At 44.5% G+C, this 72,089-nt stretch overlaps 1 protein-coding gene across 2 annotated transcripts; it reads right to left on the bottom strand.

Moving 5' to 3' along the window:
- Positions 1-20,006: 20,006 nt before the first annotated feature.
- PCTP (phosphatidylcholine transfer protein) lies at positions 20,007-42,947 on the bottom strand. 2 transcript variants are annotated; one of them, XM_056549588.1, is made up of 6 exons: positions 42,644-42,947; positions 31,639-31,756; positions 26,630-26,709; positions 24,965-25,136; positions 24,813-24,880; positions 20,007-20,585 (listed from the first exon to the last, which is right to left on the bottom strand). In XM_056549588.1, the coding sequence occupies exons 1-6, from the start codon at positions 42,770-42,772 to the stop codon at positions 20,511-20,513; spliced, it is 642 nt and encodes a 213-aa protein (XP_056405563.1). In that variant the 5' UTR covers positions 42,773-42,947; the 3' UTR covers positions 20,007-20,510. The 2 variants fall into 2 exon arrangements, with proteins under 2 accessions (XP_056405563.1, XP_056405566.1); XM_056549591.1 differs by lacking the exon at positions 42,644-42,947 and adding an exon at positions 40,760-40,942.
- Between the last annotated feature and the right edge of the window lie 29,142 nt (positions 42,948-72,089).

The following is a 72,089-nucleotide window of genomic DNA, read 5'->3' as shown; positions in this document are numbered from 1 at the left end:
GGATTGCGCTGAAATCTGGTGGGAAATCTTCTGAAGTGGAGACTAAGGAGAAGAGAGGTGGGAAATCCTCTGAACCTGAGCAGACCAAAAATTCTGAAGGTAATGCTGAGGCAGAGAAATCCTCTGAAGCAGAAGCTAAACCAGAGTCAACCTCAAAAGCTGTGAGTAAAGAGAATGGCACAACTGACGCTACAGGTGAAGAGAAGAGTAAGCCTGAAGAAGCTGCAGTAGTAGAAGCTGATTCTACACATGAATCTGAAGGAGCCAAAGACTCTGAAGCCAAACCTGAGGAAGCTGGTGCCCCTGAAGAGAAAGCTGGAAGGGATGAGGTGAAACCATGTGAGAAATCCACTGAAGGCAAGACTGAGGTGAAACCAGGTGGGAAGTCCTCTAAAGTTGAAACTGAGATGGACCCGTGTCAGAGGTCCTCTGACGGTACAGAGAACAAGACAGTGGTTGGTGAAGCCACTGAGGCCGAAAGATTCTCTGAAGCAGAGGTCCGGAAAGCCAGAAGAAGACAAAGGTTAGAAGCATCGGTCCTCTCACTCCTTAATTTCAAGAACCTGCCCACACCAGGATGAAGAACCTGGTACTGGAGAGGTGTGACCGAGAGACTTGCAGTTGGTGGCTGGTAAAAGTCCGGAAGAAAAAAGTCAAGGACTTCAGAGATTGTGGGACAAAAGTTGTCCAAGAGAAAGGAAAGGTAGATGGTTTCTGCCTTTCAAATACATGTTCTCCTTCCCAGTGGTCTGAGCAAAGGGGGGGGGGATATGTGGCAGTGTGGCAAGGAAAGGGTGTATTTCCTTTGCTCACCCTGCAGAAGCTCTCACCTGCTTCTTAAGTAATGAGGCAGGAGGGAAGGGAGGTGTATATGAGATGGAGACTCAGTGTAATGGGGGCTCTTCCTAGGAGACAGCATGTGGGCTGTAGGGAAGGGACAGAGCCTGCTGAGGAGTACACAGCCCAAGCTATGAGGGGCTCAAAGAAAGTGATAAAAAATGTGAGTAGAAGGTTGCAGGGGACATATGTTTAACCGGCTGAGGGAAGCTCAGCGGTTGTTAGTCAGGACAAGCTGATCTGTTTAGTCAGTGACCAGACGGTCTAGGATTTAGTTTTGTTCCTGCCTTTTGTTTATTTCTTTCCCTGCAACCTGTCTAATAAAACTGGCAAGGTGCCAGATTTGCATTATAAACGTTTGTTTGCTGGTTTATTGAGAAGAAACGCATCCTGTGGCGTGGTCCAGGACGATCCCAGAGCTAATCCCCAAGACGGATTGTCACAATACGAACAATATGTCCAAGGGGTCCATAGGCTATAAATCCAATCTTAATTTTCTATACAGGTGAAATATGTATTTACACTGAGGAACCAAACACAAAGTTTTTCAAAAGGAAATCTGCCAGCTCTTTATTATGCTCCAAACTCAAGTGTCATAGAATTGGTGCTGAAAAGAAGGATGCACCTCTTCTCCCTCCCCTACCAATCCCTACCTTGACTGATGTACAGGGCTCAGTCTTCGAAGCCGAGCCCGATGTATGTCTATCAGTCCAGTCAGGGAAGGGTGGGGGAGGGAGGAGGCATGTATGCTGCTGCAGAACAACCCTTCTATATGACAATTGAATTTGTAGCATGATAAATAGACAGATTGCATTTATTGACTCCAGAAAAGTAATTCATTTAATTAATTTAAAATAGGTCCAGATGTCTCTACAGCCACCGTATTAACCCCAGTTTATTTTCTCCTTGTCTTTTAAAATCCATAAGTCTTCCAATTTTTTTTTATACATTTTTCATCTATAGGGCTTGTTGTTTGTGGAACTTATTGCAAATTGTAATGCCATCACGCAGAATATATGTTCCGTAGCCTCTCCTCCTTCCTAGGACATGCCCATATGTCTTGGGGAGGGAAGGGGTTAAAAGGTATATGAAATCCCTTCTTAAGATGTTTAATGTTCGTCTGTCACATTGAAATTCAGTTTTCTTAGGGTTAAACACGTTATAGAGCCGGAAGAGCTGAGCTGATGAACGTTTGAACATGACTTGTCATTCATTGTTCTAAACCTCTGCTCATTCTGGTCAGTTTATGCAAACAGTGAGAGACGTAATAACAACCGAACATTATAAGTTCATTAGCATTTTACTTATTAGCATTAAAAACAAAAACTCAGACTTCGCTCCTGCCGCTCCTTCAGTATTGCCCTCCCAGTCTCCACTATGATCCTCCTACTGCTTCTGGGTCCCGATACACAACACTGCAGCTCAGCTAATCATTGGTGTGTCCCCCCTTGACCAGTGATTAACTAAGCGGCAATATGAAAAATTGGGCCAGACACCAGGAAGAAGACCGGGATTCAATACATCACTCTGCCTGGCTGAGGTGGAACACTGGGTCTTGCCATAAGAGGGTGTGAAATGGATTCTCCAAGGCTATTTTTAGGTAGTGTACCCCTTTATGAGAGATTGTTGACTGCTAGACATGCCTTTACCATGCACATGAAGACATTTTGCCCAGTTGGCAGACTTTGAGAGGGGGCACATTTTGGAATGAGAGTCAGGATGGTTGTTTGAACAAAATGTTCACATCTAGTCTGTTCTGAACAAGCTGTTAGAAGGTGTTGGGAGCAGTGGTTATGTGTGGGCATGTACACTACTGATGACCAGTAGAGAGGACCACTTGATCCGCTGAAGGAAGAGTGGATTTCCCTGTTCTTTCTCATTAGTATGAGAACCTGTTGGTTGCTGTTCAGTCTCAGGAATCGTGCACGGTCTTGTCATGGTACATTGCATTGACGACACTTGTGACAGCAACCACCACAACAACTTGTGCCAAAACTTTTTAAGGCTCAAACTGAGTCTGGAAGGTCTGTCCCCTTGTTTTATAGCCTTTCCAGATACTTCTGACCTGTTACAATAACTACATATTTAACATACAATACACATAAAATAAACAATACAAGGAAACTTCCTATAATAAGGAACACTATAATTTGCAACACTTCTCTATTAGTCCCATAGCAATTATTGCAACTTCCATTCTCAGATTCTTAGTTTTTATTCTTTTTTTATATGCTTTGTGGATGAGTTCAGTACGGGAGATCTGAGATACTTTCTCAAAGGAGGACATAAGCAGATCTTTTGGGGTAACTTCTCTGAGCAAATCTGGTAATGAGTTGCTCAGCTTAAATTTTGAATTGTTTATTTTGTTCAATCAGAGCAGTTGGCTATAGGGTAGAGAGTTTTTGGTGTGCGCAGGATGGTAGCTTTTGAAGTGAAAATATGAGTTTGTAGCGGTCTGTTTTCTGTAACATGTGGTGTTGATAGAATTATCTATCACATGGATTTCGACATCTAGAAAATCTATGATGTCAGTGGCAAATCTTTTTCTTTGTCCTCCCAGATAATGAAAACGTCATCCACATAGCGGCTTTAATGTTTTAGATTTTTAACAAATGGGTTATTTGGATTGTACACCATTTTTCGCTCAATAGTGGCAAGATATAAATTTGTGAAGGTGCACACCACTGGCAAGCCCATCGCCGTTCCCGTCTTCTGTGTGTACCAGTTACCATCAAAAACAAAACAATTATTCCCCAGGACCATTTCAAAACCTGTTGTGATGAAATCAACATACTCTTTACTTTTGTCAGCAGTTAACAGAAAATCACTTACCAACGGACCCCTAAGTCCTGGGGGATCCGAGTATAAAGGCTCTCTACATCAATAGTAGCCATTTTATAAGTGTTCTCCCAGTAAAAAGTTTCAAGTAGTAGAAGGAAGCTGTCAGTGTCCTTTAAATATGAAGGTATGTTATAGAGGATGGGCCGAAGAAGCCAGTCTAAGTATCTTGACAAATGTTCAAGTGGTTCCCCAATACCTGCCACTGTGGGCCTGCCAGGAGCTAAATCCGGACTCTTATGGATTTTGGGCAGATAATGCCATTGTGGCTTGTTAGCACAATTTGGCATTAGCTTTTCAGCTTTCTTTTTTTTTTTTAAATATATTTTTATTAAACATTTTTTCCAATAAACAAAAACAGAAAGGCTTCAAAGAGAATTCAATTATAAGGCATGGAGCATCTGGTAAAAGTACATTATCAGTAGATAACACCCATATACAAATGTACAACAGCTCCCAAAAACATCACTCCCTATCTCCCCCCCTCCTCCCCCGCCCCTGACAGATCCCTTGCAGTAGGACGACTCCCAAAGCCGTCCATGGAAGACCTCCCTGAGCAGTCTAGTGTGTACCCAATATCAGTTACAAAGTAGATGCCAACGTAGTCGAGATACACACCATGTACATAGATTAAAGCATATTAAGAATGCCACCCGACTCTCAAGGGATCCAGGGTAAGAGCAACTAAGTTCTCAAATAACAGGAGATATATTAGGAATCCGGCAAGCGCAACGCTCCCAGAGAACCTCTTAGGGATTCTACACAGTACCAATTGGTATATCGGAAAGGTGTCACTATATTTATGATCCCCCGAGAGTCGAAATGGGCTACAATAAAAGTTTTCCACTTTTGAAAGAAGCGCCTGGTGCCGGAATCCATGTGTCGCTCTGCATCCAAGCGATCCACTTCCAAAAATGATTTCAACTGAGCGATCAGAAAGGGCAATCAGCTTTCTTTTTACTGATTATACCCATTTCCACATTGCTGTGTAGGAAACTCCCTAATTTAGACAGGATTTCATGATTTTAGTGGTAGGATCAGATTTCAGGGAGAGATAAGTGTCTTCATTCTTGAGTTGTCTGTGTGCCTCCATGACATAGTAATCTTTAGACATGATTACCACACTGCCCCCTTTGTCAGCCTTTTTTATCACCAGGTCTGACCGAGATCACAACCATTTCAAAGTTCTAATTTCTTTAGCTGTCAGATTACTGGGGGCTGTAGGGTAAATAAGGGACTTGACTTCCTTTATTACTTGGGCAGAAAAATCTTATATAAAATATTTGTGGTGTGAAGGTGGAGGGGTTGCTACCGGTAAATTCACAAATATTTATGGAATCATCTGTGGATGTTGTAATGTGATGCCCTTCATCAAGCAAGTCTAGGAGGCATTTCTTGTCAGTCGGAGATAGTACAGAAGGAGCAAAAAAAAACTAGAGGTCCTATTGTAGCTGGTATTTCTCCTTCTATTGTGGTTTGTTTATCAGCAGAAGTATTTTTATTGGTTTCGAAAAACGTGAACGTGAAGATTCATCCTGCGGATGCCTTTAAAGAGGTCAACCTTAAATGAGACAGGATCAAATTGGACAGGTATACAGTAGTTCAGACCTTTTGAAAGTAATTGCACACCATCTTTGTCCAGCTCTGCTGTAGATAGATTTATTACAGTGGCTGGAGTTATGTTCTCTTGCTCCAAGTGACTTGGTGTTTCGGTATTTGCTTTAGTTTTTTTGCCTCTGCCGCGCCGGATGTGCTTGCTGACGGGGCTCCTGCGTTTTTTGGCTCCTCACTCTGCATGTCCTTTTGATCCTCGGTGGGTCTGATATCTTCCATGGAACTAGAATCCGTATCTGATGTTGAGTATTCTTTGTTTTTATTTTTGTTTCTAGTAGTTCTTGTTACGCCGAGCGCTCCGGGTCCCCGCTCCTCCCCGGAGCGCTCGCCACATCCTCGCTACTGCAGCGCCCCGGTCAGATCCACTGACCGGGTGCGCTGCGATACCGCCTCCAGCCGGGATGCGATTCGCGATGCGGGTGGCGCCCGCTCGCGATGCGCACCCCGGCTCCCGTACCTGACTCGCTCTCCGTCGGTCCTGTCCCGGCGCGCGCGGCCCCGCTCCCTAGGGCGCGTGCGCGTCGGGTCTCTGCGATTTAAAGGGCCACTGCGCCGCTGATTGGCGCAGTTGGTCTAATTAGTGTGTTCACCTGTGCACTCCCTATGTATACCTCACTTCCCCTGCACTCCCTCGCCGGATCTTGTTGCCATCGTGCCAGTGAAAGCGTTCCCTTGTGTGTTCCTAGCCTGTGTTCCAGACCTCCTGCCGTTGCCCCTGACTACGATCCTTGCTGCCTGCCCCGACCTTCTGCTACGTCCGACCTTGCTCTTGTCTACTCCCTTGTACCGCGCCTATCTTCAGCAGTCAGAGAGGTTGAGCCGTTGCTAGTGGATACGACCTGGTTACTACCGCCGCTGCAAGACCATCCCGCTTTGCGGCGGGCTCTGGTGAAAACCAGTAGTAACTTAGAACCGGTCCACTAGCACGGTCCACGCCAATCCCTCTCTGGCACAGAGGATCCACCTCCTGCCAGCCGAATCGTGACAGTTCTCCTGTTAGATGCTCTCTTTTTTTCTTTTTCTTGTTGCCAAGTGAAGATTTGGTCGTTGTCATAGTCAGCTTTGTCTTTTAGAAATGTATGTTTTTTCTTCTCTTTTATCTCTGCTTGTACCCACATCAGTTTTTCTCCACTTTCTGAAAGAATTGTTGTACTTGTCCATCCATTAATCTTTTTCTCAATTCTATTTTACATTTAAGTAATTCCGTTGTTGTGGTGTTATATTATTCTTCATTTCTTCATTTCTTCGTGATTCGATATTCTTGGTTCCAGGTGCTCATGGCCTGAATATCGTCTTTGAGGTTGCATTCCTCAAAAACCTCCTCCACGTTTTCCCGACCCACGCTTAAGGCTTCGGGCTAGATGGCCGGAATTGCTTTCTCCCTCTTCATTAATTTGCATGTGTGACATGATGCGTGTATTCCAGCTGTTGCGAGTGATGCAAATTTCCCAGTTGCCTGCTGTAGCAGGCGACTGGAGTGTGCTCAGACCATGAAAAAAAGAATGTGCAAAATATACAGAGGCAGTAGAGAGAACATCAGATACGGATTCTAGTTCTACGGAAGATATCAGACCCATCGTGGATAAAAAGGACATGCAGAGTGAGCAGCCAAAAAACGCAGGAGCCCCGTCAGCAAGCGCATCCGGCGGGGCAGAGGCAAAAAAAACTGTTACGCCGAGCGCTCCGGGTCCCTGCTCCTCCCCGGAGCGCTCGCGGCGTTCCTCTCTCTGCAGCGCCCCGGTCAGACCCGCTGACCAGGAGCGCTGCAATGACCCTGCCGGCGGGGATGCGATTCCCATAGCGGGACGCGCCCGCTCGCGAATCACATCCCAAGTCACTCACCTGTCCCGGTCCCCGGCTGTCACGTCCTGGCGCGCGCGGCTCCGCTCCTTAGGGCGCGCGCGCGCCAGCTCTCAAAGATTTAAAGGGCCAGTGCACCAATGATTGGTGCCTGGCCCAATCAGTCTAATTAGCCTCCACCTGCTCTCTGTCTATTTAACCTCACTTCCCCCTCTCTTCCTTGCCGGATCTTGTTGCCTTTGTGCCAGAGAAAGCGTTACAGTGTTTGCCTTACCAGTGTACCTGACCTCTTGCTATTGCTATTGACTATGAACCTTGCCGCCTGCCCCGACCTTCTGCTACGTCTGACCTTGCCTCTGCCTAGTCCTTCTGTCCCACGCCTTCTCAGCAGTCAGCGAGGTTGAGCCTTTGCCGGTGGATACGACCTGGTTGCTACCGCCGCAGCAAGACCATCCCGCTTTCCGGCGGGCTCAGGTGAATACCAGTAGCAACCCTAGAACCGGTCCACCGACACGGTCCACGCCAATCCCTCGCTGACACAGAGGATCCACATCCAGCCTGCCGAATCCTAACAAAAACTAAAGCAAATACTGAAACGCCAAGTCACTTGGAGCAGGAGAACATAAGTCCAGCCACTGTAATAAATCTATCTACATTAGAGCTGAACGAAGATTGTGTGCAATTACTTTCAAAAGGTCTGAACTACTGTATACCTGTCCAATTTTTTATTTTTTATTTTTTTTTTATTCAATGTTTTTATTTTATTTCAATAGAAAACATAACAAACCAACAGGCGCACCGTTTTGTGCGAAGGTACATAAGAAACTGACAGATAATGCAATAACATGTTCCTATCAATAGTACCAAATAGCAGTCAAAGTCTAAAGTATCAAGCAGGGAATGTAGCAATCGGTCGAGAAGCAACAGAATTGCAAGGTATCAGGAAGGGAGAGTCATCCACCATAAAAAATAAGGAGAAGGAATAAATACAGGTGATAAAACCAGCAGAAAAAAAAAGGGGGAGAATAGCCCACCGAAGGGGGCAAATGGGATAAACAAAACAGTGGACAAGGAGTAACCAGCCAGAATTAAGGAGAAAAGGGAGAAAGAGAGAAGCCAGGCTAGGAGACCAAAGCATAACAGACCGGGGAAGACGACCCGACAACACAGACTAGGGAAGTACCTGTCCAATTTTTCTCCGATCAACTACCGTTCTCCTGATGGACTGACTGACGGAGCTCCCTTTAGTGTAAACAAGCTCTAAGCCAAATGTGCCGCTGTCTTTCATAGCCAAAGGCCAACGTTCCGGCTTTGAATAATAAAAATAACTGTACTGTCTGTTTAGCAATTAAACCATATTTTTGTGTCTGAAAATTGTTATACAATACACTAAACAAAAAACAAAGTAACTTGTATTTACATGAACTAAATATACAGTATGTTCACTATGTACAAGAACCATTAGATGGCAGCAAACTACCTCTAGAACCGGGAAACTGGGCCAGACTGCAACCTCCAATGAATGATATTAAGTAGTAGGGGTTTGGATAATATAATCCATAAGACTTTGCTAAGAATAATCATAATACTAATAATAAAAATAATGGTGGTTCATATTTAAGCAGTTCATAAAGAAAGTTTTTTCTTTACATTTTTGTAACAACTTTACTTATTATTATTGACCTGGAGAAAATGTTGTGATTCGGTTACCTGAAGCTTCATGAAGGTGAATATTGTACAGTGATCCCTCAACTTACAATGGCCTCAACATACAATAGTTTTAACATATAATGGTCTTTTCTGGACCATCGTAACTTGAAACCAGACTCAACATACAATGCTACGGACAGTCCAGATCTGTGATACCTGTCAATGGCCGGAAGAACCAACCAATCAGAATGGGCATTCACTGGTAAAACCCCTGTATTACTGAAGTGTATGCACTGACTGATGTCTGATAGCGCCCCCTACAGTACAGGGAGGTATTACATGTTCTGTACTCTTTACCTGTACCAGGGTTACCTGCTCCTTTGGACACCAGGTGAGGGCGACTCCATGTTACTTTTTTAGGACATTTCCTGTACTGAAGAAGCTCCTGTCCTCTACATAGACCAGTGTTTCCCAAGCAGGGTGCCCCCAGCGGTTGCAAAACTACAACTCCCAGCATGCCCGGACAGCCGTTGGCTGTCCGGGCATGCTGGGAGTTGTAGTTTTGCAACAGCTGGAGGCTCCCTGCTTGGGAAACACTGACATAGACTGATTTACAGCTCCCAGCAGATCTTTCTTACCTTTATATGTAAGGATTTGCTTTATCTATATTAATTATCTACTTATTTTTCTTTAATCCTCACTTTTTCCTATTTTTGGATGACATTTTGGTGGCTTCAGAACCAATTACCAGGTTTCCATAGAGTTATGGTTTCAACATACAATGGTTTCAACATACAATGGTCATCCCAGAATCAATTAATATTGTAAATTGAGGGAACACTGTACAGTGGAACAAGATACAATGGCCTCTGGTTACAATATTTTAAAGATACAGGGGGAGATTTATCAAAACCTGTCCAGAGGAAAAGTTGCACAGTTGCCCCTAGCAACCAATCAGATCGCTTCTTTCATTTTTAACAAGGCCTCTGCAAAATGAAAGAAGCGATCTGATTGGTTGCTATGGGCAACTCAGCAACTTTTCCTCTGGACAGGTTTTGATAAATATCCCCCATAATGTTCTTTCCTGGACTTTCCTGTAACGTGAGACTCTACTCAAACATCCATTGCCAGAAACAGTCCGGACCCAGAGCTTTGTGTGAATGGTTTGAAGATCAGATCAATCAGGGTGAACATATACCTGGTAAAACCCCTGTATTATTAAAGGGGTTATCCACCATTAGGTGATTTTAGTACGTACCTGCCAGACAGTAATGGACATGCTTAGAAACAATCTGTGCTTGTCTTGGGGCTAAATGGCTATTTTGTGAGATTACCCTAATACTGTGGCTAGCTTTTTGTAAACTGGCTATTTCCTGTTGGTGTTCGGTCTCTTAAACTACAAATCCCATGATCCCTTGTTTGTAAGTGTGAGGTCACTTTCCTCCCTACCACACATCAGCCACCCCAACCATTGAAACCAATGAGCCACACTTCATTAAAAAGACCAGTGTTTTCTAACCATGGTGCCTCCAGTTGTTGCAAAATTATCTCTCTCCCACCCAGTGGTCGCTCCACCCATTGAAGCAGGACAGGCTTCCTATGCACACCAGACTAGTGATGTCATGTCTCGACGCACTGCAACCTGGAAAAATCAGAGACCTGAGTAATTTTCTATGCTGTTAAAAATAAATATTGGGGCAATAATCACAGAATTGCAAGACCCCCGTCACACAGGTACAGACACTATATTATGAACTACACTAACTTTACAGCCCATGTAGCATAGTCAAATGAAAAAAAAAATCCTGGAATACCCCTTTAAAGTGCAGGCATTGATTTGCTGTCTAGTAGCGCCTCCCTACAGTATGATGTGGCACTGTACTGCTCTTTACCTGTGCCAGGACTAACTTTGGAGAACCAGTAAGGGCAGCTCCATTTTGTACTTCCGATAAACTGTGTGTACTGTACAGGACCCTGAAGAAGCTCCTGTCCACTATGTATAAAGTGATTTGTAGCTTCTAGAAGCTCTTTCTGACTTTTGTATGTAAGGACTTGCTTTATTTATATTGGCCATAAAATAGAAGAGAAATGGTGCACTCACCAGGACTTGTAGTAGAAATTATTTATTGGCTTCCAAACCATTCTCTCCCAAATACTGTACAGAGAAGGACTGGAAGGCCAGACAGCCTAATTTACAAATCTGTTTAACTTTCTGGCACCAGTAAAAAATGTTTTTCAGTGGAGTACTCCTTTAAGGGAACTGATGATTAAAAATGCGGTCTGCTCTGAATGCTTCATGTTACTGAGCAAGGGAAGCTGAGCAGATTGATATATAGATTTTTTTGGGGGGAAGAAGTTCCAGGATACTTTGTCATTTAAAGGGGTGCTCCGGTGATAAAACTTTTTTTTTTTTTTTTTAAATCAACTGGTGCCAGAAAGTTAAACAGATTTGTAAAATACTTTACAAAAAGTAACTTACTTTAAAAAATCTTAATCATTCCTGTACTTATTAGCTGCTGAATACTACAGTGGAAATTCTTTTCCGTTTGAAACACAGAGCTGTCTGCTGACATCATGAGCACAGTGCTCTCTGCTGACATCTCTGTCCATTTCAGGAGAAAATCCCCATAGCAAACATATGCTGCTCTGGACAGTTCCTAAAATGGACAGAGATGTCAGCAGAGAGCATTGTGTTTCAAAAAGAAAATAATTTCCGCTGTAGTATTCAGCAGCTAATAAGTACAGGAAGGATTACGATTTTTTAATAGAAGTAATTGACAAATCTGTTTAACTTTCTCGCACCAGTTGATTTAAAAAAAAAAAAAAAAAAAGTTTTTCACCGGAGTACCCCTTTAAAGGGAAACTGAGAGACAGTTCACTCACACTTAACACTAAAAAACTACAAAACACACTAAACACTAAAAAACACTAAACACCCGATATACTGGGTAATAGTGAGGGTGACCATCTTTAAAAATATTTGTCACTTACATTAATTTGTGGTGTAGTATTAGATTTCTGGCCATCTATCTATCTATGGCTATTGCATTCCTGTGCACAATGTAGGCGGGGAGGCAGCTCGTCGAGCTCCCCTGCCTCCTCACTACAATATTAAAATTTAGCGGCGCCTGTGCCCTGCTTCAAGAGCAAAGCGCTCACGTGTCGGGAGGCGTAAATAAATTAAAATATTAATTATGAGGGCAGACTGGGCAGTGAATATTGAGGAGGCAGGGGAGCCCGGCGGGCCAGCTCCCAGTCTTCACTGTGCACTGAAGCGTAGGAGATATGATAGATAAATGGCCAGAACTCTAATACACCATGGATTAATGTAAGTGACCAATGTTTTTAAAGCTGTTTACCCGCACTATAACCCAATATTTTAATATTTTGGGTTTAGTGCGCAGTGAACAGTCTGTCTTTTTCCCTTTAAATGACAAATTATCCTGGGACTTTTTTCTCCCCCAAAAAACTATATCAATCTGCTCAGCTTCTCCTGCTCAATAACATAAATCATTTAGAGCAGACTGCATTTTCAATGTGACCGGTTCCCTTAAATACAAAATTAAGAATCACACCCTCTTAGTTATAAACATAACATTTTACGCAGATAATGTTATGGGACAAATCAGTATCATGGGAGTATGCTAGGTAAGTATTTGTTTTTCATTTCATTTGGCCAAAATACCTTAGTAGGGAACACTGAGTAAAAGGAGACTAAGGAGAATTATCACTAAATGGGGGCATTTGTTAATAATTAGGGGATAAGTAGCTGATTGCGGGGGGTATGACTGCTGCCCCCCACGATCACCAGGATGGGGCCTGGTATTCTCAGTGTGGAGCGCATGTAGTCTACAAGTAGACAGCACGAGCTCCATTCATTCCTATCGGAGCGCCAATGATGCCCGAGTGCTGTACTTGGGTCTTTTTGACACTCCCATAGAAATTAATGTACCGTGTGCTGGCTGCCGCGCATGCTCCTCCCTCCTCACTTCCCAGTGATAGTGGGGGGGCCCCAGCGGCAGGACCCCTTTGGATCAGTTACGTATCCCCTATCCTGCGGAAAGATAGGGGACAAGTGAATTTTCAAGAGAAATTTCCTTTAAAGGGGTACTCTGCTGCTTAGACATCTTATCCCCTATCCAAAGGATAGGGGATAAGATGCCTGATCACGGGAGTCCCGCCGCTGGGGACTCCGTGATCTTGCACGCGGCATCCCAGTTAAAATCAGTCCCCGGAGCGTGTTCGTGTGATTACCGGCGATTAGGGCGCCACACGGGGGCGGAGACATGACGTCACACGCCGTCGGCCCTGTGGTCGCCGGTAATCAGACCGTGTTGGCTCCGGGGACTGATTTTAACTGGGGTGCCGCGTGCAAGATCACGGGGGTCCCCAGCTGCGGGACTCCCGCGATCAGGCATCTTATCCCCTATCCTTTGGATAGGGGATAAGATGTCTAAGCACCGGAGTACCCCTATAAGGGTCTAGTCACATGTACAGGATCCATCGCAGATTTGATGCACAGGATTTTCTGCTGCAGATTTCAATGTAAACTAAATGACTGAAAACTGCTTTTAATCTGCAGTTACAAATCATGCGCATCAGATCTGCGCAGGATACTGTACGTGTGGATAGACCCTTAGGGACATTTTGGGTATATTGGGTTTTATATGAATGAACAGCCTGTCAGTTTCCCTTTAAATCTCTGCTCATTCTGAGGTAAGTAGTCATGTGGGCTGTCCTACTCAGTGATTGACAACTATCTGTATGACCGCCCACATTACTACTTAGTCATGAGCAGAGATGTGCATGAATAAATGATAAATTATCCCGGAAGTTTTCCGATAAAACTACAGTCATGGCCGTAAATGTTGGCACCCCTGAATTTTTTCTAGAAAATGAAGTATTTCTCACAGAAAAGGATTGCAGTAACACATGTTTTGCAATACACATGTCTATTCCCTTTGTGTGTATTGGAACTAAACCAAGAAAGGGAGGAAAAAAAGCAAATTGGACATAAATGTCACACCAAACTCCAAAAATGGTCTGGACAAAATTATTGGCACCCTTTCAAAATTGTGGAAGAATAAGATTGTTTCAAGCATGTGGTGCTCCTTTAAACTCCCCTGGGTCAAGTAACAGGCATGGGCAATTTAAAAATCACACCTGAAAGCAGATAAAAAGGAGAGATGTTCACTTAATCTTTGCATTGTGTGTCTGTGTGTGCCACACTAAGCATGGACAACAGAAAGAGGAGAAGAGAACTGTCTGAGGACTTGAGAACCAAAATTGTGAAAAAAATATCAAAAATCTTAAGGTTACAAGTCCATCTCCAGAGATCTAGATTTGCCTTTGTCCATGGCACTGTAGCTAATCTCCATGGGCATGGACAGAAGAGAAAAATTGATGAAAGGTGTCAACGCAGGATAGTCTGGATAGTGGATAAGCAGCCCCAAACAAGTTCCAAAGATATTCAAGCTGTCCTGCAGGCTCAGGGAGCATCAGTGTCAGCACGAACTATCCGTCGACATTTAAATTAAATGAAACCCTATGGCAGGAGACCCAGGAGGACCCCACTGCTGACACAGAGACATAAATGAGCAAAACTACATTTTGCCAAAATGAACTTGAGTAAGCCAAAATCCTTCTGGGAGAACATCTTGTGGACAGATGAGACCAAGATAGAGCTTTTTGGTAAAGCACATCATTCTACTGTTTACCGAAAACGGAATGAGGCCTACAAAGAAAAGAACTCAGTACCTACAGTGAAATATGGTGGAGGTTCAATGATATTTTGGGGTTGTTTTGCTGCCTCTGACACTGGGTGCCTTGAATGTGTACAAGACATCATGAAATCTGAGGATTACCAACGCACATTGGGTCGCACTGTACAGCCCAGTGTCAGAAAGCTGGGTTTGCATCCGAGATCTTGGGTCTTCCAGCAGGACAATGACCCCAAACATACGTCAAAAAAGCACCAAGAAATGGATGGCAACAAAGCACTGGAGAGTTCTGAAGTGGCAGAAATTAGTCCAGATCTTAATCCCATTGAACATCTGTGGATAGATCTTAAAGGAGTACTCTGGTGCAGAGTATTCCTGCTCCGTTCTGCCCGGGCTGCAAAAAAAATGAAAATGAACCATCTCTCACCTTCCTGGGTTCCCGTGGAGCACCACTACAGCTGATCGGTCCTCCCGTCCATCTTCTTCATACTTCCGTGTGTAACGAAGCGTCACATGGCGCTCAGCCTATTGCCGGCTGCCGCGATGTTCTGCCTCGGCCGGCGATAGGCTGAGCGCCATGTGACGCTTCGTACACACGGAAGTATGAAGAAGATGGACAGGAGGACCGATCAGCTGTAGTGGCGCTCTGCGGGAACCCAGGAAGGTGAGAGATGGTTCATTTTCATTTTTTTTTGCAGCCCGGGCAGAACGGAGCAGGAGTACTCTGCACCAGAGTACTCCTTTAAAATTGCTGTTTGTAAAAGGCGTCCTTTGAATACGAGAGACCTGGAGCAGTTTGCAAAGGAAGAGTGGTCCAACATTCCGGCTGAGAGGTGTAAGAAGCTTATTGATGGTTATAAGAAGTGAATGATTTCAGTTATTTTAAGTTAATAAAATAACTGATAAATAACTATTAAGTTAAGGGTGCCAATAATTTTGTCCAGCCCATTTTTGGAGTTTGGTGTGACATTATGTCCAATTTGCTTTTTTCCTCCCTTTTTTGGTTTAGTTCCAATACATACAAAGGGAATAAACATGTGTATAGCAAAACATGCATTACTACAATCCTTTTCTGTGAGAAATACTTCATTTTCTTAAAAAATTTCAGGATTGCCAACATTTACAGCCATGACTGTACATATCAATTTGCTCAGCTCTTCCTGAGCTATAACATGAGGCCTACAGACTGGACTGCATTTTTAATAAGACAGATTTCCTTTAATATTAGAATTTTTATTTCATGTTCTTAATACCGTATATACTCGAGTATAAGCCGACCCGAGTATAAGCCGAGACCCCTAATTTCAACCCAAAATCCCAGGAAAAGTTATTGACTCGAGTATAAGCCTAGGGTGGGAAATACCTCATCCCCCCCTGTCATCATCCAGACCCGTCATTAACATCCTCATCATCCCCTTGTCATCATCCCACACATCCCCCCTTCATCATCCCCTTGTCATCACCCCACACATCCCCCCTTCATCATCCCCTTATCATCCCACACATCCCCCCTTCATCATCCCCTTGTCATCATCCCACACATCCCCCCTTCATCATCCCCTTATCATCCCGCACATCCCCCCTTCATCATCCCCTTATCATCCCACACATCCCCCTTCATCATCCCCTTGTAATCATCCCACACACCCCCTTCATCATCCCCCCCCTTCATCATCCCCACACCCCCCCCCCCCCTTCATCATCCTCTTCTCATCATTCGCCCTCAGTGGTCTTCAACCTGCGGACCTCCAGAGGTTTCAAAACTACAACTCCCAGCAAGCCCGGGCAGCCATCGGCTGTCCGGGCTTGCTGGGAGTTGTAGTTTTGAAACCTCCGGAGGTCCGCAGGTTCAAGACCACTGCGGCCTTCAACATCATCCAGCCCCCTCTCACCCCCTTTAGTTCTGAGTACTCACCTCCGCTCGGCGCTGGTCCGGTCCTGCAGGGCTGTCCGGTGAGGAGGTGGTCCGGTGAGGAGGTGGTCCGGGCTGCCATCTTCACCGGGGAGGCCTCTTCTCCGCGCTTCCGGCCCGGAATAGAGGCGTTGCCTTGACAATGACGCAGAAGTACGTTGGCAATGAACGCACCTCTGCGTCGTTGTCACGGCAACGTGACTATTCTGAGGCCGGGCCCGAAGCGCTTAGAAGAGGCGCCCCCGGTGAAGATAGCAGCCCGGAACCACTATGCCACCGGACCACCTCCTCTCCGGACAGCCCTGCAGGACCGGACCAGCGCCGAGCGGAGGTGAGTACTCAGAACTAAAGGGGGTGAGAGGGGGCTGGATGATGTTGAAGGCCGCAGTGGTCTTCAACCTGCGGACCTCCGGAGGTTTCAAAACTACAACTCCCAGCAAGCCCGGACAGCCGATGGCTGCCCGGGCTTGCTGGGAGTTGTAGTTTTGAAACCTCTGGAGGTCCGCAGGTTGAAGACCACTGCGGGTGGGGGAGTTCACTCGAGTATAAGCCGAGGGGGGTGTTTTCAGCACGAAAAATCGTGCTGAAAAACTCGGCTTATACTCGAGTATATACGGTACTTTAAATTAACAACATATTATGTAAAAGATCCAGGTTTATCAGCAGAACATATATTTTTTCACTAGGATAAGTGATAACAAGTAGCTCTCACTTATGATCCCAATGGAATTGCCTTTTATTTGCAACAGTAAATAATTTCTATAAATTATGTCTTTCCTGGCATATATTAGTAAATGTATGTATGAATGTCATCAAAACCCTAGAAAAACCCCGCAATGAAAGTCTAAATCTAGGAAAAACACAGTGATCTGAAATTGGGAAGCCAGAAGCGTAGGCTGATTCCACATATCTGAAAAGAACATTTGCATAATGAAAAGGACATGAAGTAATAGGATCTGATCACGTACAGTATCTCAACAGATGCATCATAATAATTATTCATCTTTCCAGTCAGATGTCAGCTGTGCGGATAAAACCCAATCCTGTTACAGTCATTTAATTTGTCTTCATGTTCATAGTTTTTCTTTATAATGGCTTTTTCAGATGAATGCTTAAAAGGGTACTCCGGTGGAAAACATTTTTTTTTAATAAACTGGTGCCAGAAAGTTAAACAGATTTGTAAATTACTTCTATTAAAAAATCGATATTCTTCCAGTACTTATTAGCAGCTCTATGCTACAGAGAGGAAAAAGAGAGTAGAAAATGGGGATACTAGACGAGCGCTACTGCTAGAATAAAAGGATGTGGAACGGCAATAAAGCACAGGACAGTTTATTATGGTTTAGAACAAACGGACATCACGTTTCGGCACGCCACCACAGCACACCATAGGCTTCAGGATGCCAAAATCATTTATTTTATGGACCTGAAGAAAGCACATGCTGGTGCCGAAACGCGTTGTCCGTTTGTTCTAAACCATAATAAACTGTCCTGTGCTTTATTGGCGTTCTGCATCCTTTTATTCTAGCAGTAGCGCTCGTCTAGTATCCCCATTTTCTACTCTCTTTTTCCTGGTTGTAATATTTCCGTACCCCCTCGCGGTCACGGACAGGGGGTCTCGAGCAGCACAACTGCCGCTATTACTGTCCCTGTTGATAACCTCGGCGGGACATCACACCACCCAGAGTGCAGTGGTTCTTGACAATTTCACCACGCCCCCATCATCCACGAGAGAGTGCCCCAACCTTTTTTACTGCTCCTTCACACCTATGCTACAGAGGAAATTCTTTGCTTTTTGAATTTCTTTTTCGTCTTGTCCACAATGCTGATGCCCGTATCAGGAACTGTCCAGAGCAGGAGAAAATCCTCATAGCAAACCTATGCGACTCTGGACAGTTCCTGACACGGACAGAGGTGTCAGCAGAGAGCACTGTGGACAAGATAAAAAAGAAATTCATAAAGCAAAGAATTTCCTCTGTAGCATACAGCAGCTAATAAGTACTGGAAGGATAAAGATTTTTTTTATAGAAATAATTTACAAATCTTAAATACAAAATTAACCACACCTCAAGGATACTGCCCTGCTGGGCACACAGTGAAAAGAATTGGAAACAGTTTGTTTGAGAAAATGTGGAAATATTTATTAAAATACAATTAAAAGAAACCTATAACAATAAAAATATAGAACCTTATCCATGAGGTGTGGTTCATTTTGTATTTATTATTTATAATTTTTTGATCGGTGGGGATCGATCTTTTAGCCGTATTAACCTTAGATATTTGGTTGTGAGCTGCACACATTCTTTTCTTTGTTTCTAATTTACAAATCTGTTTAACCAGTTCATTTAAAAAAAAAGTTTTCCACCGGAGTACCCCTTTAAAGTATTTAATGACATGTAATGAGAACGGGCATGGGGCCTACACTTGTGCAGTAGAGTAGCAAATTCTTATGTTAAATGTTATGTAGTATGTAGTAACGGAGGTAGTTTAAAGAGAATCTGTCACCATGGAAACCACTTTTCCAAACTTAAATACAGAGTGACACCTACCTGCTTCATCTACACGCAGCACACTAAATGTTTGCAGGCCTAATGACAAATTCGGAATCTTTTTACCCATCCATTATTACAGTTTAGATAGTTTTCCATGGTGACTAAATAATGTAAAACTAGGTAAATTCTGTAAAACTAATATTCATGGGAAAAAAATTTTGGTGATCTAACTAGGATGTACATAGTTTTTGTTGCAAATTGACCAACATAAGATACATAAAGAAGTTATTTTTAATTTATCTTTTTGCAGTTACATTTATTACATTTTTTTTTAAATACATTTTGCTCACTATTTTTTAGTCCCCATAGGAAACTATTACATGCAGCCTTTCGTTTGCATGCACTGACCAATTCTTCGCTATACCATAGCATTGATCAGTGTTATCGGGCTCCACATGTACTGGCTGCTAAGGTTGTCTGTATTCCTGAAGCATCAATCAGACATTACGGAGGGTGGTCCTCCAGCCGACATGCAGGATAATCAGAACCCTGCGAATGCACCGCAGTGGTCCCGGACAGCACCACCAAAAGGCTGGCAACACTAATTTAACCATTTTAGGTGCCATGAACAACTTTGATCGAGGCAAATAAAGGGTTAATGCTGGTCATTGGTGAGTTCACTCATGCCTGGTGTTAGCAGTATTCTAATCCGCAGCCAGGACTTAGTTGGATTTATACACCCTGACCGCAACCAGAGCATACTTGTATGCTCTGTGTAGTCTAAGGGTTAATAAGAATAGGGGTACTCCGGTGGAAAAATCAACTGGTGCCAGAATGTTAAACAGATTTGTAAATTACTTCTATTAAAAAATCTTAATCCTTCCAGTACTTATTAGCTGCTGAATACTAGAGGAAATTCTTTTCTTTTTAGAACACAGAGCTCTCTGCTGACATCACGAGCACAGTGCTCTCTGCAGACATCTCTGTCCATTTTAAGAACTGTCCAGAGTAGGAGAAAATCCCCATAGCAAACATATGCTGCTCTGGACAGTTATTAAAATTGACAGAGAGGTCAGCAGAGAGAACTGTGTTCCACTAGTATTCAGCTGCTAATAAGTACTGGAAGGATTAAGATTTTTTTTTTTATAGAAGTAATTTACAAATCTGTTTAACTTTCTGGCACCAGTTGACAAAACAAGGGGGAACAAGCTGAGGTTAATTGGGGGAAGATCAGAAGCAATGTGGGGAAATATTTTTACTGAATAGAGCAGTAGATGCTTAGGACACACTTGAAGTAGATGTGGGGGCCGGGGAGTCCTTGATCTCGGGATCACAAAAGTGGGGACATTTATAGTGTATCTGTTCTCTGTTCCAACACATTTTTCTCAATTTTTACCCTACCTGGAGCACCATTTAGTATAGAAACAATTATCCAGAAAACCCCTTTTAATTCTTACCTTTCAAATCATCGCAGATCAACCAAGATTAATACACCCTCCTTTCATACTGCTGCAATCGAGCCTATGGACTATAACCCCTGCCATCTCTTTTCCGATAGCAGTGATTCTCACCATGGAGAAGAGATCAGTATACCATTAGTATAGAAATCACATTACTTCCTATTCTAATATTAGACACTTGATTGATCTACTTTGAAGAGTCTTTTGCTGTATACCCTTTGCACGCCTTCTGCATATCTTTCAAGAAATTTGGAACTCCACTCTGTAAGCAATAAAAGGAAAGAATTAGAATGAAGAACATGGCAGCAGGGAGCATAGGGTACGGTCACATTGGGGAGAAATGGTGCGGTTGTGTTTCCGCAGGTAAATCTGTACAAAATGATGCATACGCTATAAAGATAAATATAATTGGATGCCTAAACATTACACCTAGAGGTGCTTTTGGGACATCCCATTCTAAATTCAAGGATATTAAAGGGGTACTCCACCCCTAGGCATCTTATCCCTATCCAAAGGATAGGAGATAAGAAGTCTGATCACAGGGGTCCCGCCGCTGTGAGCGTCGGGCGCAGCGCAGGAGGCACGTGATGTCACAGCCATGCCCGCTCGTGCCGTCACGGCCACGACCCCTCAATGAAAGTCTATGGGAGGAGGCGTGATGGCCGTCACGCCCCCTCCCATAGACTTGCATTGAGGAGGCATGACCGTTACAACACGATCTAACATCTTATCCCCTATCCTTTAAAAGCAGCTGAACCGGATGAGTTATGCAATTTGTTAAACTCCCTTTAACTTTAATTTGAGCTAATAATTATTTTTTTATATAAAAAAAAGGCCCCAAAACAAAAATATATTGAATTCTAAAATAAATTGGCAAAAGAAAAAAAAAGAAAAAAAATACATGATTCATCAATCTCCATGTAGCTCAGGTTTCTTTATGACCATATGAAGTTCTCCTACCTGGTAATAGAAACCTAACAGTGACAATCTGCAGGAATAAAACCATTCCTGAAACTGTCACCCTTTAAGAAGTTCCTTTCCCACAATGAACCTTACAGCCTTAGCCCACACCCTTCTCCTTACAGTACAGGCATCGTGTGATCAGAGCATGTACAATATTCTCCTTTCCTTAACCCCTTAAGGACTCGGGGTTTTTCAGTTTTTTGTATTTTCATTTTTTCCTCATCACCTTTAAAAAATAATAACTCTTTCAAATTTGCACCTGAAAACCCATATGTGGCTTATTTTTTGCGCCACCAATTCTACTTTGTAATGAGATCAGCCATTTTACCCCAAAAATCTACGGTGAAACGGAAAAAAAAATCGTTGTGCGACAAAATTGAAGAAAAAACACCATTTTGTAACTTTTGGGGGCTTCCGTTTCTACACAGTACATTTTTCGGTAAAAATGACACCTTATCTTTATTCTATAGGTCCATATGATTAAAATGATCCCCTACTTATATAGGTTTGATTTTGTCTGACTTCTGGAAAAAATCATAATTACATGCAGGAAAATTATTACGTTTAAAATTGTCATCTTCTGACCATCTTCTAAAAAGTGACCAAAAATACACTATTTTGGACTTTTGAATTTTTTTGCGTGTACGCCATTGACCGTACGGTTTAATTAACGATATATTTTTATAATTCGGACATTTCTGCATGCGGCGATACCACATATGTTTATTTTTATTTACACTTTTTTTTTTAAATGGGAAAAGGGGGGTGATTCAAACTTTTATTAGGGAAGGGGTTAAATGATCTTTATTCACTTCTTTTTTTTTCCACTTTTTTTTTGCAATGTGATAGCTATAGGGGGCTATATCATGTTTTCTATAAATTGATTGAATTCAAATGGGAGACACAATTTTATTTTACCAACAAATGGATTCTGGGTCGTAAACTCACAACTGCCCTCCAGTATGGCAAGGAAGATATTTGCATAGGCACATGAGGTCGGCGACCCCATGGCCGTGCCATGGACCTGTCTATATAGAACTGAATTGAATGCTTCTCTCTAATGTTTTTAGATATTTTTTTAAATCACTCACATGTCCGATGTTGTTTATATGTTGCTATGGCTGCAGAAGGCAGGTGCCATTTAAAGGGGTAGAACATTTATTTTTATTTTTTTAATCAACTGGTGCCAGAAAGTTAAACAGATTTGTAAATTACTTCTATTAAAAAATCTTAATCCTTCCAGTACTTATTAGCTGCTGAATATTACAGACTATTTTCTTTTTGGAACACAGAGCTCTCTGCTGACATCATGAGCACAGTGCTCTCTGCTGACATCTCTGTCCATTTTAGGAACTGTCCAGAGCAGCATATGTTTGCTATGGGGATTTTCTCCTACCCTGGACAGTTCTTAAAATGGACAGAGATGTCAGCAGAGAGCACTGTGGTCATGATGTCAGCAGAGAGCTCTGTGTTCCAAAAAGAAAAGAATTTCCTCTGTAGTATTCAGCAGCTAATAAGTACTGGAGGGATTAAGATTTTTTAATAGAAGTAACTTACAAATCTGTTTAACTTTCTGGCACCAGTTGATGGAAAAAAAAAAAAAGTTTTCCACCAGAGTACCCCTTTAGACGTGATAACGTGTGGGCCAGTTGAAGTGCAATCTCAGAGCGAAAAGGCACCGTTGCCCAGAGAGACACCCCTGCACAAGCATCTATCTGCACTGCACTTGATGTATTGAGGATACTACAATAAATATTGCACTGAAGCATTATAGAAGTGGTGAGTGCCCTGTTTATTCTATTCTAAGGGATCGGCACAGGAAACAAAGAAAAGTAGAGACTAGTGGAGGACTGGGAACATTGCTGCCGCTGTGGGGACTCAGGGTGAGTATAGCTTGTTTATTATTTTTACACCACCCCCAGCCATGGAATTTCTTTTCCCCTGGACAACCCCCTTAAAGTGCATGAATGACGTCCACAAACAAAACCAGAAAACCCATGATGGCGGGCAAGAAGGCGATCTAAGAATTAAGTAGAAACTCACAATACAAAGAGGGAGCCAGCACACGTTTTGAGACAGGCACTTACACTGAATAAGTGTCTAGTTTAAAGGGGCACTCTGGTGGAAAACAAATGCTTTCAAATCAACTGATGCCAGAAAGTAAATTAAGTAATTCACTTCTATTCAAAAACCTTAACCCTTCCAGTACTTATCAGTTGCTGTATACTCCAGAGGAAGTTCTTTTCTTTTTGAATTTATTTTCTGTCTGACCACAGTGCTCTCTGCTGACACCTCTGTCCATGTCAGGAACTGTCCAGAGCAAAGGCAAATCCACATAGCAAACCTCTCCTGCTTTGGACAGTTCCTGACATGGACAGAGGTGAGAGCAGAGAGCACTGTGGTCAAAGTGGAAAGAACTACTCGACTTCCTCTTGACCATACAGCAGCAGATAAGTACAGGAAGGGATAAGATTTTTAAATAGTATTTTACAAATCTGTCACCAGTTGATTAGAAAACATTTGTTTTTCCACTGGAGTACCCCTTTAAAGGGGTACTCCGGCGTTAAAACATCTTATCCCCTATCCAAAGGATAGGGGATAAGATGCCTGATCGCAAGGTTCCCGCCGCTGGGGACCCCCGTGATCTTGCACGCAGCACCCCGTTACAATCAGTCCCCGGAGCATGTTCGCTCCGGGTCTGATTACTGGCGATCACGGGGCCGGAGCATAGTGACGTCACGGCCCCGCCCCCGTGTGACGTCACTCTCCGCCCCCTCAATGCAAACCTATGGGAGGGGGCGTGACAGCTGCTTTATTAACACGAGGTAAGGGTGACAAAGGATCCCTATTCTGGTCATCAGTTGGGGTTTCAGCGGCCACATACAATGGTATTTTCTGGGCCATAGTAACTTAAAATCATACTCAACATCCAATGCTACGGAAAGTCCAGATCTGTGAAACATGTCAATGGCTGGAAGAACTGACCAATCAGAATGGATATATCACTGGTAAAACCCCTGTATTACTGAAGTGTATGCACTGACTGGTGTCTGGTAGCGCCCCCTACAGTACAGGGAGGTATTACATGTTCTGTACTTCTCTTTACCTTGGCCACGGTTAGTTGCTCCTTTGGACACCAGGTGAGGGCGGATTCATTTTACATTTTTTAGGACATTGTGTGTTCTGTACAGGACCCTGAAGAAGCTCCTGTCCTCTACATACACAGTGATTTACAGCTCCCAGCAGATCTTTATTACTATTATATGTAAGGACTTGATTTATCTGTATTAGGTATCTACTTATTTTTGTTTAGTGCTCACTTTTTCCTATTTTTGGATGACATTTGAGGCTTCAGAACCAATTACCAGGTTTCCATAGAGTTATGGACTCAACATACAATGGTCGTCCTGGAACAGATTAATATTTCAACTTCAGGGACCATTGTATAGGCCAAAAGAAAATGTAATGACACAAATGTATGAAATGTACAAAATGTATAATAAATTACATATAACTGTGAAATTACCTTGGCTGCCCAATTTATAAGCCATGAAGGGATCATGCCACCTGGATTATCAAAGTAGTACATGAAGACTGCAAGGTAAAGAAATAGAGCATTTCACAAGATATGTCAACTTTCCCAGCACCCACATCTTCGATGTCCACCAACCTTCTTACCTTTACAGCCATTGCCGCCATCACTCTCTATCGCCAAGCTCTGCTTGTAGCCATTGACCCTGATAATTCCGGACTTCTCCGGATAATGTGGAACGGATACGCTCTTGGCCAAAATGACAAAGATGTTTCTTCCGTTGATGTTCAAGTCTCTTCGCTCTCGAGCATACACATACTTCCGTCAAATTTAAGAAAATAGGAAATCATATTTAAAAGGGGGTACTCCGCTGCTCAGCGTTAGGAAGAAACTGTTCCAAACGCTGGAGTCGGGAGCTTGTGATGCCATAACCCCGCCCCCTCAATGCAAGTCTATGGGAGGGGGCGTGACAACTGTCACGCCCCCTCCCATAGCCTTGCATTGAGGGGGAGGGGCATGACATCACAAGCGGGCGGGGTTATGACGTCACAAGCTCCCGGTGCCGGCTCCAGCGTTCAGAACAGTTTGTTCCAAATGCTGAGCAGCGGAGTACCCCTTTAAGATGTTGTATGCATTTTCATTAGTATTCTAAATGGAATAATAGGTCAGTTTTTATACCAATTAATTTGTTTTGGTTTAAAGTCCATATCTACTAGAAGGCCATAGGGATGCCATAGGAAAAAAAAGAGCCGCAGCCACACTGTGTGTAGTAAACAGAGGCCATTTATTTTTCACTGCAGGAGAAATGTCAATTTTTGTCATGATCTGTGGCACTGGATCTCATATGAATGGGTTGTCTAGGGTGAAGTGACATCCAAAGTTATCAAGTTGGAATACTGCCCTGCGGCCCAGTCCCTGAAGGAAGGGGATCATGCTCTGTTTCAGTATATCACAGTACATTTTGGCATCCATTGGTCCCATAATGATCTGTAGTTCCTCGGTGCCAGCAGGACTCACCATGACCATGACACTCCACCACCATGCCTGACTGTAGGCAAGACACCATTCTCTTTGTTCTCCTCACCTAGTTGCCACCCCACACACCTGACACCATCTGAACCAAATAAGTTTATCTTGGTCTCATGGGACCACAGTACATGGAACTAGTAATCCATGTCCTTAGTCTGATTGTCTTCAGCAAACTGTTTGAAGGCTTTCTTACTCTTCATCTTTAGAAGATGCACTTGGGGGCTGACTAACAGACTGACCCCCCATCCCTTCAACCTCTGCAGCAATGATGACAGCAGACGTCTATTTATCCATGACAACCTTTGGATATGACGCTGAGCACGTGTATTCAATTATTTTGGCCAATCATGGTGAGGTCTGTTCCAGTGGAACCTGTCCTGTCAAACTGCTGTACACTCTTGCCCACCGAGCTGCATTTCAGTTTCAGGGTCTGTCAAGTTTCTTATAGCCTAGGCCATCTTTATGTAGAGCAACAATTCTATTTTTTCGATTCTTAGAGAGTTCTTTTGCCATGAGGTGCCATGTCGACATCCCAGTGACCAATATTAGGGAGTGTGAGAGCAACGACACCAAATTTAAGACAGGACAAAGGCAAGCCGGCTCCCGCCTCCATTACGCACTAAACCTAATTAGCAATAGGTACCAGAACGTTCTTCAGAATGCACGGACCAATTTTAGTAAGTAAGACATAATTTTACTCCTGTTCACACACACTATAATGCAGGTGAACAGCCTGTCAGTTTCCCTTTAATGCATTTTATAGCAAACATATGAAAGGATACGTCTCTGTTAGACAGAGGGAATGGATATTTGACTTCCCAGTATATCACCTTGTCTTCTCCATTTTGGTCTTCATGTAGAGCTATTAAAAGAATAGTATAGTTCTGAAGTATGACTGACAACAAATGTGATCTTATGAACTTATAAGGTGACCTTTGATGTAATCATAAGCCAGGGTAACACCATGAGTGTCCCTTTCATGGTAAGTATTTGTTGGCAACCTGTCCAAGTGAGATGGCATTGATAGGCAGGGGCCTACTAGAATTTAATGGCCTGAATGTGGTCAGCTAGTGACTAGGGACAAAAATGACCTGCTGTAGGGACTGTCTGCTTTGGGCCATTAATGTCTATGCCCACACCTGTCCTTAGAGGTATACAATGGAATCCCATTTTGACTGGCTGCCGACATATACATGTCACCGAAGGTATATGTGCCACAGTTGTGGTGTGAATGCACCCTTAGAAGGTCATTCAGAAGAGGAAAGAGAGTGCTGGAAGTCCCATAGATTTGCATAGGACTTTCCGGCAAATCCATACCCTGATCGCTTTAGTCTCGGGTTACAAAGTTGCTGGCAGATTTAACTGGTTGCCGACTAAGGGGGAGCCGGCCCGTCATAATCAGCAGATACTTGCCGCATTAGGAGGAGGCAGCTCGTCCTGAAGCTAAACTGTCACAGCATGTAAACATACTGTGACAGAGAGGTGACATCAGCTGTCATAGATGGCCGCGGGACCCCCATAGGATTACTGTGATTGGTCAATCAATACAGTTTGACCAATCACAGCATATGCAGTTGAAAAAACTGCCTTCACAGCTCCGATCTCCTCAGTGCAGGGAGATTTGTGAGGAGGTCAGACATGTGTAAGCTCTGTGTACTATAAAACATTACACCTACCCCCATAACCCCCCATACCCATTCTAGTGCTCCTGTCTAGGTGATATCAGCTGTCTTGGACAGCTGATGTCACCATTTCTGCAAACTGTGGGCCTCCTTATGTTGCTAAACTACAATGCCCAGCATGGACCGCCAAAGGACATGCTGGGAGTTGTAGTTTTGCAACAGCTGGAGGCACAACTACAACTCCCAGCATGCCCTTTGGCAGTCTGTGCATGCTAAGAGTTGTAGTTATGCAACAGCTGGAGGCACATTTTTTCTATGATAAAGTGTGTCTCCAGCTGTTGCATAACTACAACTCCCACAATGCACAGACAGACAAAGGTCATGCTGGGAGTTGTAATTGTGCCTCCAGCTGTTGCAAAACTACAACTCCCAGCATGCACTGGCAGACAAGCTGGGAGTTGTTGTTTTGCAACAGCTGGAGGTACACTGGTGCAGAAACACTGCGTTAGTCTGTTACCTAACTCAGTGTTTCCCAACCAGTATGCCTCCAGCTGTTGTACAACTACAACTCCCAGCATGCACGGTCTGTCAGCGTATGCTGGGAGTTGTAGTGTTGCAACAGCTGGAGGTTTGCCCCCCCCACCCCCCCATATGAATGTACAGGGTACAATCACAAGGGCGGGGGTTTACAATGAGTTTCCCTCTTCAAGTTTCAGCTGCAGCAAATTTTCCGCTGCAGCTCAAACGCCCAGCGGGAAACTCGCTGTAAACCCCCGCCCTTGTGACTGTACCCTAAAAACTACACTACACAAAAAGAGTAAAACACTACATATACCTCTACACAGTTACCCCTTCCCCCTCCCCCATAAAAATTAAAAAATTACACTAAAATGCTGTTGTTGCCCCATACTTTTCGTTTTCACAAGAGTACGGAAATACCCCATATGTGGACTTAAAGTGCTCTGCGGGGGCATAACAAGGCACAGGAGTGAGAGTGCACCATGTACATTTGAGATCTAAATTTGTGATATGCACAGGGGTGGCTGATAGTTACAGTGGTTTTGGCATAAAAACGCAAAAAATAAATAAAATACCCACATGTGACCCCATTTTGGAAACTACACTCCTCACGAAACGTAACAAAGGGTACAGTGAGCCTTAACACCCCACAGGTGTTTGACGAATTTTCATTAAAGTTGGACGTGAAAATGAAAAATTTCATTTTTTTCACTAACATGTTGGTGTTAACCAAAATTTTTCATTTTCACAGGGGGTAATAGGAAAAAAGCCCCTCAAAATTTGTAAACCCATTTATTATGAGTAAGGAAATACCCCATATGTGGATGTACAGTGCTCTGTGGGCGCACTACAATGCTCAGAAGAGAAGGAGCGCCATTGGGCTTTTGGAGAGAGAATTTGGCTGGAATTGAAGGCCATGTGTGTTAAAAAGCCCCCATGGTGCCAGCTCCAGATGTGACCCCATTTTGGAAACTACACCCCTCACGGAATGTAATAAAGGGTACAGTGAGCATTTACACCCCACAGGTGCTTGACAGATTATTTGAACAGTGGTCCGTGAAAATTAAAAATAAAATTTTTATTTGCACAGCCCACTTATCCCCTATCCAAGGCAGTTTGCCGGAAGCTGAGGTCTGCCCCCTGCAGGAAGACGCGGCCGGGCCCCCCCCCCCCCCCCTCCATGTATCTCTATGGGTAGGGGATAAGCTATTTTTCACCTGACAACACCTTTAAGGTCATAATGGGCTTGGTCCTTAAGGGGTTAAACACATATTCAACATCAGTGTTGCACTTTTAACTATTTTGTGGATTTAGTTGTTTGTTTTGTATAGGTTTAATAATTTGGAATAATATACAAAAGTATTTTATACTGTTCTTAGAGTGTTTCCTAGGTCTTTAGATCCATTGTTGTCTCATAGATTACTGCTAGCAATCCTAGGAAAACAGCAGCGGTGACATCACGGATCGCGAACACGTCAGTATGGTTGTCATCAGTGTCGCCTGTACTACCTGCCTATAACAGCAGGTTAGGGCGGTAACACTGATGACAGTTTTCTTTTAACAATGATATTCTTATAGCAGCCTCTAGGGGGCAGTGACAGGTTTGTTATGCATTCCTTCTCGGTCATGGCTTCAAAGCATATACAAACAGAAAGCATAAGGACACACATAAATGCGGTTACGGATTCTATTGTAAAGTCTGCAACGTGCATCAGTAAATTGCAAACAATCTTTTTCATTTCATTTTTATAGATTTTTCCAAATTTTAACCTCAAAAAGTCGAAAATCTCATCAATATGTGGAAAGGAAGGAATATAACATCTCAAGGAAGACCCATATAAGGAATAAAGATAAGTAGAATATGATGATACAATAGGAAAAACTAGGGGGTAACATGCTGGTGGGTGAGGGTCAATGAAGGACACATAGCGCTGTGGGCCCTTTATTCCAGGGAGAATTATAACCCTGTTCTCTGCATCAACGGGGGTCCCAGCGGTCCAACTCTCACCAACCGGCATGATAACCTGCCTATCCATAGGATAGGGGTTATCTCCCCATCCCACCCCCACAAACTAAAATAACACATACCTGTCACCAAGCTTTCCCAGTCTCCTGTAGAGACTATATGTCAGGAGACTGGGAAAGCTGAGTGACTAGGCTGTACACAGAGCCCTGTGGGGAGTCAGAAAGTTTAAATAAAAAAATGTGTTTTGTTATTTTAATATAAAACAAACCCTTCCCCTAATAACAACTAAAAAAAAAAAGCCCCTTTTTCCTATTAAAAAAAATACATTAAAAAAAAAAACTGTCACATGAAAAAAAAAAACTTATTTTTATAATATACGCATTTTTTTTTTCATATCAACTGGCTCCAAAAAGTTAAATAGATTTGTAAAATACTTCTATAAAAAAAATCTTAATCCTTCCAGTACTTATCAGCTGCTGAAGTTGAGTTGTTCTTTTCTGTCTAAGTGCTCTCTGATGACACCTGTCTCGGGAAGTGTCCAGAGTAGGAGCAAATCCCCATAGCAAACCTCTCCTGCTCTGGACAGTTCCTGAGACAGACAGATGTGTCAGCAGAGAGCACTGTGGTCAGACAGAAAAGAACAACTCGACTTCAGCAGATAAGTACTGGAAGGATTAACATTTTTTAATAGAAGTAATTTAAAAACCTGTCTAACTTTCTGTAGCCAGTTGATATGAAAAAAAAATGTTTTTTACTGGAATACTCCTTTAAAGGAGAAATCAATCGAAGATCGCGCGGGGGGGGGGTGTGTAGAGGTCACAGCGGTCGGATCCAATGAGATCAGCTACCTATCCCTCATCTTGTAATTTTTGCTGGAGTTCTCCTTTAAATAGAGGGTTTTTAATTCATGTTGAAAGTGCACATGTCATCATGAAAATGCTGTATAATCTACCGCCTTTATGATATAGATCAGTGGTCTCCAAACTGTGGACCTCCAGTTGTGACAAAACTAGAAATCCCAGCATGCCCAGACAGCCAACGACGAGTTGAAGTTTTGCCACAGCTGGAGGGCCACAGTTTGGAGACCACAGATATAGAGAAAGAGGAAGTGTCCTGTACATTGCATAAACAGTGAAAGAGAAAGGAGTTGGTCGTGAAAAGGAGGGGTATGTAAAAATTTGTTTATAATTTTTTATAATTAAAGTACTGACAGATAGTGCAGGTGACAATGATGACAACGGTACTTACCTTGTCCCGTTCTTGTCGCATACCGGGGATCTCCGGTAATCCTGTCCGTTAGCTCCAGCTCCGGGCACAGGCGGAGCTTAGTGACGTCACCGCTGCTGTTCTCTAGCAGCAGGACCCAGCAGGGAGCAGCAGTGGTGATGTCACTAAGCTCCGCCCATGCCCAAAGCCGCTGCTGCTCTCTGCTGGGTCTTGCAGCAGCGGTGACGTCACTAAGCTCCACCCATGCCCCAAGCCGGGTGCCCAGAGCTGGAGCTAACGGACAAGATTACCAGAGATCCCCGCCACGGAACAGGACAAGGTGAATACCGTTGTCATCAGTGTCACCTGCACTATCTGTTGGTATGGACAGGTTAGTGCAGGTGACACTGGTGACAGATTTCCTTTAGACTTAAAAAATGGTGTGAATAGGACAGGCAGGTGTATGGATTGCACGCACCTTTTACATACTGGTCCCATTTCTTCCTGTAATCCAAATCCATGTACACATCAGCGCAAAGCTCTGCGGGACAATCAGACAGGCCGCCATAGATTTTATATTCATAGAGGCCTGTGGTCTGTAACATGTAACAACAAAACAGTATAAGGCAGTTTAACAAAAAATAAGGGAAACAATACTAGCAAAAGAATAACATCAAACTAATGATAAAACGTTACACATTTAAAGGGACACATTGAAGGGGCGGGGCGTGACGCCATGAGGGGGCGGGGCCATAACGTAATGGGCTCCAGTCGCCGGTGTAAGGTGGTTTTTTGCGCCCCCGTAAATCCATGCGTCCGCTCCTCCCCCAGCTCTCCGAAGATTTCCAAAGCTAGAGCTGGGGGAGGGCAGAGCAAGGGGAGGGAGGAGGTTCACGCCCCCTCCCTCATCTCCCCTCCCTGAGCTCGGCTGGAGGCAGATCTCCACGGGGAGAAGTACACGCCCCCTCTCTTATCTCCCCGAACTGAGGACGTAGATCTCCACGGGGAGAAGTACACGCCCCCTCTCTTATCTCCCCGAACTGAGGACGTAGATCTCCACGGGGAGATGTACACGCCCCCTCCCTTATCTCCCCGAGCTGAGGACGTAGGGCGCAAAAGACCACCTGGAACGCTGGAGCCAGTGTGAGGTGGTTTTTTGCGCCCCCGTGAATCCTTGCGTCCATGAATCCTTTCCCAGCTCTAGCTTCGGAAATCTTCGGAGAGCTGGGGGAGGAGCGGACGCAAGGATTCACGGGGGCCCAAAAAACCACCTCACACCGGCTCCAGCATTTTTTTTAAACCCTGAGCAGCAGAGTACCCCTTTAAGACCCGAAAAGCGTTAAGGTCTGTCTCTGTACTGTATGTTTGTAGATCTTATGCTGTTGGAGGACTCCCCCCCCCCCCCCCTCCTTCTGTATATTCAGGTCAGTGCAGTAGGCCCTGCTGTCAGTTTCCCTTTTTTGGTTTTGGCTTAAGACTATGGATTTTTTAAAAAGTTTTTTTAGGAGTCCGTATTCATCCTGTATTTTATGGTGCAGCTGTTCTACCTGAATGTTGTTTTTCTACAGAAGTACAAGAATTCCAGACCCCCAATGTATTGACATAAATAAGATCTAGTACAGACATTTATAGTTGCTAACATTTTTGTAGATTCTGTCTTGTTATGGGATGGTATTGTACAGTGGATGTAAAAAGTCTACACACCCTTTTAAGACGCCAGGTACTTATGATTCAAAGACTAAAGATAACGCTAGTGTCAGAACTTTTCCACCTTTAATGTGACCTATAACGTGAACAATTCAATTGAAAAATAAACTGAAATCCCATTTTAACCTGTTGCCTAAGGGTGCACACCCTTATACTAATACACGATCCTACAGCGATCAGTCTTTTTAGGTAGGAATCTATTAGCATGACGCATCTTGAGGTGGCAATATTGGCCCACTCTTGCTCCAAATCGGTCAGATTGCGAGGGCATCTCTTGTGCACAGTCCTCTTCAGATCACCCCACAGATGGTTCATAGGATTAAAAGGGTACTCCAACATTTAGTTCCGAATGCTAGGGGCGGTCTGTGGGGGCCGTGATGTCACAGCCGCGCCCCCTCCTATAAATTTGCATTGAGGGAGCGTGGCTGTGACATCACGACCCCTGCAGCCCGCAGCCAAAGTTCGGAACTAAATGTTCCGAATGCTGGGGCAGTGGAGTACCCCTTTAAGATCTGGGCTTTTGCTGGGCCATTCTAATATGTTAAAGGGGTACTCCGCTGCTCAGTGTTTGGAACAAACTGTTGCGAACGCTGGTGTCGGTGCCGGGAGCTTGTTATGTCATAGTCCTGCCCCCTCATGATGCCACGCCCCGCCCCCTCAATGCAAGCCCATAGACTTGTATTGAGGGGGCGGTGCGTGACGTATGAGGGGTCAGGGTTATGACCTCACAAGCTCCTGGCGCCGGCTCCAGCGTTCGGAACAGTTTGTTCCAAACACTGAGCAGCGGAGTACCCCTTTAATTTTCTTTTGGTGACGCTTTTGTGGATTTGGATGTGTTTTAGGTCATTGTCCTTCTGAAAGGGTATTGTGCCAAAATTGCCTCAGATTTGGAACTGTTCATAATTCCCTCCACCCTAAGGTCCCGGTTCCGGCTGAAGATAAACAGCCCCAACGCACGATGCTGCCACCACCATGCTTTATTGTGGGTATGATGGTCTTTATATGATGTTCGGCAAACACTATTAAATTACAGTGTGTGCACATTAAGCTGTTTTAAAGATTTAAAAAAAAAAAAAACGTAATTCGTTATTCATAGTATGTGTTAAAACATAATACATAAAAAACTATACATGATACTTTAATTACAAACCTACAATTCCGGCCATACACCGACTAAAGTCCATAAATGCTAGAATGAACTAACTATAAACCTACAACTAGCACCCAATAAGAGTCCAGAAATATAAAGTCAGAAAATGAAAATACTTTATTTAGAACAATTCAATATACACAATATGGGACCCACCCAATTAAAACAACCCACCCTTAAAAATGAACCCCACAAAAATAGACAGGGGATAGCTCATCTCTAGACCGTAGCATACATGAAAGAATCACAAAAATATCAAAGTCAAAGAAGGAAATAATGTGGTCATGTGTCATTACCTAAGGTAGTCATACTGGGTCCTGCAAGATCACTATGCCCCCGCCGCCGCCTCAACACGTGTTTCGTATTCTTCCTCAGGAGGTCCTGAGGAAGAATACGAAACACGTGTTGAGGCGGCGGCGGGGGCATAGTGATCTTGCAGGACCCAGTATGACTACCTTAGGTAATGACACATGACCACATTATTTCCTTCTTTGACTTTGATATTTTTGTGATTCTTTCATGTATGCTACGGTCTAGAGATGAGCTATCCCCTGTCTATTTTTGTGGGGTTCATTTTTAAGGGTGGGTTGTTTTAATTGGGTGGGTCCCATATTGTGTATATTGAATTGTTCTAAATAAAGTATTTTCATTTTTTGACTTTATATTTCTGGACTCTTATTGGGTGCTAGTTGTAGGTTTATTTATATATATATATATATATATATATATATATATATATATATATATATATATAATGATACTTTAATGTTAAAGATGTGAAATCAGCCATTTTTCAGCCATTTATATGCGAAAACATGAAAATATTTTAGTACATACATGAGCCCAGGACACTGTATACTGTATCTCAGGACCATTCACGGAGGGAACTTTGAGAACTTCTAATGAATCATTACTTTTCCTCCCATTTCCCTTTCACACGAACCAGGATGACCTCCATGTTTGCATTCTCTATATTTGTTCCTCAAAGGAAAGAACAGCCCAAGAAATAGGACATCAGCACAGCAAATGTCAAGAGGTTCTGCTTCCCTAACCTGAACTTCATCCTTTGATATAAAGTCTGTGCGGATCATTCTCTTACAGCTTTTAGGATGGTTGGCACTGCCAATGAGAAACGTCAAGGTACCAATTTATTTGGAGGCTGGGCTTCAGTATTCTAAATCTATTCTAAATGATTGCGGTAAAAATCTATGGACGTCTTTCAGTTAAAGGGGTTGTGGGGTTGTCTGGCAACATATAATCCACCTCTTGAAGGGGTACTCCGGCCCTAAGACATCTTATCCCCCCCCCCCGCATCCAAAGGATAGGGGATAAGATGTCTGACCGCGGGGGTCCCGCCGCTGGGGACCCACGCAATCTTGCATTCAGCACCCACCTTGGGGAACTGCACGCCGCGCTGCCAGCCCAGAATTTGTCGTGTGACGACCACGGGGCCGGAATATCGTGACGTCACAACTCCGCCCCCGTGTGACATCACGCTCCGCCCCTGCTATGCAAGTCTATGGGAGGAGGCGTGACGGCAGATTCTGAGCTGGCAGCGTGGCGTGCAGCTCCCCGAGGTGGGTGCTGAATGCAAGATTGTGGGGGTTCCCAGTGGCGGAATCCCTGCGGTCAGACAACTTATCGCCTATCCTTTGGATAGGGGATAAAATGTCTTAGGGCCGGAGTACCCCTTTAAAGTGACCAGGCTTGATAAGATGTCTTAGGGCTGGAATACCCCTTTAAAGCGGCCAGGCTGGGCTACATTATATGAGAAGTCTTCTGAAAAGTATCTCAAGTCCATTGTGCCTGGGCTGCAAAAAAAAAGAAAAAGGAAAAACTTTAAAGGGGTACTCAGATGGAAAAAAAAATTCTTTAAATCAACTGGTGCCAGAAAGACAGATTTGTAAATTACTTCTATTTAAAAATCTTAATCCTTCCAGTACTTGTCAGCTGCTGTATGCTCCACAGGAAGTTCTTTTCTTTTTGAATTTCCCGTAGGCTTGCGTTGAGGGGCGGAGCGTGACGTCACACGGGGGCGGAGGCCTGACGTCACACACTGCCGGCCCGGTGGTCATCCGTAATCAGACCCGGAGTGAACGTGTGTTCACTCCGGGGATCGATTACAAACGGGGTGCGGCGTGCAAGATCCCGGGGGTCCCCAGCGGCGGGAACCCCGCGATAAGGCATCTTATCCCCTATCCTTTGGATAGGGGATAAGATGTGTAAGCACCGGAGAACCCCTTTAAGGTAGTGCTCGACAAATGGCAGGTGCCTGGCTGTCCGGGCATGCTGGGAGTTGTAGTTTGGCAACAGCTGGAGGTCCACAGTTTGGAGACCACTGTTCTAGGACTTGCTACGGAGGTCCACCCTACATTCCCAGATCACAGAGATACAAGATTGTAAGAAAGCGGGTCCTTTCTAGACAGGATATTCTATGGGTGAGCTGACTGTGAAACCTGCACCGTATATCGGATCATCGGCAGGAAAGCTGCTTATTTTAATAAGCTATGGAATTATAAAAGGCAGATAATCCATTTTATAAAGGATAAGCACCTGCCGGAGGTTCAAAAGGGCAAGAGATAACATGTGAAGAACATTGAACGCTTCCTCAATACTTATCTGCCCACCCAAAACCATTTTACACATGTTAAAGGTGTACTCCCGTGGAAAACTTTTTTTTTTTTTTAAATCAACTGGTACCAGAAAGTTAAACAGATTTGTAAATTACTTCTATTAAAAATCTTAATCCTTCCAGTACTTTTTTAGGGGCTGTATACTACAGAGGAAATGCTTTTCTTATTGGATTTCATTTCTGTCACGAGCACAGTGCTCTCTGCTGACCTCTGCGGTCCATTTTAGGAACTGTCCAGAGCAACATATGTTTGCTATGGGGATTTTCTCCTGCTCTGGACAGTTCCTAAAATGGACTGCAGAGAGCACTGTGGTCGTGACAGAAGAGAAATCCAAAAAGAAAAGCATTTCCTCTGTAGTATAAAAGTAAAAAAAAGTTTTCCACCAGAGTACCCCTTTAACCCCTCTCTATCGAACAGCCCAAAATGACTCTTTGAGCCCTCCCTATCTTGCCTATCTCTGTCCTGACCCCTACGTTTTTTTTTATTGGTACTTTGTAGGCATCCGCTCAGAAAGGCACTGCCTTCTATGTTCTAGGAGCCAACCCGGAGGGAGGCCATTTTGGATTTGGTATTCACAAATGGGGATTTGGTATATGATGTTATTGTAGGCGAAAGCTTGGGATCTAGTGATCACCAATCAGTGTGGTTTAATATAAGAACAGTGAAGGAATAACACCACACAAAAACAAAAGTTTTAGATTTTAGAAAAACAGACTTTTCAAACATGAGATTAGTCATAAGTGAGTCCCTATCAGACTGGAACAAATTACATGGAGTTCAGGAGAAATGGGACTACTTAAAAGACGCTTTATTGAAGGCAACAGAAAATTGCATTAGACTTGTCAGTAAAAGCAGAAAAAAGGAAGAGACCACTGTGGTACTCAGCAGAAGTGGCAAAATCATTAAAAACAAAAAAACTTGCATTTAGTAATTATAAAACAACCCAGAGCAATGAAGATAGGGAAATCTACAAGACTAGGCAGAAAGAGGCCAAGCAAGTTATAAGAACTTCTAAAGCACAGGCAGAAGAAAAACTAGCTCAGACTGTGAAAAAAGGGGATAAGACATTCTTCAGATATATAAATGAAAAAAGGAAATCAAAACAAGGAATAAATAAATAAAAAACAAAGGAAGGAAGGTATGTAGAAGAGAACAAGGGGCTAGCCGACTGCCTTAATGAATACTTCTGTTCAGTTTTTCAGAAGAAAAAGAAGGAAAAGGACCTCCGTTAGAGAGGAAAACAAAAGAATCGTTTGATGCATGTGTCTTTACAGAGGAAGAGGTTCTACGTTTGCTTTCTAAAGTGAGGACAAATAAATCACAGGGGCCTGATGGGATACACCCAAAATTATTAAAAGAGTTTAGTGGTGAGCTAGCAAAACCGTTAACAGATGTATTTAACCAATCAATGGTAACAGGAGCCGTCCCGGAAGATTGGAAATTAGCAAATGTTGTGCCCATTCACAAGAAAGGTAGTAAGGAGGAATCAAGCAACTATAGGCCAGTAAGTCTGACATCAATAGTGGGGAAATTAATGGAAACCCTACTAAATTATAGGATTGTGGAACATCTAAAATCCCATGGATTGCAAGATCAAAAACAACATGGGTTTACTTCAGGGAGATCATGTCAAACAAATCTTATTGAGTTTTTTGACTGGGTGACTAAAATAATAGAAGGCGGAGGGGGAGTAGACATCACCTATCTAGATTTTAGTAAGGCTTTTGACACTGTCCCACATAGAAGACTTATGAATAAACTACAGTCATTGAGCTTGGACTCCAATATTGTTGAGTGGATTAGGCAGTGGCTGAGTAACAGACAACAGAGGGTTATAGTCAATGGAGAATATTCAGAGCAAGGTCTTGTCACCAGTGGGGACCTCAGGGATCTGTACTGGGACCAATATTGTTTAATATCGTCATTAGCGATATTACAGAAGGTCTCGATGGTAAGGTATGTCTTTTTGCTGATGACACAAAGATATGTAACAGGGTTGATGTTCCTGGAGGGATCCGCCAAATGGAAAAGGATTTAGGCAAACTAGAAGAATGGTCAGAACTCTGGCAACTGAAATTTAATGTGGATAAGTGCAAGATAATGCACCTGGGGCGTAAAAACCCTCGGGCAGAATATAGAATATTTGACACAGTCCTGACCTCAGTATCTGAGGAGAGGGATTTAGGAGTAATTATTTCAGAAGACTTAAAGGTAGGAAGACTATGTAATAGAGCAGCAGGAAACGCTAGCAGAATGCTTGGGTGTATAGGGAGAGGTATAAGCAGTAGAGAGAAGTGCTCATGCCGTTGTACAGAACACTGGTGAGACCTCACTTGGAGTATTGTGCGCAGTACTGGAGGCCGTATCTCCAGAAGGATATAGATACACTAGAGAGAGTTCCAAGAAGAGCTACTAAACTAGTACATGGATTGCAGGATAAAACTTACCAGGAAAGGTTAAAGGACCTTAACATGTATAGCTTGGAAGAAGAGACAGAGGGGAAATGATAGAGACTTTTAAATACATAAAGGGAATCAACATGGTAAAGGAGGAGAGGAGATTTAAAAGAAGAAAAACTACCACAAGAGGACATAGTTTTAAATTAGAGGGGCAAAGGTTTAAAAGTAATATCAGGAAGTATTACTTTACTGAGAGAGTAGTGGATGCATGGAATAGCCTTCCTGCAGAAGTGGTCGCTGCAAATACAGTGAAGGAGTTTAAACATGCATGGGATAAGCATAAGGCTATCCTTCATATAAGATAGGGCCAGGGACTATTCATAGTATTCAGATTATTGGGCAGACTAGATGGGCCAAATGGTTCTTATCTGCCGACACATTCTATGTTTCTATGTGCATTTTGGAGCGGTCCTAGCGCTGTCTGATAAGTCATCAGCGTTGGCGGCGGATGGAACGTCCGGAAAATTTCAGGGAGGACATCCCACAAACAGGGGGTACCGACCGAGCATGCTGGCACTAGTGTCGCTTGAAAATGTGTTGTCTCCATAGACAGCAATGCATTTCCGAGCGAATTGACATTTTTTCGCTATGCAATTCCACCCTGTGAACGAGGCTAAATGTGGTACTCCAGTGGAAAACTGATTTTTTCAAATCAACTGGTGCCAGAAAGTTATACAGGTCTGTAAATTAATTCTATATAAAAATCTTAATCCTTTAAGTACTTATCAGCTGCTGTATGTTCTAGAGGAAGTTGTGTAGACGTTTCCTGTCTGACCACAGTGCTCTCTGCTGACACCTCTTTCTGTAAGGAACTGTCCAGAGTGGAAGCATATCCCCATAGCAAACCTCTCCTGCTCTGGACAGTTCCTGACATGAACAGAGGTGTCAGCAGAGAGCACTGTGGTCAGACTGGAAAGAACTACACAACTTCCTCTGGAACATACAGCAGCTGATAAGTACTGGAAGAATTAAGATTTGTATAAAAAAAAGTCATTTACAAATCGGTATAACTTTCTGGCACCAGTTGATTTGAAAACATTTTGTACCCCTTTAAACTATGCCCTGTATGTGAAAGCAGCTTAGTAGTGTAATGCAGCCATACCTTTGGCTGCTTTATCTGTGCCTTTTTATCATGCTAAAAAAAAAAAAAAAAGTAAGCAGCAGTTGGATAGGTGTGACCAGTGCTGGGACCGTTGTGAGATTGACACACAGGTCCTCATCGCATGCTCTGTCTCTCCTATGGTGCCCGGCAGGATGTCTCAGCGAGTGCTCGCTCCTGATGCCTCCCGGCTCAGAAGGCTGTGTGAGGGAGAAGAGGGAGTGAGCGCTCACTAAGAGATCTTGCCGCGCAGCATAGGAGAGATAGACAGCACTTGCGCTGAGGACCTGTGTGTCAATCACACGGCGGTCCCAGCGACTGCATAAAAGAAAGAGGTGTGGCAGTATAAGAGCATTGCGGACTCCTGGTCACGCCTATTCCAGACAAAAACATACTTTAGGATGATAAAAGTACAGAGCAGACAAAGGTATGGCTGCAGTACACACTAAACTGCTTTCACATACAGGGCATAGTTTTAGGAGGTAAAATTTTAGCCATTACTTGCCGCGGTCAAAACATGACCCTTCGCATGTAACAAAGGGGTCTCCTACCTGATCTTCAGCATGGCGACGAGATCTCTGGGTGTAGACTTGACCCCAGGCCTGCCATAGATACGGCCATAGTTCACATTGCCCTTGTGCCCTGTCCTGTTCTGGGTCTGTTTGGCTCTATTTTTGCGTTGAATGCCCCCCAAATGGATTGGAGCACAACTGAGTCCACCGGTACCAGACTGATCCCATTGACTTGAGTGGGGTCTGTCGGGGGATCCAGTACAAAAAAGGAAGAAAAAAAGTGTATACATAACAGAGGCTGTATAGATTATAGATAGGGCATATCAAATGATATATATATATATATATATATATATATATATATATGCTAAGTACCTCATTTTTTGCACTGTAGCAATATAGTATTTCATGTTTTATCTGTATATTTGTACTAGCAGTGTGCTGCTGTATTCTCCTGTTTATATATATTCAGCCTAACAGCGTGCACCTGTATGCCAGGTCCATGCAGTAGTTTCAGTATCAGTATGTGCTGGCCAACTTATCCTTGTTTGTGTTATACATATGGGGGGGTGGCTACCTCCATGTTGGCTCTTGCACCCCACCCACCTCTGTTAGGTGTTGTATAAGGTGTTAGATGTTGCAGACCTTGCAAGCTTGCTAACTGATTGCACAGAGGCATATTCACAGTGTAGGGTCCGTCCCAATGAGGTCACCTTACCGTGGTGGGATGGTCCAAACTATTTGGCCGCCAAATCGTGAGCTAAGTACCTCATTTTTCATTTTTTGCAGTGTAGCAATATAGTATTTCATGTTTTATCTGTATATTTGTACTAGCAGTGTGCTGCTGTATTCTCCTGTTTATGTATATTCAGCCTAGCAGCGTGCACCTGTATGCCAGGTCCATGCAGTAGTTTCAGTATCAGTATGTGCTGGCTAACTTATCCTTGTTTGTGCTATATATAAATATATATATATATATATATATATATATATATATATATATATATATATATATATATATTATAGAGTATAGGGTAAATTATATAGTATTTAGAGCAAAAATTGCACAATTTTGCATAACTGCCTCCCATATAAAAAAAAATATATATATTTTGTATGCACCTGAAAATGACACCAGTAAAAGCTCTAAGTTATTGTGAAAAAAAAAAAAGTGTTTTCTCTTTTTTTACCGAAATTTTATAAAATTGTGCCAAACTACTAAAACTTGAAAAAAAACCTATGGATAAATTTGGTATGACTGACAACCAGAATAAAATTCTAATGCTATTTTCACCACATGGTGAATGCCATTTTTCCAGGATGTGAAAACCTAATAGGTTGCGTAATTATTATTATTATTTTTTTATTTATTAGATTTCATTATAGATCCTATCGGACTTTCTTCACACTGCATCGCACTTTACATGCTCTAGTAGCTATGAATGATGTCACAGCGTTTTACAAACAAACAAAAAATGTTTATGGTGCAGTATACGATTTTGACTATATAAAGATATATATCCATGGACTCTAAAATGCAGCCCCGCAGATGCTGCAAAACTACAACTTCCAGCATTACCGGACAACGCATGCTGGGAGTTGTAGTCTTGCAACATCTAGAGGGCCACACTGATATATAGTAAAGTGCAACCCTCTACGCTATTCCATAAGGCGAAACTCAGCGCCAAATGGAGACTTATGCGTACGTTTTCCTGAATAATACGATACATGGGCGGTGTGAGGATGGCGTTAATGTCTTTACTACTTACCATTACTACTGTTACCATACTGTTGAATAATGTTATACACTCTATAGTGTTATACAGTAACCCTCCAGCTTAGTTTGTGCACTAAACATCCCACAGATAACCAGGAATAAGGAGGAGCTGTATTTATGACGTCACAATGTGCAGGGTGACGTACCTGGTCATAGAGGCGGTAGATCTGGATGCCCATGCTCTCTGTGAACAGCTCCCACCCTGCAGGCAGTACCCGCTCATCCAGCTCCCTCCAGGCCTCCTGAAAATGCTCCTCCCGGTACCCGATGTCCATGATTCCTGCACCGGCAGTACGACCGGGAATTGACAGGGCTCCCGTGACGTCACCAATCGAGCCGCGCCGTAGCCAATCACGTAGCCCGTTAACTTTACCCGGACCAATCAGTGAACTGCGCGGACTTCCGTGTTTACTGCTCTGCAGAGTGAGTCCGGCCACGCACGGAGTTGTGCACGGATGTCAGTGAGGTGAAGCGGAGAAGAATGTGTCAGCTCAGCAGTGTGAATAGTCATCGTCCATACAGCGTCCTGCTGCCCCTCTGCCATGTCAACCCCCCCCTCATCGCCCCCTGTGCTATTATACCCCCCCCCCATCACCCCCTGTGCCATGTCAACTCCCCCTTCATTACCCTGCTGTGCTATTATAACCCCCCCATCACCCCCTGTGCCATGTCAACTCCCCCTTCATTGCCCCCTGTGCTATTATACCCCCCCATCACCCCCTGTGCCATGTCAACCCCCCCTTCATCGCCCCCTGTGCTATTATGCCCCCCCACCACCCCCCTGTGCCATGTCAACCCCCCCCTTCATCGCCCCCTGTGCTATTATACCCCCCTATTACCCCCTGTGCCATGTCAACTCCCCCTTCATTACCCTGCTGTGCTATTATAACCCCCCCATCACACCCTTCTGCCATGTCACCCCCCCTTCATCGCCCCCCAGGCTATTATAGCCCCCCAATCACCCCCTGTGCCATGTCAACTCCCCCTTCATCGCCCCCTGTGCTATTATTCCCCCTATCACCCCCTGTGCTATGTCAACTCCCCCTTCATCACCCCCCTGTGCTATTATACCCCCCATCACCCCCTGTGCCATGTCAACTCCCCCTTCATCGCCCCCTGTGCTATTATATCCCCCATCACCACCTGTGCCATGTCAACTCCCCCTTCATCGCCCCCCGTGCTATTATAACCCCCCATCACCCCCCCTGTGCCATGTCAACCCCCCTTCATCACCCCTTGTGCTATTATACCCCCCAATCACCCCCTGTGCCATGTCACCCCCCTTCAATACCCTGCTGTGCTATTATAACCCCCCCATCACACCCCTGTGCCATGTCAACCCCCCTTCATCACCCCCTGTGCTATTATAACCCCCCATCACCCCTCTGTGCCATGTCAACCCCCCCTTCATCACCCCCTGTGCTATTATACCCCCCAATCACCCCCTGTGCCATGTCACCCCCCCTTCATTACCCTGCTGTGCTATTTTACCTCCCCAATCACCCCATGCCTTGTGATCCCCCCTTCATCACCCCCTGTGCAATTTACCCCCCCCCATCACCACCTGTGCCATGTCATCTCCCATTCTTTAACCCCTACGCTATTCTCCCCCCCCCCCTCATTGTGCCACTTTATTCCTCCACCTCAAAACTCCCCAGTGCCACATAATTCCCCCCCCCTTTATCCCCTCCATCACCCTCTGTGCCATTTCACCTGTCCCTTTCATCACCCTCTGTGCCATTTCATCCCCTCTCAACACCCCCTGTGCCATGACACCTACCCCCCCTCCCCAATCACCCCCTGTGCCCTGTCATCACTTCATCACCCCCTTTGCCATTACACCCCCCCCCCCCTCCACTTTATTCCTCCCCCCGTACTCCGGTGGCTATTTAAAAATCTTAACCGTTCCAGTACTTATCAGCTGCTGTATACTACAGAGGGAGTTGTGTAGTTCTTTTCTGTCTGACCACAGTGCTCTCTGCCAACACCTCTTTCCGTGTCAGGAACTGTCCAGGGCAGGAGCAAATCCTCATAGCAAACCTCTCTTGCTCTGCTCTGGGCAGTTCCTGACATGGACAGAGTTGGCAGCAGAGGCAACTGTGGATAGACCGGAAAGAACTACACAGCTGCCTCTCATCACCCCACCACCACCTGTGCCATCCCCCCCATCACCCTCTGTGCCATATCACCCCCCCTGTGCCACTTCATTCCTCCTTCCTTGAAACCCCCCAGTGCCGCATAATGTCCCACCTTTATCCCCCTCTGCTATTTTATTTCCCCCCTTTATCATTTACTTGTGCCATTTTATTCCCCCCTCATAACCCCTGTGTTATTGTATTCCCTCCTTCATCACCCCCTTATGCCATTTCATTATCCCCTTTAATCCTCCCCTGTGCCTTTTCACCCACTTCCCCTCTTGACCACCCCTGTGCTACATCATTAAACAACCACCTTGATCCCCGCTGTGCCATTGGATTCTGACCTGGCTTATGTCTCTCAGTGAGCTTCAGCAGGCCCAGGTGAAGTCTCAGCAGGTCTGACGAGTCATGCCCTCCTGCTTGGCTCCTCGGCACAATGCCCAGTAGCACCAGAGCTTCTTGATTTAAAGTGGTCACGGCACCAGCTGCCAGTATCAGATCAGCAAATATGGGCCATGCCCACTTAATAACAGATAACAGTTACTAGCGGCGGCTGCTTAGTTACGGGACAGTCCTGCAACACACCTGGGGAGTGCTGCCTACACACTTATGTGTTGTGGCACCCAGTTTGGACAGCCCTACTGTAACGGCTGGAATAGTGGATTTGCTGTACCACTGAGGATGATGGTGAAAGCCGCACCAGGTAGCGGAGTCTAAGGAGCCGCTGGTTTTCACCAGAGCCCGCCGCAAAGTGGGATGAACTTGCCGAGGCAGGCAAACTCCCAGGTCCTACCCTTGCGCGACTTGCCCACAGTGGCAGCTAAGGTGAGGCAAGGTACAGACTAGTAAGGAAGGACTCTTGGTAAGGGACAGGCAGGAAGGTCAGGGCCGGCGACAAGATACAGTGGACAGCAACGTAGCAGACAGAACTGGTACACGGTATAGCAAAACACATAAGGGTACGCTTTCTCAATGGATATGTAGCACAAAGATCCGTCAGGGGTCAAAGGAAGTGAGAACACTTTATAGGGTCAGCGCCCGGCAATAGCCAATTACCGGTGCACTGGCCCTTTAAATTTCTGAGAGCCGGCGCACACACGCCCTAGGAAGTGGGTACAAGCATGCCGGCTGTCAGGAGAAACAGGGGAGCCAGGAAAGTGGCGGGGTAAGTATCCTCCAGCTGGCTGAGTACGCCCGCAGCCGTACATACGAGCCGTAACACTGCCCGTCCCTGACAGGGGTGGGCCCGCGGCCAGCATGTCCGCCCGCAGTGCGAATTGTGACGGTCTCCCCCTCCTTTTGGGCCACAGAAATTTAAGCACCAGATTCCTGTCTACAATGTTCTCCTCTGGTTCCCAAGACCTTTCGTCTGGTCCTAACCCCTTCCAGTCTACCAGGAAGAATCGTTTGTTGCTGACGGTCTTGGCCACAATCTCCTTTACCTCAAATACGTCTGCAGCACCGGTCACAGGAGTAGGAGAGACATCCCCCTGGGAGAAACGGTTGAGAACTAGCGGCTTAAGGAGTGAGACCTGAAAGGAGTTTGGGATACGAAGGGATGGAGGCAGGCAGAGTTTATAAAACACCAGGTTAATACGATGCAAGATCTTGAAAGGGCCTAAAAACCGAGGGGTGGTCCTTTCTTGTCGGCCTGAGTCTTCATGCGGATAGAGGCGTGAACTAAAGAGCGCCGGGTTTCCTGACAGATTGCAGTTAAGTCCTGAACCTGGTCATCCACGGCAGGTACTCCAGAAGAGGCAGGCAGACGAAGAGGAAGAACTTAGATGTTTTCGTAGCCTCGGAGTCCCGATGATTATAGGAAAGCTCCGCCCAAGGTAACAGGTTGATCCAATCGTCCTGCCGAGCAGAAAAAAGTGGCAGAGGAAATCTACTAGAATTTGATTCACCCTCTTTACCTGGCCGTTGGTTCGTGGGTGATATGACGAGGAGAAGTCCAACTTGACCTTGAGATGGGAACAGAGAGCCCACCAACATTTTTAGACAACTGGACCCCTCGGTCAGAGACAATGTGTGACGTAACCCACGTAGGCGAAAAATATGCCGAAAGAATTGGTCCGCCAGCTGAGGAGCAGTGGGAAGTCCAGGCAATGGTACAAAATGGGACATCTTGGAGAACCTATGACCGTGTAGTTAGAGGAGGGCGGCAGATCCGTGAAGTCCATAGCAATGTGAGTCCAAGGAGATTACGGAATGGGCAAAGGTTGTAAAAGGCCTGCGGGCTTAAGAAGAGAAGTCTTGTCTCTGGCACAGATTGCATAGGAACGAACAAAATCAGTAACATCATGCTCCAGGTTCAGCCACCAGTAGTGACGGGAGATGAGCTGAATAGACTTCCATATCCCAGGATGCCCGGCCACTAAGAAGAATGACCCCAGTTCAACAACGTTACTCTGAGGTGGGTAGGCACAAAAGACTTCTCCGGGGGTACTTGCTGAACGCCGACTGGCGTGGCCAAAATCAATCATTCTGAGGGCACAATATGCCGAGGGGAGGGATCCAGTCCAACCACATCAAAGGCCCTAAAGAGAGCATCAGCTTTAAGGTTCTTGTCTGCTGGCTGAAAAGGAATAAGGAAATTATATCTGGAAAAGAAAAGAGACCATCTGGCCTGCCCAGGGTTTAGTCGCTGTGCAGACTTTAAATACAGGAGATTTTTATGGTCCCTGAAAATATTAACTGGATGGGGAGATCCTTCCAGAAGGTGATGCCATTCTTCCAGGGCGAGCTTAATGGCCAAGAGTTCCCGATCTCCTATGGTATAGTTCCTTTCGGCTGGCAAGAACGTCTTGCAAAAGAACCTACAAGAAACCGTTTTTCCACTGGTGGACTTCTGGGTCAGAACCGCACCAGCATCTACCGAGGGTGCATCTACTTCAAGGAAGAAAATGTTTTCAGGACCGTGTCTAGGCAGAACAGGTGCGGAGGCAAATGCCGATTTCAACCAGGAAAACGCTTCTTCAGCTTCAGGAGGCCAGGATTTGGGATAACCATTCTTCTTGGCAAGCGCCACAATCGGGGCAACCAACGGGGAGAAATGCGGAATGAATTGATGATAGTGATTGGCGAACCAATGAAACGTTTAGATCGCAGACCAGTAGGTCGTGGCCAGTTGAAAACTGATGATAACTTGTCTGGGTCCATCTGGAGGCCTAAGTTGCAGACAATATAACCAAGAAACGGCAGACTCATTTTCTCAAAAAGGCATCTCTCAAGTTTGGCATAGACGCGATTGCTCATAAGCGTTGCAGGACTTTGTGCACATGGGTGCGATGGACCTCCAAGTTTGGCGAAAAGATCAGGATGTCATCCAAATATACCACAACACAAGTATAAAGGAGATCCTGGAAGATGTCATTGACGAATTCCTGGAAAACGGCCGGGGCGTTACAGAGACCAAATGGCATCACTAAATAATCAAAATGCCCATCACGGGTATTAAAGTCCGTCTTCCATTTGTCTCCTTCCCGTATTCTGATTAGATTGTAAGCTCCTTACAGATCCAGCTTAGAGAAGACTTTCGCACCAACAGGCAGTCAAAAAGTATAGAAATCAGTGGTAGGGGTTACCTGTTCTTGATTGCAATTTTATTGAACCCCCGATAATCAATACATGGGCGGAGTGACCTGTCCTTCTTCTCCACAAAGAAGAATCCAGCACCTGCAGGGTAGGAGGACTTTCAGATGAATCCCTTCTGAAGATTCTCTTTAATATACTCAGCCATGGCTAGCGTTTCAGGGACTGACAAGCAATAGATTCTTCCCCGAGGAGGCGTGGTTCCAGGCAGAAGGTCGATCGGACAGTCAAAGGGCCGATGCGGAGGAAGAACACATCTGCAAAGTCCAGATAAGGAGAAGGAAGATGATAAAGGAGACTTTGGTTGTGGTGTCACCAGACAGCAAATCAAGCAGTCTTTCCCCAGCGAACGATTTCACCTGAATGCCAGTAAAGTATTGGGGAGTGATGTTGCAGCCAGGGAAGACCGAGGAGAATAGCCGAAGTGCAGTGAGAAAGTATGAAGGACTTGATCCTCTCCTTATGCAAGACACCTACTTGCAGCATCAGTGGTTCAGGGCGAAATTGCACTGTGAAGTTCAGGCATTCCCCGTTGATGGACGAAATGTATAACGACTTGATGAGCCGAGTCACCAGAAGACGAAGTTCGTGCACCAGAGAGGCATTAATAAAGTTCCCAGCAGAACCCGAATCCACAAAGGCTGAGGCGTGAAACGGAAACCCGGATGGCGAGGAAAGCAAAACCGGCATGATCAGTCGGGGAGAGGGGGTTTTCACACCTAGGGACGCCTCTCCCACAAACCCTAGGTGGGTGCGTTTCCCGGACATTGAGGCCGTAATGGGCAATTCCTGCGGAAATGCTCCAGCTGGCACAATAAAGACACAAATTTTCTTTGCGTCGACGAGACCATTCCTGCTGGGCCAGGTGGGCTCGATCCACCTGCATAGGTTCTTAGGCAGATGGCAGTGTTGGTGATTGAGGCGGCCGCTGGAACACTGTTGCCAAACGGGGAAGACGACGTGAAGAAGCACACATTGATGCGGGTAGCCAACAAAATAAGCTCATTTAGGGAAGACGGAGGGTCCTGTGCGGCCAAAGCATCCTTGACCCTGCTGGAAAGGCCCTTTTTAAAAGTGGCTCATAGGGCTGTGTCATTCCAGTCGAGCTCTGAGGCTAGGGTGCGGAACTAGATTGCATATTCGCCAACTAAAGAATCCACTTGGCAAAGATTCAGAAGTGCGGTTTTGGCCGAGGAGACCCGTGCAGGCTCTTTGAAGACACTGCGGAACTCCGAGAGGAAGGCTTGCAAATTAGTTGTCACCGGTTTACTTCTGTCCCAGAGAGGAGTAGCCCAGGCCAAGGCCTTCCCGGAAAGAAGACTGACCAGGAATGCTACCTTGGAACGCTCAGTCGGGAAACTGGTCGGCCATCAGTTCCACATGCATGGAGCAATGGGTCACAAAAACCCTGCACAATTTAGGGTCCCCCTTCGTACTTGGTAGGCAGGGACAACCGAAGCGTAGTACCAAAAGACACCATAGAAGCTGCAGACACCAGAGGAGCAGGTTGCGGCTGCTGCAATTGCGGCTGCTGCTGGAAGGAGAGGAGCTGCTGCATCATAGCAGATAACTGATTCAACTGTTGTGCCTGTTGCGCTAACTGCTGAGACTGTTGAGCCACGATGGTGGTGAGGTCAGCAATGTTCGGCAGAGGCACCTCGGCGGGATCCATGGCCGGTTTTACTGTAAAGGCTGGAATAGTGGATATGCTGTACCACTGAGGACACTGGTGAAAGCCGCACCAGGGAGCAGAGTCTAAGAAGCCACTGGTTTTCATCCCAGGTCACTACCCCTGGCGCGACATGCCCACAGTGGCGGCTAAGGTGAGGTAAGGTACAGACTAGTAGGAAGGACTCTTGGTAAGGGACAGGCAGGAAGTTCAGGGCCGGTGGCAGGATACAGTGGACAGGAACGTAGCAGAAAGAACCGGTACACGGTATAGCAAAACACAATAGGATATGCTTTCTCAATGGCAATGTAGCACAAAGATCCGTCAGGGGTCAAAGGAAGTGAGAACACTTTATATTTCAGAGAGCTGGCGCACGCGCGCCCTAGGCAGCGGGTACGCGCATGCCGGCTGTCAGGAGAAATAGATAAGCCAGGAACGTGGTGGGGTAAGTATCTTCTGGCTGGCTGAGTGCACCCGCAGCTGGACATGCAAGCCGCAGCGCTGCCTGTCCCTGACACAGTACAGGGAGACGGCAAGGGGTGCGCCCGCGGCCAGCATGTCTGGCCGCAGCGCGAGTTGTAACACCTGCTATAACACATAATTCAGGCTGCATTGCCAGCATCAGTTTCACGAGTGTTTCATGTTTACGCAGTGTACTTTATGTTAAAACTGACATGTTCTCTTCAGTCTTTGGATCAATATGATTATAACAATACCCAAGTTTATATTGCTTTTCTATTATTGTATGGCTTTAAAAAAAAGTCAAACTTTTTTTTAGCTAATTAAAAAATCATCCCTGTTCTGACCCCTATAACTGTTTTATTTTTTAGTATAAGGGGCTATATGAGGGCAATTTTTTTTATCAGTTTCACATTTGCATGTATGTGTGTAACAGGGTTTTGGGGGTGTCCACTTATAACCTTGTTACCTCCCTGGGCTTGACCTGCACCTCCGCTACCTGGTAGCTGGGTTATATATCTGTGGCAGTGCTTCCACCAAACAAATCTTCCGGGTATGGATGTGGGGTCTCTTTGGGAACATCTCTGAATGTTTAATAAGACGAACCCCAAACTAACTTGAAACTAACTTTGTATTAGGATTAATTTCCCTGTGTTCATCGTAGCATCAGGCATTGCTGTGACAATGCTGGGTTTTATCAGTAGGCTTGGACCTAGAGCGTATTGCATCTGCTCTCAGCTTCCATACCCCTCTCAGGGTCACATAAATACCTTGCTGGTCTGCTCAGACCTTGTTTGTATTCAGTTCATCTGCACTAGCTTTTACACTGTTCCTGGTTTGTTCTATTTTGTGTTTTTTGACCTTGGCTTCCCATACATTTATTCCCTATCTCGGTTTTAACTCGGCTTGTTAGACTACTCTATTTCTGTTTATCTGTTTAATCTGTATTTGTACTTTGTTCTGTGCCCGTTAACCCTTTTTGCCCTGATCTGTTTCCCAGACCACTGTGCAGTGTTAATTGTTTTAGACCATGTTACACCCCTCCATTTTATTCCAGCGCAGGAACTGTCGTCCAGTTGTGCATAGGCAGGGAAAGTAGCTATGGTAAGAGAAGAGTGGCAGTTTGCCTCAACGTGACAACTGTAGCACAAATTCAGAAAAATGCAATGTGTATATAGGTCTCCCTACCAACAAGCACACCTGTACACCCTAATCTTTGTCCTAGCAGCCTTTGGGTACCTTCAGGTGGTGCACATTGAATAGATTGACACATGAGAAGGTTGAACAACAATGTTATAACCAATAACCCACAGGGGTTAATAATCCCTTGTAATTCATCGGTCAATCCATAAAATATAACATTTATTGGATTTGATTAACAAAAAAAAAAAAAAAAGAGGGGGGTAAGTTTTAATGGCGAATTAAAATCCCAGTTCCTCTGGTCTTATACTGATTCACTTATATTCAAGCAACAAGGCCAGTTTTAACCAGTCAGCTATTTTGTTTAATGAAATAATACTTTTTAATGAAATGACCCTAAGAGCTCCTAACACTCAAATATATGTGTAGCCCTTATTTGGCTTTCTCAAGGAGACATACGGACAGCAATTGTCTGTATGTCTCCTTGAGAAAGCCACAGTAGTGGTAAAACATGTAGGAGTGTGACAGGCTGTGTTTTTAATGCAGTTTCTCTAGGTCTATACAATATCAAGCAAACTAGCCAGCATCTAGGGCCCAAAAGATTTAGGTGGCATGCAGCCACAACTGAGCTGTGCAATGGCTCAATGCAAAGTGAAACAATAAATTGCATGATCTATTCTAGTGTTACGCCTAATAACAAGCTACAATTATTATCAACACTCATATCCTTCTCTAAAACAACCAGTTCTGTTTATGAATGTATGAGTAGTGTGAATTTCCAGGCAAAATTCCACGGGCGCAATTCCGCGGTGTGCACTTTAACATTAGTGTGAATGGATCTCCGCGAGACCCGTTCACACTGCGGAATTTCAGTGTTCAGTGTTTGAAAGTGTTCCGCGCAAAGAAAGAACATGTTCATTCTTTGCGCGGATTCCACGAGCGGACCATAGCCGTCAATGGTAACGGCTCAGTGCCCCGCGGCCCTAGCACCGAAGCACCTTCGGCGGCGGCCGCTAGGCGGAATCTCCGCTCTCGGAATTCATCCGCTAGAATTCCGTAGTGTGAACGGGGCCTTAGAGCTTAGCCTACTGTTATACCAACTACTCCGTGCAAAATAAGAGCCAAATATATCTTTGCATATCCGCAATTGAAAAAGGGGATGCTGCTCCCCGAAACGCGTCTGGTCCAAGACTGCCTTTGCACAAGAAGTTGGGACTATTTGGATTATTTGTCCACCACTATTGAGCTTCTTCCCGCACTATCGGGGTAGAGCGGGATCCCACACCAAAGACCTCCAGCGCTGCCACACGCTACAAACGAACATTACATTTTCCAGTGGACTACGCAATAACCATCTGTACCGGACATCTTCACCTCTCCTACACCTTCCCCGTGCTGCCAGGGCTGAGAGGCATCAATCTGGATCACCGTTAAGCGCTGCTATGCGCATATGACTGCTTTCACCGGAGCCGGTAAGAGGCACTAAGTACCTGACTTTGATCTATTTTTCCTCTTGTACTTTGTCCCCGTGCCGTTGGGGTATAGAGGATAGATCTTTAGCACTACTGCGCATACAAGTATACTCAGTGGGCTCATAACTGCGAGCCTCCAGCGCTGTAAAAACTGTTTATTGGACATATCCTATTACAAACATTGGACTATAAACCCTCACCATTGCCCCACCGTTTAAGTGCAATACTATTTTAGGTCTCTTATATTTAACGTAGAGCTCCCACACTTGTACATTAAGAGCCAAATATGGCCCATGACATTATTAGAAGTCTAATTATATAACAGTCTGTATTTCATATCAATACAGCATAAGTAATATTGATTATCCTACTGTGCAGAGGGGAGCCTAGATAGGCCCTTATATAATACAGCACGTCTGGTACTATTTCAATGCTTACTGACTAATACAATACCAAGGACATTGTGCCTTAAGGTATATTCTTTGCACCTAAGGGAATCCAGGTCAGGATCATACAGGAGTGCTATACACGGCATCTAAATTCGGAATATTGCAATTGATTATTCAATTTCATAAAAACAAATAGTGTGAATTTACTTCCTACTGGATAACCCAAGTTATGGCTTCACATATACAGTATCTGAATAAGAGTTAGGAGCTCTTATGGTCATTTTGTGGAAATAAACACAAAACCAAAGTCCAAAATTGCCAATTTTTGTTCACATCACATCTAAGAATTTATCATCAATTTTTATTAAATAGAACACCAAGTATCATGTTACAAGCATTACAAATAAGTCCATGTGGGGAGGGGAGGTCAGAGTCCAGCATAAATACGGAGGCTAATAAGTATGCACAAAAGCTTAAAAAATACATTGATGCTGTTCACACCTATACATATAAAGTGCATAAGTTAATACTATTCCACATGGGAAAACCAATAGTGAGTCAGTAAATCAGTCATAAATCATTTAACAATATAGTAAAAAAGTGAAAGCTTACAAGGTAAACCCATGACTGACCAGGACCTCTTCCGTCCTGAATGTGTGTTTTACCACCTGGCTTTGTTGTGGGGTACTAAGGTTGGGGTGCAACTTTGGGGGTTATATATTCAGGTCAGGGGAGCTTGTTTAATATCAATAATATCACCTGTCTGCTTATGGTGGTCTGCGGACTGCACCCTACTCGGAAACTGGAGGACTCTACTAAAAGACAAAAACTGTGCCTACCGTGACCTGTTTACTGTTACAAGAAAACTCTGCCTGCACTAATTTTCTGCCCATTTACTGTTAAGAGGGAACCTCTCTGCCCTGAACTTCTGCTCTTCCACCTGCCATAGCCTTGACCTGTTTGACTACGCTCCTTGTCTTCTTCTTTGTTACCATACCTTGGAATCTTCTGATAATCACCTGTTTCTAATGGAGACCACACTGGTGTTATGGATAATAGTTCTAAAAGGAAGATCATTCTTCTAATATGGCAATTACATTCTGTATTGCGCCGTGTGACCACCCTGCTTGGCACAGAAAATAAGATACAATGCTTACGTAAAGTAGTCTGCTAACCAATTAGAATGCTTACACAATGTGCTACGCCCTACTGAAGGATATATATTGTGTGTACACAATACAATAAATCACAAAGAAACATTTTGACCTAATCTTGTGTCAGCGTGAGTTTTTTCTCTCCATGCACGTATTATCTAATTTGGCTCAGGACATCAACCTATAGGGGCCACTTGGAACACATCCAAAAAAAGGACCTAAAGATTCTCTGCAGCTACGTCTAGATTCCTGTACAGGGGTTCAATAGAGCAAACCAGTTAGTATTAAGCCAAGTCCATTGAAATCTAAGGGATCAATTTAACTCAGGCAGGCCTGTCAAAGAGGTTGTACTGAGATGTAATACCAGACACAATCCATGGTCAGGGGTGGTGCTATATCTGGAGGAAAGCGTCCATGTTTTTCTTGTACAGTGTCCTTAATGAGAACTTCCAACCTTAGTCATGGATACTTGCATGTATTATAGAGCTGACCATATGGAGCGTACAGTAATGTGGATGTACTTGAATAGCGCCCTTACTTCAGTGCATAATCTTCTGCTTGTGTACAGTGTTACTTATATTAGAAATGAACGTGGTCTAATGATTTTACTAATGTGATTGACAGGGACACTTAAGAGTTGACCTGGAACAGGAGTGATCTAAGGACAGAAGCATGTCTGGTAGGTTAAATGAAGCTGATTGACTCTTGTGAAGCACAGGAAGGCCATTGCCCTTTGGAAATATTTTTAGACATATTTCAAGCTGGTAAATATGTCTGCTGGCCAGCAGAGGGTTAACCTTGATCAGGTCTTAGATATCATAGAACGTGCTTTGGAGATAATGCACTTGCAGTGAATAAATGCTCGCCATGTCCATTTGGCAGTGGTAGAAATGAAAAAGTCCAGAGGTGAGGGGGTGACATTTTGGAAAACTGAAAATGTAGGGTCTAACAACAATTAATTTTAGGTATATTTCCTTGTAGTTTCTGAAAATTAAACATACACATACACATATATATATATATATATATATATATATATATATATATATATATATTTATATATATATATATTTATATATATATAATATATATATATATATATATATATATATATATATATATATACACTCAACCATAGTATTAAAACCTATGACAAAGTGAAAAACTGAGATTATCTTACAGCAAGGGCACCTGTCAAAGGGATGGGATATGTTAGGCAGCAAGTGAACAGTCAGTTCTGATGCTGATATGTTGGAGGCAGAACACGTCGGCGAGTGTAGGGATCTAAGAGACTTACAATGACCGAATTGTCCACACACCCCAGATACATGCTTCCACCACTTATTAAATATCCAAACTAATGTGCTCTGGCCTATTACTAAGCTACATGATGTACGTAGGAATACAGTTATTTTGTGCAGTAACAACATCTTGTGTGTGCCCAGCACTTCACAGAGCTGCAGTCGCTGGTCACATTACAGCCAATCACTTACTGGTGCGAGACTTTGCTGCGATTATTAATTGGCTGAATGGTCATGTGATGTGACATCTGCAGCTCTGTGAAGTGCCGTGGTGGGTGAGAACGAGCGCTGATACTGGAGGCTATGAGGGAGGTGAGTAGAATTTTTTTTTTCTGGTTAATTTTACAGTCTACACATAGGTTAAATAACATTTTTTACTAGATGAGGGAAAATATGAAAAAGACGAGGTGCGCTCCTAGTGGAGTATTATTTAGGTGGGGTAAGGTGTTCGCAATTAGTTACACCTTACCATAATGTGATGTGCTTAGGGCATAACACCTCTGTCCGCCTGTAGACTCGCTGATGTATGTGATCCAGAAGCGCAGGGAGGTAGCCTGAAGGTCCTTCACCGTGACCTCCGGGTACGGTGCAGTGTAAGGAAAAAAGGTTATGAACGAATATGATTGCGCCAGATGCCAGAAAACCAATGTGCCAAAGGTATTTGGTAAAAACAATTTGGCTTTATTGGTACATGGTATAGGGGTGCAACACATAGGTTTCGAACCTGTGCCGGGTTCTTTGTCAGGCAAGGGGAATGTAACTGGGAATGTACCTGTATGTATTTAAATCAGTGTAAACGCGAAACTGTAATACCCCTTGCCTGACGGAGAACCCATGGTTCGAAACCTATGTGTTGCACCCCTATACCGTGTACCCCTATACCATGTACCAATAAAGCCAAATTGTTTTTACCAAATACCTTTGGCACATTGGTTTTCTGGGATCTGGAGCCATTATACTCGTCCATATCCTTTATTCCTCAATTTTTCACTAGATGACCTCTTTAAATTTTAAAGGGGTACTGCAGCACTCAAAAACGTTCCCCTTATCTACAGGATAGTGAATGTGTCTGATCAAGGGGGATTCGACCTCTAGGACCCCCTATAATATCCAAAACATGGTTATAACTCACTAAATTGAGTACAACACCTGGGTATCTCTGGTGCTCCCATAGACAGTGCAACGAGCACATTCCAGTACACTGATCTATGCAGCTAGGAGAGCTGGCGCCCCATTCTGTAGATTGGCAGGTGTGGGGGATTCACCAGTTTAATGGTGAAGGAAGTCAGAGAGAAAAATAAAGTGAAAACCATCAAAAGTGCACACCTGCCAAATTGCATCTGCACCAATTTTAGATGTCTTACATGAAACAAATGCATGGGCTTAAGTTGCCCTGGCATTAACACATTTTTTGAATGCAGAATTTAAAAATGGGACATTTTTCTCCAGTCACAAAGGTCCAAAAGACCATGTTGTGAAAGGGTTAAAAAAAACTATTGAAGAAACTCTGTGATAAGGTTTGGTAGGTTATTTATGAATCACTGCATGAGAAAGAGACAATGTGGCATATGGTTGGTTCCAAAAGTAGCTCCAAATGGGGTTATGTTCTGCTGGATCATTGGAGTCCATTACAGTGTCAGAGCCAGGGCCCACTGGGAGATCCTCTGGTACCCCTGTGGTCAAGTCTGACCTGGATCTTGTAGTAAGTTGTTGCTATTGGTGATTACTCTAGGGACACAACTTGGTGGTTTTAGTGTGAAGACTTTACTCATGAGTTTAGCCGCAAATCTAATCAGAAAATAAAGTAGTGGATTCCCTATTTACCTGGTGCTGTTTGTGACATGAGTTATAAGTACTAGATTACTAGAAATGTTCATTGCCATATTTGCTGTATAAGAGCATTTTCCCTAAACTAAGGAACTTATTCATCTGCATCAACCCTGCAAATAATAGGTTGTGTGAGACAGTGACAAGAATGGCCAGGGATCTCTATATTTCCTCTAGGTATCTGTAATATGCCTTAAGAAGATGCATATTTTATCCATGAACAGATGAGGTAGAAGTCCTGTTTTTTGGATTTTTATGGAATGAAAGGCAGGATTGGCAGTGAGGCCATTCATTCCCCTTCTCATGCCAAACCAGATTTTCAGACAAGACCAGATCAGCACAGGTGCTGAGACAGCTGGGTACTGGATGTTTAAAGCTGAAAACTAGTCTACTAGTTAACATGAAAAGAGCCTGACCTTCAGATTGTTTTTGTACTCTGCAGCCTTAAGTGGACTTTGTTACAAGTGCCAGTGGTGGGAGATAACATCTTTAAAGTCTCGTGGTCATTAGTAGGCCACTTAGAGGGCCACTTAAAGCAGGTTTTGTTTTGTTTGTGCCAACGTGAATACTGCTGTATTGGTTTTTAGATAATAAACTGCAGGAGAAGCCCTGCATTTGAACTGGGTCACTGTCTCTGACTGGTGTTTTATGCTTTTTTACCATCTCTGCCGAGCTAAACTTACATAGTTGGACTCGTGACTTTTTCAACCCATCTTTCCAGATTACAATTTTACATAAATTTGAAGATATGCAGTTGTGTTGGGATGTTAAATTTGTACATACATGTTATTTATCTTCTTTTGTATGTAATAATATTTGTCAGCTATTACGTTATTTTCACAATGCATTCATGCTCTGGTATTAGTAAACTTTATTTAGCATAATTTTGAACCATTATATCTTCATTACATGATTAAAGTTGGATCAAGACAGTTTATGTTTTTCAGAGCAAGGACTGTAGGAGTTTCTCAACAAAGTGCAGATGTTCTTTTAGTGTTTGAAGGAAAAATAGGCTGTGTCCGACTGATTTGTTTTCTATGGCTCTACATGAAAGGCAAGGAAATGTAGAACGCTGATGATGCATTGTTGATGAAATCCAGAAGAGAATATAAATGGGGTAGAGATTTGCAAATAAGAAAAGATCATGGAAAAAGCTTTAAGAGTAAACAACCATTAAAGGCTTGTGAGCCAGCATCTGAGCGAATGAAATATAAACTATTGCTAACAAGACAAATGTAAGTTATTCATTGTATGCTTAACCCCTTAAAGGTTATTTCCAGGAACTTACCTGTCCTCGCTCCTGCTCCACATCCAGTCCCTGTCTGCATATCTTAGTAGTGTGCATTCTGAGGCCTTTAGCAGGGCCATTCCACGTGACTCCCCAGGATCACAGGGCCCCTTCTTCTCACACCGTGGACAGCCTGTTAGATCTGGAGACTCCTTCTCTTCACTTAACTAGACTCCACCTACTCTCTACTCTACTATTGTGGATGTTACCTTCTGTGTCTCAAAAACCTTCCCGTTCTGAAGCCCCCATTACTGAGGCAACCATGCAGGCACTCTTTCATGACCTAAAGGCGTCCATTCAGCAGAACCTAGTTGCCTCCATTAAGCAGGTGAAATACGGCAATTAGGCATCGTACGTCCTATTTTGAGAACAAAATGGCTGCACTGACCAACTCCCATAATGAAGTTCTTAACTTTACCAGTTCCCTTCAGAATGAGGTGGCTGCATTGAATCTAAAGATAGCTGATGTAAAGGATCATTCCCGGAGGAACAACCTTTGAATCCAGGGGATCCCTGAAACTGTCAAGCCAGACCAGCTGAGAAGTTCTTAACAGACTTCTTCACTCTTCTAGTTCTGCAGGCATCTGAGGGATTTGTTCATAGAACGGACCCACCGTCTCCCTAAAGCCATCTCCCTGCTTGCTACTGTGCCCAGGGATGTAGTCCGCTTCGACTGCACTAAAGGCTTCATTATGACTGCCCTTCATGCTGCTTCTGAGATCATGGTATCCAATACAAATGGGGCTTCCTCGTTAAACTGACTGTGACCCTGAACGGCTCCAAGTCAATCACCCAAACTTCAGCTAAAGCGATTGATCTCTGCAAATCATGGTATCTCCAGCTTCCAGAATCCTCCCTGCTGGCACAAAAAGGATTTCGCCAAGATCTGTCTCTCCAGAGTGTCTGTGGTTGCCTTTAGAAAAAGGCATCCCAAGTGATTCCACCTCAGGCCCTTACCCATAGTGAGGGTGCCTCTCTAATAGCTGTCCTCTAATTTTTTGGGTCCTATTTGTGTGCATCTTTGCTCTGTGTTTATATTTTCTGTGCATAGCTACGACTTGGCTAGGTCCTCCCGATGAGTTGATCTTGAATCCTAACTTTTCTCTTTACTCTGCTCTGTGTACTTTTCCTTTCCTCGATGCGTATAGTTATTGTTTTGATTTGTTTATTTGCTCCGGTGGATCTATGTTCATCTCTGTCTGCTAGTATGCATGACTTGATATGGCTATGTTCACCTTCCATGTTGGTGTTTGGGGATTCCTCCTGTCATGACCGGGGGAGGACAGGGAGAGTGAGCCCTAAACTGACCCTAGAAAAACTCTCCCTGCCTACATGCCTATCCAACCAAAACGGTGGATCGAAAACTTTGAGCCAGTCCCTCCCTGCGCTAAAGTGCAAAGGGCGTAGAAGTACACTAATATACAGTACATGTCGGGGACAGGTCACAAACATAACAAGAATATAAAAAACTGAACAGATAAATCAGAAAGGATATAAATACTAATAGGGCAGGATATAGCGTATAACATACAGTTCAGAAATTGAAATCAAGATAAATGGCAAATATGAATAAATGAACTAGACAAGGTATAGAATGAGTAAACAGCAGAAACCACTAAATGCAGGTGATTAACTGAAGAATTGAATGTTAACCCCTTAACGACGAAGGACGTAAATGTACGTCCTGGTGAGGTGGTACTTAACGCACCAGGACGTACATTTACATCCTAAGCATAACCGCGGGCATCGGAGCGATGCCCTTATCATGCGCGGCAGGTCCCGGCCATTGATTGCATGACGGCGTGAACGTAAAAAAAAAAAAGTCCAAAATAGCTGCTTTTTTATAACATTTTATTCCCGAAAAATTTATAAAAAATGTATTAAAAGTTTTATTTAAGCAAATATGGTGTCAATAAAAAGTACAGATCACGACGCAAAAAAGGATCCCTTATACTGCCGCTTATACAGAAAAATGAAAAAGTTATAGGTCTTCAAAATAGGGAGATTTTAAACGTACTAATTTGGTTAAAAAGTTTGGTTTTTTTTTAAGCGCAACAGTAATAGAAAAGTATGTTATCATGGGTATCATTTTAATGATATTGACCCAAAGAATAATTAACACATGTCGTTTTTACTGTAAATTGTACGGCGTGAAAACGAAACCTTCCAAAGTTAGCAAAATTGCGGTTTTCTTTTAATTTCCCCACACAAATAGTATTTTTTTGGTTGCGCCATACATTTTATGGTAAAGTGAGTGATGGCATTACAACAGACAACTGGTCACACAAAAAACAAGCCCTCATACTAGTATGTGGATGAAAATATAAAAGAGTTATGATTTTTTGAAGGCGAGGAGGAAAAATCGAAAACGTAAAAATAAAATTGTCTGCGTCCTTAAGGCCCAAATGGGCTGCGTCCTTAAGAAGTTAAACACTAAACAGGTCAGGTAAACATAGAGCACTGTTCACACTGGGACACAGAACAAAACTAGACTCCCCACTCCAAACAAGAAGGGACATTAATAATAAATCCAGATAGACTTCTAGCCAGCAGGCTCACTACACCGTGTGATCAGTATACTGGCCTAGAAGGATACAGAAATATACATGGAGGAATATAAACATGGAGGAATACAGGTCAGGACTCTAAAAAGGAATACAAGCAAAAAACTTACAGTGTGAACACAGACAAAGATATCACAAGGTAAAGCAGAATAGATATACAAAATCCTAAAAACCAAGCAGACTAAAATCTATATCAAACAGAAATATTAAACCATGGTAAAATTCAGATATTAACAGTAGTCTAAAACAGTCATAGTCAGGGAAGCACTAATGAACAAATGCCCAAATAACCAGCTCAGAGTGCAGGAGAGCTCAGGTTTAAATAGCCACATCCGAGTTGCAATTGGCTCAGAGCATTAACTATTCCCCAGCCAGGGAGAAAATAAAATATTAGGCACAAAACTAGTGTCTGAATAGACACCAAAACACAAAAACACAAAAATGGACATTATACCTCCTTTCTTTCGCCGTGCCATGGAACTTAAGCCCCAACATTCTGAAATCTTTTGTGTCGGGGAGACACACTTCAGTGGGGCAAATCTCCATAGACTTATATTTCAATCTTGTCAGTTTATGGTCTCCTCTCTAGCAGTGTGCGAGAAGGGTGGGGTCCTGGTCATGAAGCCCCTGGCTCAACAAGTTCGAACCTCCTTGAGTGACAATTTGTGATTGGGAACACCATATTGAATTGTTTGCAGAAAATGTGACATTATGCCTCACCTTTCCTGAACGCTCTTTGGCTATCCTTTGAGAGTTTAACAGTGTCAGATTAGGGATTTGAGCTTAGGGATTTCTCCTGAGCTTCAGAAGCCATTGCTTTGGTTGCACTATACATTTTATGTTAAGAAAAAAAAAACAAGACTGTAAATATAAAAATAAAAGAATTATGTCCCTAAAAATGCAAGTAGGAAAAACCCAAAAATGAAAATTGGTGTCCTTAAAGGGGTTATCCACCATAAGGTGATTTTAGTACGTACCTGACAGACAGTAATGGACATGCTTAGGAAGGATCTGCGCTTGACTTGGGCAAAATAGCTGTCACGATTCGGCTGGCAGGAGGTGGATCCTCTGTGCCAGAGAGGGATTGGCGTGGACCGTGCTAGTGGACCGGTTCTAAGTTACTACTGGTATTCACCAGAGCCCGCCGCAAAGCGGGATGGTCTTGCAGCGGCGGTAGTAACCAGGTCGTATCCACTAGCAACGGCTCAACCTCTCTGACTGCTGAAGATAGGCGCGGTACAAGGGAGTAGACAAGAGCAAGGTCGGACGTAGCAGAAGGTCGGGGCAGGCAGCAAGGATCGTAGTCAGGGGCAACGGCAGGAGGTCTGGAACACAGGCTAGGAACACACAAGGAAACGCTTTCACTGGCACAATGGCAACAAGATCCGGCGAGGGAGTGCAGGGGAAGTGAGGTATACATAGGGAGTGCACAGGTGAACACACTAATTAGACCAACTGCGCCAATCAGTGGCGCAGTGGCCCTTTAAATCGCAGAGACCCGGCGCGCGCACGCCCTAGGGAGCGGGGCCGCGCGCGCCGGGACAGGACCGACGGAGAGCGAGTCAGGTACGGGAGCCGGGGTGCGCATCGCGAGCGGGCGCCACCCGCATCGCGAATCGCATCCCGGCTGGGGGCGGTATCGCAGCGCACCCGGTCAGTAGATCTGACCGGGGCGCTGCAGTAGCGAGGATGTTGCGAGCGCTCCGGGGAGGAGCGGGGACCCGGAGCGCTCGGCGTAACAGTACCCCCCCCCCCTTGGGTCTCCCCCTCTTCTTGGAGCCTGAGAACCTGAGGACCAGACTTTTGTCTAGGATGTTGTCCTCAGGTTCCCAGGATCTCTCTTCAGGACCACAGCCCTCCCAATCAACCCAAAAATTTTTTTTCCCTCTGACCGTCTTGGAGGCCAGTATCTCCTTCACGGAGAAGATGTCAGAAGAACCGGAAACAGGAGTGGGAGAAACAAGTTTGGGAGAGAAACGGTTGATGATGAGTGGTTTAAGGAGAGAGACATGAAAGGCATTGGGAATACGAAGAGAAGGAGGAAGAAGAAGTTTGTAACAGACAGGATTAATTTGGCACAAGATTTTGAAAGGACCCAGATAGCGTGGTCCCAGTTTGTAACTGGGGACACGGAAGCGGACATATTTAGCGGAGAGCCATACCTTGTCTCCGGGAGCAAAAATGGGGGAAGCTCTTCTTTTCTTATCGGCAAACTTTTTCATGCGAGATGAAGCCTGTAAAAGAGAATTTTGGGTCTCTTTCCATATGGTGGAAAGATCACGAGTCACTTCATCTACAGCGGGCAAACCAGAGGACAAGGGAATAGGGAGGGGGGGAAGAGGGTGACGGCCGTACACCACGAAAAATGGGGATTTAGCAGAAGATTCAGAGACTCTGAAGTTGTACGAGAATTCGGCCCATGGTAGAAGATCTGCCCAGTCATCCTGGCGGGAGGAAACAAAATGCCGTAAATAGTCACCCAGGACCTGGTTAATTCTTTCTACTTGCCCATTGGATTGAGGATGATAAGCAGAAGAGAAGTTTAATTTAATCTTGAGTTGTTTACAGAGAGCCCTCCAGAATTTTGACACGAATTGGACGCCTCTATCCGAGACGATCTGCGTGGGCAAACCGTGAAGACGAAAAATGTGTACAAAAAATTGTTTTGCCAACTGAGGCGCTGAAGGAAGACCAGGAAAAGGAATAAAATGTGCCATCTTGGAAAATCGATCAACGACCACCCAAACAACAGTGTTGCCACGGGATGGGGGTAAGTCTGTAATAAAGTCCATACCAATCAGAGACCAAGGCTGTTCGGGGACAGGCAGAGGATGAAGGAGACCAGCAGGCTTCTGGCGAGGAGTCTTATCCCGGGCACAGACAGTACAGGCCCGCACAAAATCAACAACATCCGTCTCCAGAGTCGGCCACCAATAGAAACGAGAGATGAGTTGCAAGGACTTTTTGATGCCCGCATGGCCTGCGAGGTGGGAGGAGTGACCCCATCTGAGAATCCCGAGACGTTGGCGTGGAGAAACGAAGGTCTTCCCTGGAGGAGTTTGCCTGATGGAGACTGGAGAAGTGGAGATCAGACAGTCAGGAGGAATGATGTGTTGCGGAGAGACCTCTACTTCCGAGGCATCCGAGGAACGAGAGAGAGCATCGGCCCTAATGTTCTTGTCGGCAGGGCGAAAATGAATTTCAAAGTTAAAACGGGCAAAGAACAACGACCACCTGGCCTGGCGAGGATTCAGCCGTTGGGCAGACTGGAGATAGGAGAGATTCTTGTGATCGGTGTAAATGATAACTGGAAATTTTGATCCCTCCAGCAGATGCCTCCATTCCTCAAGTGCCAATTTAATGGCCAGTAGTTCTCGATCCCCGATGGAGTAGTTCCTCTCCGCCGGAGAGAAGGTCCTAGAAAAAAAACCACAAGTAACAGCATGCCCGGAAGAATTTTTTTGTAGAAGGATCGCTCCAGCTCCCACTGAGGAGGCATCAACCTCCAATAGGAAGGGTTTAGATGGGTCAGGTCTGGAGAGCACGGGAGCAGAAGAAAAGGCAGATTTGAGCCGTTTAAATGCGTCTTCCGCTTGGGGAGACCAGGACTTAGGATTGGCATTCTTCTTGGTTAAAGCCACGATAGGAGCCACAATAGTGGAAAAATGTGGAATAAATTGTCTGTAATAATTGGCGAACCCCAAAAAACGTTGGATAGCACGGAGTCCGGAGGGGCGTGGCCAATCTAAGACGGCAGAGAGTTTATCTGGGTCCATTTGTAGTCCCTGGCCAGAGACCAAGTATCCTAGGAAAGGAAGAGATTGACATTCAAACAGACATTTCTCCATTTTGGCATAAAGTTGATTGTCTCGAAGTCTCTGAAGAACCATGCGGACATGCTGGCGATGTTCTTCTAAGTTGGCAGAAAAAATCAGAATATCGTCCAGATACACAACAACACAGGAATATAAGAGATCACGAAAAATTTCATTAACAAAGTCTTGGAAGACGGCAGGGGCGTTGCACAGGCCAAAGGGCATGACTAGATACTCAAAGTGTCCATCTCTGGTGTTAAATGCAGTTTTCCATTCGTCCCCCTCCCTGATGCGGATGAGATTATAATCACCTCTTAAGTCCAGTTTGGTAAAGATGTGGGCACCTTGAAGGCGATCAAAGAGTTCTGAGATAAGAGGTAGGGGGTAGCGGTTCTTTACCGTGATTTTATTAAGTCCGCGGTAATCAATGCAAGGACGTAGGGAGCCATCTTTTTTGGACACAAAGAAAAATCCAGCTCCGGCAGGAGAGGAGGATTTGCGGATAAACCCCTTTTTTAAATTTTCCTGGATGTATTCAGACATAGCAAGAGTCTCTGGGGCGGACAGAGGATAAATTCTGCCCCGGGGTGGAGTAGTGCCCGGGAGGAGGTCAATAGGACAGTCATAAGGCCTGTGAGGAGGTAAAGTCTCAGCTTGTTTTTTGCAAAATACGTCAGCATAGTCCATATAAGCCTTAGGGAGACCAGTTACAGGGGGACCCACAGGGTCACGGCAGGGAGTACTGGGAACCGGTTTAAGACAGTCCTTGAAACAAGAAGTACCCCAGCTCTTGATCTCTCCTGTGGACCAATCAAGGGTTGGGGAATGGCGTTGTAGCCACGGTAGTCCAAGGAGAATTTCGGAAGTGCAATTGGAGAGGACCAAAAACTCAATTTTTTCGTGATGAGGTCCGATGCACATTAGGAGGGGCTCCGTGCGGTAACGCACGGTACAGTCCAATCTTTCATTGTTAACACAATTGATGTAGAGGGGTCTGGCGAGACTGGTCACCGGGATGTTGAACCTGTTGATGAGAGAGGCCAAAATAAAATTTCCTGCAGATCCGGAATCCAAGAAGGCCATAGTAGAGAAGGAGAAGGTAGAGGCAGATATCCGCACAGGCACAGTAAGGCGTGGAGAAGCAGAGTTGACATCAAGAACTGTCTCACCTTTGTGCGGAGTCAGCGTACGTCTTTCCAGGCGGGGAGGACGGATAGGACAATCCTTCAGGAAGTGTTCGGTACCGGCACAGTACAGGCAAAGATTCTCCATGCGGCGTCGTGTCCTCTGTTGAGGTGTCAAGCGAGACCGGTCAACTTGCATAGCCTCCACGGCGGGAGGCACAGGAACGGATTGCAGAGGACCAGAGGAGAGAGGAGCCGGGGAGAAAAAACGCCTCGTGCGAACAAAGTCCATATCCTGGCGGAGCTCCTGACGCCTTTCGGAAAAACGCATGTCAATGCGAGTGGCTAGATGAATGAGTTCATGCAGGTTAGCAGGAATTTCTCGTGCGGCCAGAACATCTTTAATGTTGCTGGATAGGCCTTTTTTAAAGGTCGCGCAGAGGGCCTCATTATTCCAGGATAATTCGGAAGCAAGAGTACGGAATTGTATGGCGTACTCGCCAACGGAAGAATTACCCTGGACCAGGTTCAGCAGGGCAGTCTCAGCAGAAGAGGCTCGGGCAGGTTCCTCAAAGACACTTCGAATTTCCGAGAAGAAGGAGTGTACAGAGGCAGTGACGGGGTCATTGCGGTCCCAGAGCGGTGTGGCCCATGACAGAGCTTTCCCAGAAAGAAGGCTGACTACGAAAGCCACCTTAGACCTTTCAGTAGGAAACTGGTCCGACATCATCTCCAAGTGCAGGGAACATTGCGAAAGAAAGCCACGGCAAAACTTAGAGTCCCCATCAAATTTATCCGGCAAGGATAGTCGTAGGCCGGAAGCGGCCACTCGCTGCGGAGGAGGTGCAGGAGCTGGCGGAGGAGATGATTGCTGAAGCTGTGGTAGTAGCTGCTGTAGCATCACGGTCAGTTGAGACAGCTGGTGGCCTTGTTGCGCTATCTGTTGCGACTGCTGGGCGACCACCGTGGTGAGGTCGGCGACAACTGGCAGTGGAACTTCAGCGGGATCCATGGCCGGATCTACTGTCACGATTCGGCTGGCAGGAGGTGGATCCTCTGTGCCAGAGTGGGATTGGCGTGGACCGTGCTAGTGGACCGGTTCTAAGTTACTACTGGTATTCACCAGAGCCCGCCGCAAAGCGGGATGGTCTTGCAGCGGCGGTAGTAACCAGGTCGTATCCACTAGCAACGGCTCAACCTCTCTGACTGCTGAAGATAGGCGCGGTACAAGGGAGTAGACAAGAGCAAGGTCGGACGTAGCAGAAGGTCGGGGCAGGCAGCAAGGATCGTAGTCAGGGGCAACGGCAGGAGGTCTGGAACACAGGCTAGGAACACACAAGGAAACGCTTTCACTGGCACAATGGCAACAAGATCCGGCGAGGGAGTGCAGGGGAAGTGAAGTATACATAGGGAGTGCACAGGTGAACACACTAATTAGACCAACTGCGCCAATCAGTGGCGCAGTGGCCCTTTAAATCGCAGAGACCCGGCGCGCGCGCGCCCTAGGAAGCGGGGCCGCGCGCGCCGGGACAGGACCGACGGAGAGCGAGTCAGGTATGGGAGCCGGGGTGCGCATCGCGAGCGGGCGCCACCCGCATCGCGAATCGCATCCCGGCTGGGGGCGGTATCGCAGCGCACCCGGTCAGTAGATCTGACCGGGGCGCTGCAGTAGCGAGGATGTTGCGAGCGCTCCGGGGAGGAGCGGGGACCCGGAGCGCTCGGCGTAACAATAGCTATGTTGTGAGATTACCATAACACTGTGGCTAGCTTTTTGTGAACTTGTATTTCCTGTTTTCAGTTTTCTTGTTTGCCTACAAATCCCATGATTCCATTTTCCTCCGTCCCACACATCAGCCACCCCACCCATTGAAACATAAATGAGCTGCAGACCTGTGGTTTTCAATCAGGGTGCCTCCAGCTGTTTCATTAGTTGCAGATTGATCCCTCCACCCATTGAAGCAGACAGGATCCCTGTCATCAGCTGACTAGTGAGTCAGGTCTCGACCGCACTGCACGCTGGGAAAAATCCAAGACAACAGTAATTTTGTATGCTGTTAAAAATAAATATTGGGGTGAAAATCACATAAGAATTGTGAGAAAAGCGTCACACACAGGTAAAGACACTATATTATGAACTACACTAACTTTACAGCCCCTGTAGCATAGTCAAATAAAAAAAATCCTGGAATACCCCTTTAAGGTCAAAATGGGCTGTGTCCTTGAGTGTGCATTCACACTGTGTAAATCTCGGTGAATCTGCGCTCGTGGAATTCAGCGAGCAGAGATTTAGCTGCGGCAGAGGTTTTTTGGTGGTAGGACTGCACGGCACTGCGCCATCACCATTGACGGCTATGCAGAGCTTGCGGAATTCCGCTCAAAGAATGAAAATATTCTTTGCGCGGAACAGCGTCAGAATTATCCGCAGCTGAAATTGCTCAGTGTGAACGGGTCTCGCAGAAGACCCATTCACACTGATGTTAAAGTTCACCGTGCGTAATTCTGCTAGCGTAATTCTGCCCATGGAATACCGCGGGTATCAAGTAGTGTGAACGAACCCTAAGGGTTTAATCCCTTTTTTGTTCTTTTACTTTGTGTATGTTAAATGCTTTTATTTTGGTTCGTAGTTATGATGAAATAGAGTACCTAATCTATGTCTATGTAAAACAGGTAGCTGTCTAGGGCCAGTATTTTGGTCAGTATATTGCACTAGTAGTTGTAAGGAAGATAGAACATCCTTGAAATGCATTGTACGTTTTTAAAGGCGTATTCCAGGAATTTTTTCTATTTGACTATGGTACAGGGGCTGTAAAGTTAGTGTAGTTCATAATATATTGTCTGTATCTGTCTCTGATGGCTGGTCTCACATTCTTATGTGATCTTTGCTCTGGATGACTCCTGTCTCAGGTATTCCGAGGATGCAGTGTGGCCGAGACACGTCCTCACTAGTCAGGTGATGACGGGGGGCCTGTTCTGCTTCAATGAATGGAGCGACCACAGGGAATTTGCAACAGCTGGAGCTATCCTGATTAGAAAGCACTTGGCTTTTCCATGGAATTCAGCTCATTTGTGGTTCAATGGGTTGCTGATGTGTGTGTGAGGGAGAAAAGTAGAATCATGGGATTTGTAGGAAAAATGAAAACTCCAACAGGAAATATCCAGTTCACAAAAAGATAGCCACAGCGTAATGGTAATCTTACAACAGCCATTTAGCCCATAGACAAGCACGGATACTTCCTAAGCCAATACTGTCCATTACTGTCTCACAGGTACGTACTAAAGTCACCTTATGGTGGATAACTTCTTTAATACATCTACATGTTGTTCACACACTGGATCATGACAGCGCCTGTTATTCCTTTGAGGAGAAAGTGGTTCTGTAATTTGTATACACCCAGAGCGTTGCCTTGCCTTGATTTGATCCATTTCAGCTTTCTTGTGTGCCCACATTTGCACAACCAAATTTGGAGAGTTATTTAAACTATCACACAGGGGAACAGGCCTTGTTTATTTTATATGTTTCTAAAATTAGGAGAGGGACCTTCAAAATGTCTCCATTATAATTTCCTATTTTTGACTTACAAATACTGATAAAATAAAGACCAAAATACAAGCATTATAGTATATATGCATTCAGGTTCTCATGTTAAAGGGGTACTCCACCCCTAGACATCTTATGCCCTATCCAAATGATAGGGGATAAGATGTCTGATCGCGGGGGTCCCGCTGCTAAGGACTCCCAATATTTTGGCTGCGGCACCCCAGACATCCAGTGCACGGAGCGACCTTCACTCCATGCTGGATGACTGGTGATGGGGGGCGGAGGCTCGTGACATCATGGTCACACCCCGCTCGTGACATCAGGGCCACGCCCCCTTAATGCAAGTCTATGGGAGGCAGCGTGATGACCGTCATGCCCCCTCACCTAGACTTGCATTGAGGGGGCGCGACCATGATATCACAAGCCTCCAGCACTGCACCTGACACTCTAATCGAATGCCGGGTGCAGCAGCAGCAGCAGCTTTGGATAGGAGATAAGATGTCTAGGGGCGGGGTACCCCTTTAAGCCTGGACTATCCATATTACGCTGTCTGCCCACACAATATGGTCATCAGTGCTGATGCTGAGATAACAGGAGCTTATTTCCTTTCTTTACACTCTATAGGTCACTAATAATATGTTCTGATTAAATCACTGACATGAAGGTAAAAAAACAACATTTCCCTTATACATGTAAAAATGGACATACATGAATATGAAGAAGCTGCTAATATAAGAGATTTACTGAAGCATGCCTCTACACCGATTTCTGGATTGTCTACCCCTCCATCATGTAAGTAAAGAACTATCCAAAACATAGGGGATAAGGTGTCTGATCGCCGAGGTCCTGCTGCTCCCGCCCTCATCCCCAGTCATCTGCCATGGAGCAAAGTTTGCTCCGTGCACCGGATGTCTGGTGTGCAGCATCCAAGATCGCGGGGGTCCCCAGCGGTGGGACCCTACGATCAGACATACCATAAGATATCTAGGGGGAGTACCCCTTTAAGAGTTTATGTGTCATATGAAGAGTACTTTTCACTGTTCCATAGAATAAAGTGTTGATTAAGGGTATATACACTTGCAAGAAAAAGTAATTGAACCCTTATTATTACTTATTATTTTCAGATAAAATGTGATCAGATTTTTATCTAAGACTAAGTTCATCCTGAGTAAAATTTACCAACATACTGGGGGTTATTTAATAATGTGCTTCGGATGTTTTTTTTTGTTGGGTTTTGCAGCTGAATTGAGGTGCAAAATGAGGCATCATATGTGCCAAAACTTCCACCCAAAAATCTTCAAACCTTACCATCACTCCATTTAAAAAATAAAAAAAACTGAAAAAGAGGCATGCCTGCCCGGGGAAAGGGGCATGTCCTTGAAAAAAGGGGTGTGACCCCTACATATAAACTAAGGTTTCCACATAAAATGTGGTCAATTTGAACTTGGGAAAACCTGACAGTTTAGAAAAAAAAAAAAAAGCAAAACGTAGGGATAAGTACAAAACATAGGCAAATTAGTAAATTACGTGAAAACGTACCTGTTGGGAAAACAACCCACAGAAAACTCCACTCCACTTTTAGGAAATCAAACACACTGTGGTTTGTACGCGGAATTTCCACTGCAATTGGCATAAAAACAACCAAAATAAAATGCAGCATTTTTTTTTTCAATTACAGGCAACATTGCGCTGTAAAAATATGTCAGGAAATTTTATGCAGTGTGAACTGAGCCTAAACCACAATTTTCAGTTTCTTAAAGCAGTAAAATACCTGGCACAGCACTACTGAATATGTGCCACGAGTGCCACAGCTGATTGCAATAGTATACAGGTCAGGCGAGTCCACAAGGCATATCAAGGTGGTGCTCAACGTCATTTACTTCCAAAGTCTATATCCAGATTTATACAGAGATGAAGAGAAGAAATGTTGGCTTCATGTAGCTTTATTCCATATCACAGAAAGCGGTAAACAGGGAGAACAACAGGCAGAGCGAGGATATGGTGACAAATCGTTTCTTGACTGTCAAAGTTCCTGACTGACCTGAAACGATTTGTTGCCGTATCCACGCTCCCTGTTGTACCAGTTTCCATTTTAAGGAATAAGGCTACATGAAGCAGTC

This window comes from Hyla sarda, chromosome 13, assembly GCF_029499605.1.
Source record: "Hyla sarda isolate aHylSar1 chromosome 13, aHylSar1.hap1, whole genome shotgun sequence".
Lineage (NCBI taxonomy): Eukaryota > Metazoa > Chordata > Amphibia > Anura > Hylidae > Hyla > Hyla sarda.
The sequence above is the reverse complement of the archived record's forward strand: the minus strand, read 5'-3'. Positions and strand labels throughout refer to the sequence as shown.

Bases quoted from the DNA above. Each gene is read 5' to 3' on its own strand.
- PCTP (XM_056549588.1), bottom strand. From the start codon at position 42,772: ATGGACATCGGGTACCGGGAGGAGCATTTTCAGGAGGCCTGGAGGGAG. The intron at 25,137-26,629 runs GTATCCTTTCAT...ATTTGACGGAAG, and splicing joins TCCCTCTGTCTAACAGAGAC to TATGTGTATGCTCGAGAGCG. The intron at 24,881-24,964 runs GTAAGAAGGTTG...TTTACCTTGCAG, and splicing joins TGGCGGCAATGGCTGTAAAG to TCTTCATGTACTACTTTGAT.